At 51.8% G+C, this 50,779-nt stretch overlaps 4 protein-coding genes across 6 annotated transcripts in view; 2 read left to right on the top strand and 2 right to left on the bottom strand.

Moving 5' to 3' along the window:
* The window catches only part of rpl18a (ribosomal protein L18a), a 5,764-nt gene extending 5,081 nt beyond the window's left edge, over window positions 1-683 (bottom strand). Inside the window, exon 1 of the mRNA XM_079262970.1 lies at window positions 615-683. Within this exon, the coding sequence (XP_079119096.1) occupies window positions 615-632 (18 nt within the window). The 5' untranslated portion in view covers window positions 633-683. The remainder of the gene's footprint in view (window positions 1-614) is intronic.
* A 10,301-nt stretch (window positions 684-10,984) lies between these two features.
* xpot (exportin, tRNA (nuclear export receptor for tRNAs)) lies at window positions 10,985-36,781 on the top strand. 2 transcript variants are annotated; one of them, XM_079263347.1, is made up of 25 exons: window positions 10,985-11,106; window positions 15,441-15,594; window positions 17,378-17,460; window positions 17,538-17,594; window positions 17,670-17,739; window positions 19,055-19,273; window positions 19,979-20,163; window positions 20,255-20,423; window positions 25,571-25,807; window positions 25,877-25,915; window positions 25,992-26,054; window positions 26,122-26,246; window positions 26,414-26,558; window positions 27,057-27,176; window positions 27,252-27,346; window positions 27,421-27,490; window positions 27,564-27,802; window positions 32,268-32,553; window positions 32,632-32,821; window positions 32,896-33,012; window positions 33,774-33,889; window positions 33,964-34,011; window positions 34,084-34,155; window positions 35,140-35,196; window positions 35,297-36,780. In XM_079263347.1, exons 2-25 carry the CDS (start codon window positions 15,508-15,510, stop codon window positions 35,321-35,323), a joined length of 2,916 nt encoding a protein of 971 aa, XP_079119473.1. In that variant the 5' UTR covers window positions 10,985-11,106; window positions 15,441-15,507; the 3' UTR covers window positions 35,324-36,780. The 2 variants fall into 2 exon arrangements, with proteins under 2 accessions (XP_079119473.1, XP_079119472.1); XM_079263346.1 differs by having other exon boundaries at window positions 25,571-25,915; window positions 35,297-36,781.
* Window positions 36,782-40,936: 4,155 nt separating this feature from the next.
* Window positions 40,937-47,586, bottom strand: rtcb (RNA 2',3'-cyclic phosphate and 5'-OH ligase). The gene is made up of 12 exons (XM_079263278.1): window positions 47,386-47,586; window positions 44,660-44,738; window positions 44,520-44,587; window positions 44,341-44,440; window positions 44,111-44,267; window positions 43,881-44,037; window positions 43,639-43,798; window positions 43,367-43,542; window positions 42,959-43,147; window positions 41,926-42,036; window positions 41,730-41,849; window positions 40,937-41,655 (listed from the first exon to the last, which is right to left on the bottom strand). Exons 1-12 carry the CDS (start codon window positions 47,476-47,478, stop codon window positions 41,548-41,550), a joined length of 1,518 nt encoding a protein of 505 aa, XP_079119404.1. The 5' UTR covers window positions 47,479-47,586; the 3' UTR covers window positions 40,937-41,547.
* A 270-nt stretch (window positions 47,587-47,856) lies between these two features.
* The window catches only part of fbxo7 (F-box protein 7), a 15,670-nt gene continuing 12,747 nt past the window's right edge, over window positions 47,857-50,779 (top strand). For both annotated transcript variants that reach the window (XM_079263332.1, XM_079263331.1), the window contains exons 1-3: window positions 47,857-47,957; window positions 49,263-49,385; window positions 49,460-49,667. In XM_079263332.1, the coding sequence (XP_079119458.1) occupies window positions 49,264-49,385; window positions 49,460-49,667 (330 nt within the window). In that variant the 5' untranslated portion in view covers window positions 47,857-47,957; window position 49,263. The remainder of the gene's footprint in view (window positions 47,958-49,262; window positions 49,386-49,459; window positions 49,668-50,779) is intronic.

Raw genomic sequence — 50,779 nt, 5'->3', positions numbered from 1 at the left:
GAGCAGAAGACTCGCAGTAAATGAGCCCTTTTCACCAGTACCAATCCTCGATGGGAAAACCTGATATTCTGTAATAAATCACCAGAAAAATTACATTTTCCCCACCGACACCATCGCTGCTGGTTCTTACATGCCTATATACATATCGGCAGTCTGAAAGCAACAACTGAACCCTAACTTAGTGAAATAAACTTGTTAAACTGGGTAAAAATGCCCGTTAGGTACCCGAAGCTGGAAACGCAGCTAGCTTCCAGCTAATCAGATAAATGGTTCAGATCTCTTCACATCATAATGTGTGGGCTTAAATATTACTTCTACATTTCCTGCATATACAGTTAAACTTCTGCTCAGTTTAACCTGAAGATAAATTTAATCTGAAATGAAGTTTCATCTGAAGTTTAACCTGAACTCTGTTTCAGCCCGGATCACCACGTGGTGCCGCCATGTTGGAGCCGCAGAAGCATCGGGGAGGAAAATAAGAAAGATTTCACTTTAACGTTCGTTTTTTAGACGAGCTGGCTCGGAAGTAAAACTTATTAATGGTTATAGGATCATTTCTGCCCTCGGTGGCCGTGTGTGCAGGGTTGTTCTGCATAAATAAAGACTTTCCGTACCGTGCCGGACGCCTTCATGGTGTCTCTCACTCACTGCCGCAGGAAAAGAGGAAGCAGGAGGGCGGAGACTGCGCATGTGCAGTGGAGCACATAGACATTTGGGCTCATAGACATCATATACATATAATACATAGACATAATATATACATAGACTGTATATACATAGACATAAACATCATGTACATATAGAGTGTATATACATAGACATAAACATGATATATACATAGACTGTATATACATAGACATCATATATACATAGACTGTATATATACATAGACAGAATTCTTGTATATATAGACTGTATATACATAGACATAGACATCATATATTCATAGACTGTATATACATAGACATCAAATACACATAGACTATATATACATAGACATCATATATACATAGACTGTATATACATAGACATCATATATACATAGACTGTATATACATAGACATAGTCATCTTGTGTATATATATATATATATATATATATACATATATATATATATATATATATATATATATATATATATATATATATATATATATATATATACTGTATATACAAAGACATAGACATCATATATACATAGACTCTATATACATAGAATCATATATACATAGACTGTATATACATAGACATCATATATACATAGACTGTATATACATATACATTATATATACATAGACAAAGCAACAAACTCCTACAAGTGAAGCCTATGCGGAAGTACTTAAAACTGCAGTTCCCCCTTCATCCACTAGGGGCTGCAAAACAGAGCAGATCCCCAAAGACTCCCATGTTAAAAAGACCAACTTCACAGCAGGAATAAACATGTTTACAGCAGAAATAAACATGTTTACAGCCTGGTTCAAAAACCCATTTGAGGTTTAATAGCTCAGGTTTACCTTCATGACAACTGTGGGGGGGAGTGAATTTTTTTTCTAACTCGCCGTTTAAAAGTCATTCAATCTCGAAGTTCTGCATATTTAGGGGCGCGTCCTTTTGATTGACAGGTACCTGATCTCCCGCTTTATGTCAGAAGAACGTAGAACAACCGCAGTTTTTAGCCGTTTAACAACGTGACTTAGCTTTAACCCACTTACCTCCGTTAGCTGGTTAGCTCCTGTTATCTCCGGGTTAGCTTGCTTAGCTCTTAGCTACAGAAAGCTCGGAGTTCGCTCGATGTCAATCATCCACCATGACGCTCACAGCCCCCCTCTCAGCTCCACCTCTTTGCCCATATTTGTATTTTCTGGGCAAGACGATACGCATGTCCCTGCCAAGATGGCGATGGTAGGAACCGCCCACCGAGCTTCAATTTTTTTTTTTTTCAAACAAAACTTTATTGACAGTTGGACATTACAAGATATGAATGCAGTACTGAACATGAACAGGTATAATGATAGGGGATCAGAGAGTATGGAGTACAAAAGAATACGTGCTTTTCAGTAAATGTTGAATAGAAGACATAAATCAGTGGTTTTAATTGCTTTATTATTTTTTGAATGTTTTATTGTTGTGAGGTATTGTTTGAATTCTTTTGTAAAGATTAAAAAGAGGGTTTTTTGTTTGAGAATTTACATTTATGAATATGGTATTTTGCCAGCAACAAAATTAGATTGATTATAAAATATTGATCTGATTTGGCAGGTTCAAAGGAAAAAAAGCCAAGAAATACATACATAGACATCATATATACATAGACATCTATATACATAGACATTGACATCATATATATACATGGACTGTATAGACATAGACATCATATATACATAAACATATATACATAGACATAGACTGCATATATACATAGACATCATATATACATAAACATCTATATACATAGACTGTATATACATATACATCATATATACATAGACATCACATATACATAGACATAGGCACATATACATAGACTGTATACATACATAGACATCGACATTCTATATTACCTAAATGCAAATGATAAATTTGACTCCTATGAGATGTTTATGGAAAAATATGATATTGATGTTTCACAAAGAGAGCTTTACATGGTAGCATAATTACCTCCACCAAGGAGGTTATGTTTTCACTGCCTTTATCTGTTTGTCTGTTTGTGTTCAAGATAACTTAAAAAGTTTCGGACGGATTTTCATGAAATTTTCAGGACTTGTTGGAAACATGAAAAGGAAGAAGTGATTTAATTTTTGTGGTGATCCAGATCACCGTTCTGATCCAGGCGGAGGTTTACGCTCTCCGAGTGTTTTTCTGGGTAACTATTTTGATACAGTACTTTATTTTCAGACTTTGTACAACTGTATCTCTATATTGATAAATTAATAAATGTAAATAAAAGAAAGAGTCAACCATAGTCAAGGGAAAGCAGCAACTATTTCTGTATTTTGTTCAGCATACGGTTGCAATTACTGGTGAAATACTGACATTTCACAAGGTTGAATAAAAAATTATTTGACCAGATGAATTCAAATGCATCAATCAACCATCAAACATGTTAATATCAAATTCATTTATACATTTCTTTATATTATCACTACCTTTTGTCTTAGTTAACCCCTTAACAGCCACCCCCCAAAATGCCAAATACGCCTGAAAAAGAAATACCCAAATTAAATTAGATGCTGTTCTTGAACCCTTTGGAGTAGATTCAAAAGCATGGTCTCTTTATAAAGAAAACACTCTAAAGTTTTACCCTGAGCTATCAGATGTACTGTAACTGTAACCAGCATAAAGTTATTGAAGTTGGAACACAAGGAAATTTCAGGTTTTTTCCCTTGTCTGAATTTCTCTACTTTGTCAACATGCTGCTCATGGAGAGATGGAGATATGGACTGGAAAATCAGATGGAGCTGTAGCATGAAGCCTTTCCTATGACCAGTTAAAATCTGGTGACAATAACAGCCACAATTATTATTCTATGAGGGCTTTACTGTAAGTATGTTCATGCGCTCCCCAAAGTGTCCATTTGGAGTCTCCAACTTCAATAAACTATAACTCCAGAACACTTCAATAAGCTATAACTCCAGAACACTTCAACATACAGTCATCAATGAGACTCTAATGAAAGGTGGTATCAAGAGGAGTCTTGTTTTGTATTCATATTTACTATCAGTATTATTGAAATTCACCAGGTGATGCATAAACACCCTAAAAGCTTATTTTTTCTAATGTGCATTATAATAAAAGAGTCAGAATAAGTTTTATGGTCATTTTTATATTTGTAAACAATATAATGCCATGTTATGTAATGTAAACAGAATGTAATAATAAAAACACCATAACACAATACAATTTACATATTTACATTAGATTAGAACTATTGTCTGATAAAGAGTGTTTGTAAAAGTAAAGTAAAAAGCAGGAGAGCAGAATATGTAGCTGTTATGATGAGCAGGGGTCCTGGTGGTCTGAAGGGCAGGAATGTAGTCTTCCTCTGGAAGGAGCTGGTCCTTCTTCATCTGAAGAGCTGCTGGGTTTCCATCACAATCACATGACAGACTAATAAAGACAAAAAAGAAGTTTTTATCCCACATTAGTCCTGCGACTGTAATAAGTGTATGTTCTAACAGACACGCATCGCTGCACGCATGCACACACACAGTATGGAAGCGGTCCACACACACGCAGATAAATCAGCAGCAGCTTATTTTCTTTCTATCATTTTCTATTTATGAACAAATGTTTACAACTGGGGGGAAATAGAGGTGTTGAACCGCTGCGTCTCTTTCATCGCTGCTCTTTTTGCTTCACGCACACTCGGACTGAACGACACCCGCATGAACGGTTCTGCCGGTCCGGGGTCTGACGTTTTAGAGCCGAGACCCCAAGTTTTCTAACAAACCAGGTCCCACGTCTTTAGCAGACCCAACAGAACCGCTGGAGATACGGCAACAGTAAGAAACAACAGAGTTACTCATCTAGACATCTTATAAAGACGCCGCAGCTGCAGATAGAGGTTCTTAATTTTCATGTTCTTCTCCTTCAGGAACCACATCTTCTTCTGCAGTCAGAGACGTCTTCCTCTGTAAACATCACTGTTCCTCCGTGTAAACGTCTCCTCCACCTCCTCGCGGGTGTAAACGACTCCTCCACCTCCTCGCGGGTATAAACGACTCCTCCACCTCCTCGCGGGTGTAAACGTCTCCTCCACCTCCTCGCGGGTGTAAACGACTCCTCCACCTCTTCGCGGGTGTAAACGTCTCCTCCACCTCCTCGCGGGTGTAAACGACTCCTCCACCTCCTCGCGGGTGTAAACGACTCCTCCACCTCTTCGTGGGTGTAAACGACTCCTCCACCTCCTCGCGGGTGTAAACGTCTCCTCCACCTCCTCGCGGGTGTAAACGTCTCCTCCACCTCCTCGCGGGTGTAAACGACTCCTCCACCTCCTCGCGGGTGTAAACGTCTCCTCCACCTCCTCGCGGGTGTAAACGACTCCTCCACCTCTTCGCGGGTGTAAACGTCTCCTCCACCTCCTCGCGGGTGTAAACGTCTCCTCCACCTCTTCGCGGGTGTAAACGACTCCTCCACCTCCTCGCGGGTGTAAACGACTCCTCCACCTCCTCGCGGGTGTAAACGTCTCCTCCACCTCCTCGCGGGTGTAAACGACTCCTCCACCTCCTCGCGGGTGTAAACGACTCCCCCACCTCCTCGCGGGTGTAAACGACTCCCCCACCTCTTCGCGGGTGTAAACGTCTCCTCCACCTCCTCGCGGGTGTAAACGACTCCTCCACCTCCTCGCGGGTGTAAACGACTCCTCCACCTCTTCGCGGGTGTAAACGTCTCCTCCACCTCCTCGCGGGTGTAAACGTCTCCTCCACCTCCTCGCGGGTGTAAACGACTCCTCCACCTCCTCGCGGGTGTAAACGTCTCCTCCACCTCCTCGCGGGTGTAAACGACTCCTCCACCTCCTGGCGGGTGTAAACGACTCCCCCACCTCCTCGCCGGTGTAAACGTCTCCTCCACCTCCTCGCGGGTGTAAACGACTCCTCCACCTCCTCGCGGGTGTAAACGACTCCTCCACCTCCTCGCGGGTGTAAACGACTCCTCCACCTCCTCGCGGGTGTAAACGACTCCTCCACCTCCTTGCCGGTGTAAACGACTCCTCCACCTCCTTGCCGGTGTAAACGACTCCTCCACCTCCTGGCGGGTGTAAATGACTCCTCCACCTCCTCGCGGGTGTAAACGTCTCCTCCACCTCCTCGCGGGTGTAAACGACTCCTCCACCTCCTGGCGGGTGTAAACGTCTCCTCCACCTCCTCGCGGGTGTAAACGACTCCTCCACCTCCTCGCCGGTGTAAACGACTCCTCCACCTCCTGGCGGGTGTAAACGACTCCTCCACCTCCTGGCGGGTGTAAACGTCTCCTCCACCTCCTCGCGGGTGTAAACGACTCCTCCACCTCCTTGCCGGTGTAAACGACTCCTCCACCTCCTTGCCGGTGTAAACGACTCCTCCACCTCCTCGCGGGTGTAAACGTCTCCTCCACCTCCTCGCGGGTGTAAACGACTCCTCCACCTCCTCGCGGGTGTAAACGACTCCACCACCTCCTCGCGGGTGTAAACGACTACTCCACCTCCTCGCCGGTGTAAACGACTCCTCCACCTCCTCGCCGGTGTAAACGACTCCTCCACCTCCTGGCGGGTGTAAACGTCTCCTCCACCTCCTCGCGGGTGTAAACGACTCCTCCACCTCCTTGCGGGTGTAAACGACTCCTCCACCTCCTCCCGGGTGTAAACGTCTCCTCCACCTCCTGGCGCTTGTAAACGACTCCTCCACCTCCTCGCCGGTGTAAACGACTCCTCCACCTCCTCGCGGGTGTAAACGTCTCCTCCACCTCCTCGCGGGTGTAAACGACTCCACCACCTCCTCGCCGGTGTAAACGACTCCTCCACCTCCTCGCCGGTGTAAACGACTCCTCCACCTCCTCGCGGGTGTAAACGTCTCCTCCACCTCCTCGCGGGTGTAAACGACTCCTCCACCTCCTCGCGGGTGTAAACGACTCCTCCACCTCCTGGCGGGTGTAAACTACTCCTCCACCTCCTTGCGGGTGTAAACGACTCCTCCACCTCCTCGTGGGTGTAAACGTCTCCTCCACCTCCCGGGTGTAAACGACTCCTCCACCTCCTTGCGGGTGTAAACGACTCCTCCACCTCCTCGCGGGTGTAAACGTCTCCTCCACCTCCTTGCGGGTGTAAACGACTCCTCCACCTCCTCGTGGGTGTAAACGTCTCCTCCACCTCCCGGGTGTAAACGACTCCTCCATCTCCTCCCGGGTGTAAACGTCTCCTCCACCTCCCGGGTGTAAACGACTCCTCCATCTCCTCCACCTCCCGGGTGTAAACGACTCCTCCACCTCCTCGCGGGTGTAAACGACTCCTCCACCTCCTTGCGGGTGTAAACGACTCCTCCACCTCCTCGTGGGTGTAAACGTCTCCTCCACCTCCCGGGTGTAAACGACTCCTCCACCTCCTTGCGGGTGTAAACAACTCCTCCACCTCCTCGTGGGTGTAAACGACTCCTCCACCTCCTCGCGGGTGTAAACGTCTCCTCCACCTCCTTGCGGGTGTAAACGACTCCTCCACCTCCTCGTGGGTGTAAACGTCTCCTCCACCTCCTTGCGGGTGTAAACGACTCCTCCACCTCCTCGTGGGTGTAAACGTCTCCTCCACCTCCCGGGTGTAAACGACTCCTCCATCTCCTCCCGGGTGTAAACGACTCCTCCATCTCCTCCCGGGTGTAAACGACTCCTCCATCTCCTCCCGGGTGTAAACGACTCCTCCACCTTCTTGCGGGTGTAAACGACTCTCCACAACAGACTTCTAGAAGATATGCAACATCTTGGTGCAGACGTTAAACCATCTCAGCTTCCTTAAGAAGTACAGTCTGCTCTGACCTTTCTTGTAGATGTAGTCAGTGTTGCATTTCCAGTCCAGTTTGTTGTCCAGCTGAACTCCAAGATACTTGTATTCCTCCACCGCCTCCACCTCCTCTCCCAGGATGGAAACAGTGCTTTGTTTATTCTTCTTCCTCCTGAAGTCAACAATCATCTCTTTTGTTTTGCTGCTATTTAATATGAGATGATTGTCACCGCACCATTTAACAAACTGACTGACCAGTTCTCTGTACTCTACTTCTTGTCCATCCCTGATACACCCCACAACTGCAGAGTCATCAGAGTATTTCTGCAGATGACAGGACTCAGAGTTGTACTGGAAGTCTGAGGTGTACAGAGTGAAGAGGAATGGCCAGAGTACAGTTCCTTGTGGTGCACCAGTGCTGCTGACCTCCATCTCAGACACACAACCTTTCAGTCTCACAAACTGGGGTCTGTTTGTGAGGTAGTCATAGATCCAGGTGGTTGTGGAGGTATCCACCTGGAATTTATGGAGCTTCTCACATAACAAAGCAGGCTGAATGGTATTAAAAGCACTGAGAAATGAAAGAACATGACCCTCAGAGTGCTGCCTGAATGGTCCAGATGAGAGTGTGTTCTCTGGAGCAGGTATATGATGGCATCTTCAACCCCAAGTCCATTACGATATGCAAACTGGAATGGGTCCTGAAAGGTGTTTACTTGCTTGTTGAGGTGAGCCAGTAAGAGTCTCTCCAGGACTTTCATGATGTGAGATGTCAGGGCAACTGGTCTGTAGTCACTTGGTTCAGCTGGTTGTGTTTTTTTAGGCACTGGAACAAGGCAGGACGTTTTCCACAGCACTGGGACTCTATTTTGTCTCAGACTGGTGTTAAAAAGTATATATATATATATATATATATATATATATATATATATATATATATATATATATATATATATATATATTCATTCATTCTTTGTTAAATGTAATGTCTTCTCCCCACTTGTTGTCTCATGATTGTCCTTTGTGCAGTACATTAAATCCTCCAGCGCTCTGCTTCGTTACTAATATATGAAGCTACGCTTTTTTTTCTTCTACTTTTTAATCCTGTGTTGCCTCTACTGGGTTCTTGGTGTGCAGGAATAATTCTAATAATAATATAATCATAATTCTAATAATTCACTTGCATTCAGGAGATTATTCACTGTGTTAATATTATTTATCAACCAATTATGTAAAAAAAAGTGTTTTTTTAGTGTGTAATATATACGGGTTGTTCCACAAAAGAGTTTTGTGGGGAAACTACGTTGATCTGCAGCAAAACTCGACAGCGGAGACCCATCCAATATGGCGGCGACGCTGGTTCACTCTCCACGCTCAACGAGGCGTCTACGTATGTATGATGTCTATGGTGTAGACAACGTGATGCGGCATCTATGTATATAATGTCTATGTCTGGGCTCAAGTTACCCGGATGTACAAACAGCGACAGATTGACGTGTTCTGAATGCACATGAAAAGAGTTTTGAAGGAAAGTAGATGAGCCACCAGAACTCTTCATTTAACTGAATCCATCTTTAATAAGGGTGTCCGTTTGTAGACATCTGGGATCTTGGAACCTGCAACGATGTATCCCGGCTCCAACACACATGAAACTGGCCTCAAAACAGCTGAACGCAGACGTGACGTTTGAGTCAGGTGTGTTGGAATAGAGATGCATCTTAAAACACGCAAGATAGCAGATCAGAAGGATCGGACTTGGGTATCCCTGGTTTATTAATAAACTAATAAGTTTTGTTGTTTCTTTATCTTAACAAAACAATGAGACTGTTGTTTTAGAGCTCAGGACACCAAAGATACACCTGAGTCCAGCCTTGTTAAACTTTTAAGTTATAATCATGACAGTCCTTATAAAGATCAGCAGATAGAACTCACTGGATTCACTATAACATGTAACCCCCCAGGTTTACCCCCTATTCCTTAAAACGTGTGGGAAAGTTACATTTTTAACTATTTCAATTTAACCTTTTTAATATAGTTAAAATTGTTTTGAAGGCTAGAATTTGATTTATTGTGTAATTATCAAAAAGAATGGAGATTGATATAATACCTTTATTGAGTTATTTTACTTTATCTTTCAAAAGAAATTCCTGTATTTTCCCAACAAATTGGGTTTGAGACTTTACTAATATAATTGGTTTGAGAAAGAAAGAAAGAAAGAAAAAGAACGAAAGAGATCCATCCGCACGTCGGCAAAACGGATCTCTCCTCGGGTCGGAACCTCCTTCCTGAGCCCGTAACCACGTAGACGCCTCGTTGAGCGCTGGAGAGGGAACCAGCGCCATATTGGATGGGTCTCTGCTTTCGAGTCTTGCTGCAGAGTCAACGTAGTTTCCCCACACAACTGGTTTATAAATAATGTAACACAGTGAATAATTTACTAAATGCAAATGATAAATTTGACTCCTATGAGGTGTTTATGGAAAAATATGATGTTGATGTTTCACAAATAGAGTTTTACATGGTAGCATAATTACCTCCACCAAGGACGTTATGTTTTTAACGGCTTTATCTGTTTATCTGTTTGTGTTCAAGATAACTATAAAAAGTAATGGACGGATTTTCATTGTTGGAAACATGAAAAGGAATAACTGATTTAATTTTGGTGGTGATCCAGATCACCGTTCTGATCCAGGAACTTTTTAAAGGCCTTGGCGGAGGTTTACGCTCTCCGAGTGTTTTTCTGGGTAACTTCTGAATTGCACAGTTTTGATACAATACTTTATTTTCAGACTTTGTACAACTGTATCTCTATACGACAAATCAATACATTCATTCATTCATTCATTCATTTTCCGAACCGCTTATTCCAATTCAGGGTCGCGGGGAAGCTGGAGCCTATCCCAGCTGGCTTTGGGCGACAGGCAGGGTACACCCTGGACAGCTCGCCAGTCCATCGCAGGGCCCAAATCAATACATGTAAATAAAAAAAAGCATCAACCATAGTCAAGAGAAAGCAGTAACTATTCCCGTATTTTTTTTAGCATACGGTTGCAATAACCGGCAAAATATTGAAAGCAGATCGTGTGGAATTACATTTCACAAGGTTGGATAATCATTTATTTGACCAGATATAAATAGATAAATTCAAATGCATCAATAAACAATCAAATATGTTAGTATCAACTTCATTTATACGTTTATTTATGTTGTAACTACCTTATTTCTTAGTTAAATAGCAGTACAAAAATATTTTAGCATAAAAGCACATCATTTTTAAATATTTTACAGTGACCTGTATCATAACAATATCTCTGTCCTCAGTAAGAAACCAAACTGTGAGAAAAATCAGGTAAAAATGGGTGAAATTGTGATTGGACCTACACTTTACAGATAAATGCATTGGAGGCGCACGGTGACCCATCCAAGATGGCGGCGCGATGAGACGTTAGCTCTATTGGCAGCGTGATGCGGATCTATGTATGTTATGTCGATGGCCGTAACCCGGATGCCAACCCGACGCGGCCACGCTGCGCCGCCGCGATGCGACTCCATCCGACATGCGACTGATTTCTGGAGGATTCTCTGCGGCTCCACGATGAGCTAAGGACGGAGAACCAGCGGATGAGTTTGGTTTCATTACGGTGAGCTGCTCGGCTCTATGTTTGGAGGGAAATAAAGAGAAAAGGTTTAGTTTGTCGGGAGATCCTCCGCGGCGGTAAAGAGGTTTGACATGAGCCGCGTGCGCGTTTCCCAGCCAAGATAAACCGGGATAAAAAACACATAAAACCCTCCTGAAGTGTTCCTACGACAGAAGCAGATCTTATCAGACATCTCCAGGTGGACTGAGGAGGTTTTATCCCGGTCCGGTAGCTTGCTGGCTAACGCCTGTTAGCCGCACTAGTTTGTCTCAGGATGAAGGGTTAGCACGTGACGTGTCCCGGGTGATGTGGACTGTTCCCGCGCCAGGTACCTCCAAACACCTGGTCGACCACTGCAGCACCAGTAGAGGTTCCAGCCAGGCATGGTGTTGCATCATGCAGCTGTCACTCAGGTGGTCTGCACGTGACGGACCAACACATTGCGCGTGAACATCAGCAGCATGGTGTGTGTGTGTGTGTGTCGCTGTTTATGGCATCAATAACCCAAAGCAGAGGTTACCATCTGCATGTCAGCCCACTTGAATGCTTCACTGTGACTCTCAGCCACGTTTCAGGAGGCCGTGGGTCAGACAGCTACCTGCCTGGTGATGATGGTTCCTGCAGATCCCACCTGACATCACCTTTCTGTTGGGGCAGACATTTACCTGCCTGCCTCCTACCTGGTGATGATGTTCCCACCACAGATCCCACCTGCTCTTAAAGCACTTTTCTGTTTTGGTTTGAAGTTCCAGGTCCTGTTGGCACGTCCCTCTGGGAGGAGACCCCGGGGAAGACCCAGGACACGCTGGAGGGATTGGAGGGATTATATCTCTCGGCTGGCCTGGGAACGCCTCGGGATCCCCCCCGCAGAGTTGGCAAATGTGGCTGGAGAGAGGGGAGTCTGGGCTTCCCTGCTTAGGCTGCTGCCCCCGTGACCCGACCCCGGATAAGTGGCTGAAGATGGATGGGTGGGTTGAAGTTCCAGGCTCCTGAATGTCTTAAATAATTGCTGGTATCAGTAAACATCTGAAACACGTGACGTTTGTGTGAACGGTGAGCAGCTACAGATGTTTGTCTTGACAACTAAAAGTCCGCTGTTACTTCGTTAGAATAAACCAGCAGGAAGAGAAACGACAGAAAAGGAGGGGAATAGTTGTAGAAGCCACATCAGGACCACGGTGAAGGATGGAGGAAATGTTTGGAAAAGGATTTGTTTCCAGCTGACAGGAAGCAGAAAACTGGTTTAGACTGGAACTTTGTCACAAAGTCTTTTTTTTTTTCATTTTATCTGAAAATGTGCAGAAAACAGGCAGAAATCAGGACACTTTGACCCGAACCAGGACCTGAGATGGTTCTGGACCTGCTGCTTGTCCAGAAACGTCTCTGAGGAAACGGGACTGCAGCAGGCCGGAGAAGGCTGAAGGTCACATGACCCAAAACTGGACTGGAGATCCATGGAGTCTGGTCGATGGACGGGTTCTCCCCAGAACCCAGAACATCATGGAAGCGGTTTTAGGAAGTCCTTCAAAGATCTTGGGGAACTGTTCCAGAAGACATGACGGACCTCCAAGTGGGTTCAGACTGGGATGTAGAACGTTAACCTCCTCAGAACTGGACCGGGTCTGGTTCTGACTCAGATCCTGGATTTAGAGTCATGTTCTGACATGTTGGAGTGAAACTCTGCAGATGTTCCTGGAGATATTTCTAGACATGAGTCTGGATCAGGAGTTCTGGATCTCAGAAGCTGGCAGTGAACCGGGTCATGTGGCCCGGGGACCGACGCGACCCGCGGTCATGTGACCCGGGGACCGAGGCGACCCGCGGTCATGTGACCCGGGGACCGACGCGAGCCGCGGTCATGTGACCCGGGGACTGAGGCGACCCGCGGTCATGTGACCCGGGGACCGAGGCGAGCCGCGGTCATGTGACCCGGGGACCGAGGCGAGCCGCGGTCATGTGACCCGGGGACCGACGCGAGCCGCGGTCATGTGACCCGGGGACCGAGGCGAGCCGCGGTCATGTGACCCGGGGACTGAGGCGACCCGCGGTCATGTGACCCGGGGACCGAGGCGAGCCGCGGTCAAGTGACCCGGGGACCGACGCGACCCGCGGTCATGTGACCCGGGGACCGAGGCGAGCCGCGGTCATGTGACCCGGGGACCGAGGCGACCCGCGGTCATGTGGCCCGGGGACCGAGGTGAGCCGCGGTCATGTGGCCCGGGGACCGACGCGACCCGCGGTCATGTGACCCGGGGACCGAGGCGAGCCGCGGTCAAGTGACCCGGGGACCGACGCGACCCGCGGTCATGTGACCCGGGGACCGAGGCGAGCCGCGGTCATGTGGCCCGGGGACCGAGGTGAGCCGCGGTCATGTGGCCCGGGGACCGAGGCGAGCCGCGGTCATGTGGCCCGGGGACCGAGGTGAGCCGCGGTCAAGTGACCCGGGGACCGACGCGACCCGCGGTCATGTGACCCGGGGACCGAGGCGACCCGCGGTCATGTGGCCCGGGGACCGAGGCGACCCGCGGTCATGTGACCCGGGGACCGACGCGACCCGCGGTCATGTGACCCGGGGACCGAGGCGACCCGCGGTCATGTGACCCGGGGACCGACGCGAGCCGCGGTCATGTGACCCGGGGACCGAGGCGAGCCGCGGTCATGTGACCCGGGGACCGAGGCGACCCGCGGTCATGTGACCCGGGGACCGAGGCGAGCCGCGGTCAAGTGACCCGGGGACCGAGGCGAGCCGCGGTCATGTGGCCCGGGGACCGAGGCGACCCGCGGTCATGTGACCCGGGGACCGAGGCGAGCCGCGGTCATGTGACCCGGGGACCGAGGCGAGCCGCGGTCATGTGACCCGGGGACCGAGGCGAGCCGCGGTCATGTGGCCCGGGGACCGAGGCGAGCCGCGGTCATGTGGCCCGGGGACCGAGGCGACCCGCGGTCATGTGACCCGGGGACCGAGGCGAGCCGCGGTCATGTGGCCCGGGGACCGAGGCGAGCCGCGGTCATGTGGCCCGGGGACCGAGGCGAGCCGCGGTCATGTGGCCCGGGGACCGAGGCGAGCCGCGGTCAAGTGACCCGGGGACCGACGCGAGCCGCGGTCATGTGACCCGGGGACCGAGGCGAGCCGCGGTCATGTGACCCGGGGACCGAGGCGAGCCGCGGTCATGTGGCCCGGGGACCGAGGTGAGCCGCGGTCATGTGACCCGGGGACCGAGGCGAGCCGCGGTCATGTGACCCGGGGACCGAGGCGAGCCGCGGTCATGTGGCCCGGGGACCGAGGCGACCCGCGGTCAAGTGACCCGGGGACCGACGCGACCCGCGGTCATGTGACCCGGGGACCGAGGCGACCCGCGGTCATGTGACCCGGGGACCGAGGCGACCCGCGGTCATGTGGCCCGGGGACCGAGGCGACCCGCGGTCATGTGACCCGGGGACCGAGGCGAGCCGCGGTCATGTGGCCCGGGGACCGAGGCGAGCCGCGGTCATGTGGCCCGGGGACCGAGGCGAGCCGCGGTCATGTGGCCCGGGGACCGAGGCGAGCCGCGGTCAAGTGACCCGGGGACCGACGCGAGCCGCGGTCATGTGACCCGGGGACCGAGGCGAGCCGCGGTCATGTGACCCGGGGACCGAGGCGAGCCGCGGTCATGTGGCCCGGGGGCCGAGGCGAGCCGCGGTCATGTGACCCGGGGACCGAGGCGAGCCGCGGTCATGTGGCCCGGGGACCGAGGCGAGCCGCGGTCATGTGGCCCGGGGACCGAGGCGAGCCGCGGTCATGTGGCCCGGGGACCGAGGCGAGCCGCGGTCATGTGGCCCGGGGACCGAGGCGACCCGCGGTCATGTGACCCGGGGACCGAGGCGACCCGCGGTCATGTGACCCGGGGACCGAGGCGACCCGCGGTCATGTGGCCCGGGGACCGAGGCGACCCGCGGTCATGTGACCCGGGGACCGAGGCGACCCGCGGTCATGTGACCCGGGGACCGAGGCGACCCGCGGTCATGTGGCCCGGGGACCGAGGCGACCCGCGGTCATGTGGCCCGGGGACCGAGGCGACCCGCGGTCATGTGGCCCGGGGACCGAGGCGAGCCGCGGTCATGTGACCCGGACCAGGGCAACATCACACCGCTCTGAGTGGTTCCAGACGTAGGAATGTTCTGAGAGGTTCTGAGACGTCTCCTTATGGACGTGTGACGCCCGATGTTTGTTTTCTGAATCTGACATTTTCTTCTACTGACGTCCTGAGACGCCTCCAGCTCGGCGTGTTTCTGAGGTTTCGCGTGTTTCTCCATCCCGATGAGGAAATGATGACGTGAGCTTTGTGTCCTCTGAGCAGATGAGAGAGCTCCACCTGGCAGCAGCCGAGAGGAGTCCACCTGTCCTGGAGGAAAGCTAACCCCCCGATGGCCTGCCAGTCTGTCGCTGCAGTCATGGACGAGCAGGCCCTGCTGGGACTCAACCCCAACGCCGACGCCCGCTACAGGCAGAGGGTGAGACGCCGCCGTGTCGGAGCTTTTTACTCCAAACACCAACAAACCTGCAGCTGGTCGTCTTCCCGTCAGCTGGGCCGCTGCAGGCTGAGAACACCATGTTTAACTCTCAGCTAACCCAAACCCATATTTATTACCAGATCACGTTTAACTAGTTATTCTAGTTATTTTAAACAGGATTATTTTTAAAGGGTTAAACGGGAACAGCTGGGAAAAATGAGGCATTTTAACCAAATGAAGCGTCTTAAAAGCGTTGTATCGTCTCAGTCTGAAGAAACAAAAGGCAGAAAGATGTTAGCAAACATCAGAGGTGCTGTTTGGCAACGTCAGCGGCTAGCGCTGTTAGCAACTAGCGCTGTTAGCGGCCTGTTAGCGTTGGCGTTGCAGGAAGTAGTGAAGTCCCTCAGAAACGCTTCACGTCTTCACATGATGAACCTTGATGCCACAAACAGAACCCACCATAAACAACAGTAGCGTCGTAGGGCTGCTCGATTATGGCAGAAATTATAATCATCATTATTTTGACTGAAATTCAGATCTTGATTATTTAACACGATTATCTGTTTTAATTAACAACATGAATTTATTAAACATTTGGATTTGGACTTTTAAACAACGTCTTTAGGATTCCACATATTTTAGAAAACAAACAACATGAAGCTTTGTCTTGTTAAAGTGTAAATACGGATGTAAACTGGATAAATATAAGTAAGGATTAAACAATGCTGCTTGTCATGCATTATAACCGTCTAATGCACGGTTCAGAGTATAATCCACTCATACCACGGTCCCACACAGGAAACATTTTATAACACATCTGTGTTTCTTTTCTACAACATTTGCTGAATTATACAAATTATTTTACATCGGCCTGGATGTACGTTTTATACCAAACAACGGCTGTCAGGCTGCAGCGTGTTTCTCTCATTCACCTGTTAAAAGACGGCTGATCTGAACCAGCTGGTTAACACGTTGCTATGGTAACGCCCCGTAACGGAGGGATGTTACAGTGTTTAACTGGCCGAACTATGTATAGGAAAATAATGCAGCCAGTTGTCAGTGACAATGGTATAAACTATGTTTAGGTGAACTTCCACAACCTACTGCAGTTATTCTACATTGACCTGCAGCCGGAGCCGACTGAGACTGGCCGCCTGGGAGTGCTTTAGGACGGGAGAGGCTCCCGCTGCTCCTTCCTTACAGTAACTGCAGAACAACATGTGCCTTCAAGTCAGTCGCCAAAACACCAGAAAAGTCTCTAATAACTCCAGTAAAAGCTGCTAGATTTGTCGCTTTTAACAACAAAAGTCTCCAGATTTAGTGAGAAAGTCTCCAAGTTGGCAGCAGTGTCTGAATGAAAGCAAAGCGGCTGTGGGAGGAGTTTACAGCACAGCGCTGCAACGCCAGAGACGCTCAATTAGCAGCTGAAGACAGCAGGAGAGGAAACTGCAGAGAGAGAAATAATCACAGCCTTTTATTTTTATCATCGATGGAAACCCAGATCGTACTGAGATTAAAGTCCGATTCATCGCCCAACCCTGTAGCATCGCTACGGCTAGCGCTACATTAGCACAGTTCCTTTAATCCAATCAGAACACAAGCAGGAAGCAGCGCTCCAGCGAGTCGATTCAGTCACCCAACCTGCCACTGTTTGCTGTCCTCACACCGCAGCCATCTTAAACCCACGCCGGCGCCACATGCGGTCACTATGGTAACGGGAGAAAGCAGGAAGTGAGATGAGTGTTTTAGCAGCAGATGCTAACATGAAAACCTCGGTGTGCAGGCGATGACTTACTTCGAGCAGCTGAAGGAGTCCCTGGATGCCTGGGAAGTGTGTGCCGATGCCCTCGCCAAAGGAATCTACACGTGAGTGTGTTGGTCTGACGGACGGACGGCGTGCTGCAGCCGCAGACCTCCTGACTCTGTTTTCATCTCTGTTGCAGCGACGACCACGTCAAGTTCTTCTGCTTCCAAGTTCTGGAGCATCAGATCAAGTTCAGGTGAGGAAGAGGAGGACGAGGAGGTGTAGTCTGCTGGCTGCCGCAGCTGACGGTGGTTTCTGTGTTTTGTTGCAGACATGGCGGTCTGAGCGCCGCTCAGCAGCAGCTCATCAGGGAGACGCTGATGAAGTGGCTGCAGTGTCAGGTAGGAGCGCCACACGCAAACGCCACCGCTTCACACTGAAATGCAAAGCCAGGGTCACATAGAGCTGGGCGATATGGCCGAAAAACTTGACGTGTGGGGTCGTGACGTAGGGGGGTTGTGACATGTGGGGTCATGACGTGGGGGGTCGTGACCTGGCGGGACGTGACGTGGGGGGCGGGACGTAGGGGGGACGTGACGTGTGGGGTCGTGACGTAGGGGGGTTGTGACATGTGGGGTCATGACGTGGGGGGTCGTGACCTGGCGGGACGTGACGTGGGGGGTCGCGCCGTGGAGGAGGTGACGTGGGGGGTCGTGACGTAGGCGGGTCGTGACCTGGTGGGACGTGACGTGGGGGGTCGCGCCGTGGAGGAGGTGACGTGGGGGGTCGTGACCTGGCGGGACGTGACGTGGGGCGAAGTGACGTGGGGGGCGGGACGTAGGGGGGACGTGACATGTGGGGTCGTGACCTGGGGTGTCATGACGTGGGGGGTCGTGACCTGGCGGGACGTCACGTGGGGGACGTGACGTGTGGGGTTGTGACGTAGGCGGGTCGTGACGTGGGGGGTCGTGACATGGGGGGACGTGACGTGTGGGGGCGTGGCGTGGGGTGGGGGGTCGTGACGTGGGGGGGGGGGGGGGGGCGTGACGTGTGTGGTCGTGATGTGGGGGGCGTGACGTGGGGGGACGTGACGTGGGAAGCCGTGACGTAGGGGGGGCGTGACCAGTGAATTGCTGGTGAAGATGGCGCGGTGTGGAATAAACAGTGAATTTCAGAGTTTTTGTAAAGAAAGTGAGGGAGAAAAGCTTTGAAGTAGTAAACCCCTAAAATAACACTACGTGCCCACTGAACCACAGTGTTTGTAAAATCTCACAAGAGAAACAAGATTTTACGAGACATGACGCTAATGCGCTAAATATTGTTCAATGGAAACACCCACAAATCACAACTGTTGTTGGTGGAAACGTACAAAAATTGTTTTTATTTTACAACAAAATGTAATGGAAACGTAGAGGGGGCACTTATTGTTCTGCGCTAGCTGCCATGTTATGTTTACGCGTTTCTGTGGGAAACCAGCGGGAGTGACGTCACTATAAGGTACAGAAGCCCAAAAGGTGATGGCGGGGCAAAAAAATCTAGATTTTTATTTTTTTTAAAAATCTTCATAAACAGCAAATTCGAATTAATCGATTAAATCAATTAATCGCCCAGGGCTAGGTCGCGTATGAACGCGTCTGGTAGCATGACGATGAAGCCTTCCGCCGACCGCTGAGTCATGTAACCCGGCGGAGCCTTACGCCTGTCTGTCGTCTGCAGCTGATGAACGCTCAGCCTGAGAAGCCCTTCATCAGGAACAAGGCGGCTCAGGTGTTCGCCCTCACCTTCATCATGGAGTACCTGACTCTGTGGCCCAAGTTCTTCTTCGACATCCTGTCGCTGGTGGGTCTCAACCCGCACGGCGTTGACGTCTACCTGAGAACGCTGATGGCCATCGACGCTGAGGTGGTGGACAGGGACATCCTGCACACGCCCGAGGTGAGGGGGAGGAATGTGCACGCCGTGCACGTGGACTCCAGGATTCATAAACATGCAGACAGAACTTTCCAGAAATGACCAACATTTCACTTTGGACCTCCTAAATGTTCCTGATGGTTAAATAAGTGCAGATAAATCACCTGGTCCGCGTCGGGCTTCAGGTGCACGAGACTTTCCAGGAAGCTAGCAGGCTTTCATGCTAACCTGTCTGAACTTGACTTTACCAGTTTGAAGCATTTTTTCTCATGTTTATGCTAAATCTTTGTCAAAATGAAACCAAATCGGAATATTTAAACCAAATCTCAGTAGAAATTCAGAAACTTGAATAAATATTACGGATGTTTGAGTTAAAAATAAGAATTAATGAGATGAAATGTGTTAGCAGCTAGCTTGCCAGCTAATGGGGAGGACATGATCTGTGAACTTGGCTGAATTAGTTTTTTTATCTCAGATATTTTTGTCTAAATGGCACCTAATTAGCATATATTAGCATATCTGGTTTAGCCATGTAAACACGGTGAGGGGGATGTGAGACGTCTCCAGATGTGACCTCTGCAGCCGGTTTAAGCTGCTCTGTGGGGATAAGGTGCAGCGTCAGGCGGAACACACATCTTTATGGACCACCACCATTTACTTCTCTTTTAACGGCATTAAAACATGTTATTTGGAGATGAACTCAGCGGTAAAACTGGACTCTTCCTGCAGGAGACTCGTAGGAACACGCTGATCAAAGACACCATGAGGGAGCAGTGCATCCCCAGCCTGGTGGAGTCCTGGTTCCAGATCCTGCAGACCTACCAGCAGTCCCACCCGGAGCTCACCTGTCAGTGCCTGGAGGTGGTGGGGGCCTACGTGTCCTGGATCGACCTGAACCTCATCGCCAACGACCGGTCGGTGACCCGGGCTGGGCTCCTGCTTCCTGCCGGTAACCACGGCAACGGGCAGCGTTTCCCAGACTTCAACGTGTCGCGTTTGTTTCAGGTTCGTCAACCTGCTGCTGAGTCAGATGTCCATGGAGCAGCTGAGGGAGGAGGCCTGCGACTGCCTGTTTGAAATCGTCAACAAAGGGATGGACCCGGTGGACAAGACCAAGCTGGTGGAGTCTCTGTGCCGTGTCCTGCAGTCGGCCGGCTTCTTCAGCGTGGAGACGGTTTGTAGTCCGACCGAGCACGCCGTTAGACGTCATCATCGACGTGCCAAAACGCTTCATCTTCACGCGTCACCTCGTTGTTTGACGCTCCTGCAGCGCCGTGGTGGTTGTCTGCACGCCGGCCAACGCGGCGGCGTGCAGACAACCGCCAGCGTGTTGACCGTTGTGTTGGCCAGGGTGTTGACCGCCGCGTTGGCCAGCGTGTTGGCCAGCGTGTTGACAAAGGTGTTGGCCAGCGTGTTGGCCTGCGTGTTGACCGTCGTGTTGGCCAGCGTGTTGACCATCGTGTTGGTCAGCGTGTTGACCGTCGTGTTGGCCAGCGTGTTGACCATCGTGTTGGTCAGCGTGTTGACCGTCGTGTTGGCCAGCGTGTTGGCCAGTGTATTGGCCAGCGTGTTGACCGTCGTGTTGGCCAGCGTGTTGACCGTCGTGTTGGCCAGCATGTTGACTGTCACGTTGGCCGTCGTGTTGGCCAGCATGTTGACGTCGTGTTGGCCGTTCTGTTGACCAGCATGTTGACCGTTGTGTTGGCCAGCGTGTTGGCCGTTGTGTTGGCCAGCGTGTTGGCCGTCGTGTTGGCCGTTGTGTTGACCGTCGCGTTGACGTCATGTTGACCGTCGCGTTGACCAGCATGTTGACCGTTGTGTTGGCCAGCGTGTTGACCGTCGCGTTGGCCAGCATGTTGACGTCATGTTGGCCAGCGTGTTGACCGTTGTGTTGGCCAGCGTGTTGGCCGTTGCGTTGACCGTCGTGTTGACCAGCATGTTGACCGTCGCGTTGGCCAGCATGTTGACGTCATGTTGGCCAGCGTGTTGACCGTTGTGTTGGCCAGCGTGTTGACCGTTGTGTTGGCCAGCGTGTTGGCCGTCGTGTTGGCCAGCGTGTTGACTGTCGTGTTAACCGTCATGTTGGCCGTCGTGTTGGCCAGCGTGTTGACCGTCGTGTTGGCCAGCGTCCGGCGTGTGGACTGTCGTGTTGACTGTCGTGTTGGCCAGCGTGTTGGCCGTCGTGTTGGCCAGTCTGTTGGCCGTCATGTTGGCCAGCGTGTTGACCGTCGCGTTGGCCAGCATGTTGACGTCATGTTGGCCAGCGTGTTGACCGTTGTGTTGGCCAGCGTGTTGGCCGTTGCGTTGACCGTCGTGTTGACCAGCATGTTGACCGTCGCGTTGGCCAGCATGTTGACGTCATGTTGGCCAGCGTGTTGACCGTTGTGTTGGCCAGCGTGTTGACCGTTGTGTTGGCCAGCGTGTTGGCCGTCGTGTTGGCCAGCGTGTTGACTGTCGTGTTAACCGTCATGTTGGCCGTCGTGTTGGCCAGCGTGTTGACCGTCGTGTTGGCCAGCGTCCGGCGTGTGGACTGTCGTGTTGACTGTCGTGTTGGCCAGCGTGTTGGCCGTCGTGTTGGCCAGTCTGTTGGCCGTCATGTTGGCCAGCGTGTTGGCCAGCGTGTTGGCCGTCATGTTGGCCAGCGTGTTGGCCGTCGTGTTGGCCAGCGTGTTGGCCGTCGTGTTGGCCAGCTTGTTGGTCAGCGTGTTGGCCGTCGTGTTGGCCAGCTTGTTGGTCAGCGTGTTGGCCGTCATGTTGGCCGTCATGTTGACCATCGTGTTGGTCAGCGTGTTGACCGTCGTGTTGACCAGCATGTTGACCGTTGTGTTGGCCAGCGTGTTGACCGTCGCGTTGGCCAGCATGTTGACGTCATGTTGGCCAGCGTGTTGACCGTTGTGTTGGCCAGCGTGTTGGCCGTTGCGTTGACCGTCGTGTTGACCAGCATGTTGACCGTCGCGTTGGCCAGCATGTTGACGTCATGTTGGCCGTCGTGTTGGCCAGCATGTTGACGTCATGTTGGCCGTCGTGTTGGCCAGCGTGTTGACCGTCGTGTTGGCCAGCGTGTTGACTGTCGTGTTAACCGTCATGTTGGCCGTCGTGTTGGCCAGCGTGTTGACCGTCGTGTTGGCCAGCGTCCGGCGTGTGGACTGTCGTGTTGACTGTCGTGTTGGCCAGCGTGTTGGCCGTCGTGTTGGCCAGTCTGTTGGCCGTCATGTTGGCCAGCGTGTTGGCCAGCGTGTTGGCCGTCATGTTGGCCAGCGTGTTGGCCGTCGTGTTGGCCAGCGTGTTGGCCGTCGTGTTGGCCAGCTTGTTGGTCAGCGTGTTGGCCGTCATGTTGACCATCGTGTTGGTCAGCGTGTTGACCGTCGTGTTGGCCAGCGTGTTGACCATCGTGTTGGCCAGTGTATTGGCCAGCGTGTTGACCGTCGTGTTGGCCAGCGTGTTGACCGTCGTGTTGGCCAGCATGTTGACTGTCACGTTGGCCGTCGTGTTGGCCAGCATGTTGACGTCGTGTTGGCCGTTCTGTTGACCAGCATGTTGACCGTTGTGTTGGCCAGCGTGTTGGCCGTTGTGTTGGCCAGCGTGTTGGCCGTCGTGTTGGCCGTTGTGTTGACCGTCGCCTTGACGTCATGTTGGCCAGCGTGTTGACCAGCATGTTGACCGTTGTGTTGGCCAGCGTGTTGACCGTCGCGTTGGCCAGCATGTTGACGTCATGTTGGCCAGCGTGTTGACCGTTGTGTTGGCCAGCGTGTTGGCCGTTGCGTTGACCGTCGTGTTGACCAGCATGTTGACCGTTGTGTTGGCCAGCGTGTTGACCGTCGCGTTGGCCAGCATGTTGACGTCATGTTGGCCAGCGTGTTGACCGTTGTGTTGGCCAGCGTGTTGGCCGTCGTGTTGGCCGTCGTGTTGACTGTCGTGTTAACCGTCGTGTTGGCCGTCGTGTTGGCCAGCGTGTTGACCGTCGTGTTGGCCAGCGTGTTGGCCGTCGTGTTGGCCAGTGTGTTGGCCGTCGTGTTGACCAGCGTGTTGGCCGTCGTGTTGGCCAGCGTGTTGACCGTCGTGTTGGCCAGCGTCCGGCGTGTGGACTGTCGTGTTGACCATCGTGTTGGCCAGCGTGTTGGCCGTCGTGTTGGCCAGTCTGTTGGCCGTCATGTTGGCCGTCGTGTTGGCCAGCGTGTTGGCCAGCGTGTTGGCCGTCGTGTTGGCCAGCGTGTTGGCCGTCGTGTTGGCCAGCTTGTTGGTCAGCGTGTTGGCCGTCATGTTGGCCAGCGTGTTGGCCGTCATGTTGGCCAGCGTGTTGGCCGTCGTGTTGGCCAGCGTGTTGACCGTCATGTTGGCCAGCGTGTTGGCCAGCGTGTTGGCCGTCTTGTTGGCCAGCGTGTTGACCGTCATGTTGGCCGTCATGTTGGCCAGCGTGTTGACCGTCATGTTGGCCGTCATGTTGGCCGTCATGTTGGCCAGCGTGTTGGCCGTCATGTTGGCCAGCGTGTTGACCGTCATGTTGGCCAGCGTGTTGGCCGTCATGTTGGCCAGCGTGTTGATCGTCATGTTGGCCGTCATGTTGGCCAGCGTGTTGGCCGTCATGTTGGCCAGCGTGTTGGCCGTCATGTTGGCCAGCGTGTTGGCCGTCGTGTTGGCCGTCATGTTGGCCAGCGTGTTGACCGTCATGTTGGCCAGCATGTTGGCCGTCGTGTTGGCCAGCATGTTGGCCGTCATGTTGGCCAGCATGTTGGCCGTCGTGTTGGCCAGCGTGTTGACCGTCATGTTGGCCGTCGTGTTGGCCGTCGTGTTGGCCAGCGTGTTGGCCGTCATGTTGGCCAGCGTGTTGGCCGTCATGTTGGCCAGCGTGTTGGCCGTCATGTTGGCCAGCGTGTTGGCCAGCGTGTTGGCCGTCGTGTTGGCCAGCGTGTTGGCCGTCATGTTGGCCAGCGTGTTGGCCGTCATGTTGGCCAGCGTGTTGGCCGTCATGTTGGCCGTCATGTTGGCCGTCGTGTTGGCCGTCATGTTGGCCAGCATGTTGGCCGTCGTGTTGGCCAGCATGTTGGCCGTCATGTTGGCCAGCATGTTGGCCGTCGTGTTGGCCAGCGTGTTGACCGTCATGTTGGCCGTCGTGTTGGCCAGCGTGTTGGCCAGCGTGTTGGCCAGCGTGTTGGCCGTCATGTTGGCCAGCGTGTTGGCCGTCATGTTGGCCAGCGTGTTGGCCAGCGTGTTGGCCGTCGTGTTGGCCAGCGTGTTGGCCAGCGTGTTGGCCGTCATGTTGGCCGTCATGTTGGCCAACATGACGGCCGTCATGTTGGCCAGCGTGTTGGCCGTCGTGTTGGCCAGCGTGTTGGCCGTCATGTTGGCCGTCGTGTTGGCCGTCGTGTTGGCCAGCGTGTTGGCCGTCATGTTGGCCAGCGTGTTGACCAGCATGTTGGCCGTCGTGTTGGCCAGCGTGTTGACCGTCATGTTGGCCGTCGTGTTGGCCAGCGTGTTGGCCGTCGTGTTGGCCAGCGTGTTGGCCGTCATGTTGGCCAGCGTGTTGGCCGTCATGTTGGCCAGCGTGTTGGCCGTCATGTTGGCCGTCGTGTTGGCCAGCGTGTTGGCCGTCGTGTTGGCCAGCGTGTTGGCCGTCATGTTGGCCAGCGTGTTGGCCGTCATGTTGGCCAGCGTGTTGGCCGTCATGTTGGCCGTCGTGTTGGCCAGCGTGTTGGCCGTCGTGTTGGCCGTCGTGTTGGCCAGCGTGTTGGCCGTCGTGTTGGCCAGCGTGTTGACCAGCGTGTTGGCCGTCGTGTTGGCCGTCGTGTTGGCCAGGGTGTTGGCCAGCGTGTTGGCCGTCGTGTTGGCCAGCGTGTTGGCCGTCGTGTTGGCCAGCGTGTTGACCAGCGTGTTGGCCGTCGTGTTGGCCAGGGTGTTGGCCGTCGTGTTGGCCGTCGTGTTGGCCGTCGTGTTGGCCAGCGTGTTGGCCTTTAACTACATGGATGCATTGAAACATTTAAACTGTCTTGGGATTGCACATATTTTAAAAAACAAACAACATGAAGCTATGTCTGGACAAAGTGTAAATATTGATGTAAACTGGATACATATAAGTAAATACATTACATAATTTGTTTAGAAAATATTTATAAATATATTTATAAAAATAAATACATGAACTAATAAGTTTGAATAAACAAATGTTCAAAAAGTTGTAAAATTTTATAAACTTCTAATTAAAGGAGAAATACGATGAAAACAGGATTTTAATAAACTTCATTGAGACGTAAACCTGTAAAAACTGCATATAAAATGTACTTTCTGCGGTGAAGTCGGATTAATGTAGATAAACCGTGCCGGCAGGAGGAGGACGTGGACTTCCTGGCCAAGTTCTCCCGGCTGGTCAACGGGATGGGTCAGAGTCTGGTCCTGAGCTGGACCAAGCTGGCCAAGGCCGGGAGCGTGAAGGAGGCGGCGGAGTCGCTGCAGGCGCTGGAGGCCAAGGTGCCGCTGCTGCTGCAGCTGCTGGTGCACGAGGACGACGACATCTCCGCCAACATCGTCGGCTTCTGCTACGACTACCTGCACGTGCTCAAACAGGCGAGTCACATGACACTTGTGGCTTCACGGCGCCGAGGCGTGACATTAAACGCTGCCTTTGTCTTCCAGCTTCCTCAGCTGAGCGACCAGCAGAAAGCAAACATCGAGGTGAGTCTGCCAGCGAGGTTGCCGCCGTCTTTCGTCCATGTTAACCAGGTTAAAACATGGCGTCTTCTCCCCGCAGGCCATCATGCTCGCCGTCATGAAGAAACTCACCTACGACGATGAGTACAACTTCGACAATGAGGTGAGTGTTTGCTCGTTGGGTGGCGGCGAGGGAGGCGGCGGTCTGACGCTGTGGGTGTGTTCATCAGGGCGAGGACGAGGCCATGTTTGTAGAGTACAGGAAGCAGCTGAAGATGCTGCTGGATCGACTGGCGCAGGTTTCTCCTGAGCTGCTGCTGGAGGCTGTTCGCCGCGTCTTCACCAACACCATGCAGTAAGTAAACCTACAGCGCTGCCGCCACACAAAGCGCTGGTGGGGCCGCGTTGATGGCGGCGCGCTGGTGGGGCCGCGTTGATGGCGGCGCGCTGGTGGGGCCGCGTTGATGGCGGCGCGCTGGTGGGGCCGCGCTGATGGCGCTGCTGTATGCTGTCTCTCATCAGGACCTGGCAGACGGCGCCCTTCATGGAGGTGGAGGTGGCCATCAGGCTGCTGTACATGCTGGGCGAGGCGCTGCCGGCGTCGCACGGCGCCCACTTCTCTGGAGACACGGCGAAGACCAGCGCTCTGCAGGACATGATGAGGACGGTGAGTCACATGACCCTCAGCTTGCTGCCTCTGAGCGCTGTGACACATTTCCACGTCCTGCTGAGACGCTGTTAGCTTGTTGTTCTCGCCAACCTGCTCCGTCCTGCTGGTTGGAGTTTACATGGTACCCGATTCAACACGCGTGTGCACGTCGTGTGCACGCCAATACTGCTATTCAATCCAGGTCCTGGTCCATGTTGCTGCTGCAGGTCCAGGTCCTGGTCCAGGTCCAGGTTCTGGTCCAGATTCATGTCGCTGCTGCAGGTCCTGGTCCTGCTCCAGATCCATGTCGCTGCTGCAGGTCCAGGTCCAGGTCCTGGTCCAGATCCATGTCACTGCTGCAGGTCCAGGTCCTGGTCCGAAGTCCTCTGCTGCAGACCTCTGACCCCCGTCCAGTCCAGATTCTGTCTTAGGGACTGTTGCTGCAGCCTGTTTGGACCTGTTGCCATGGAAACCCCTCCCTCTCAGATAAATAACGGTCTCACGTCGGTCCCCCAGCTGGTGTCCTGCGGCGTCAGCAGCTACCAGCACTCCTCGGTGGTCCTGGAGTTCTTTGAGACGGTGGTCCGGTACGATAAGTTCTTCATCGTGGAGCCGCAGCACATCCCCAACGTCCTGGTGAGTCCGGAGAACATCTCCAGCTCAGAACCGCATCCCGCCCAGTTTCTGACCGACCCGTGTGTTTGCTGTCAGATGGCGTTCCTGGACCAGCGAGGACTGAGGCACGCCAGCCCGAAGGTGCGCAGCCGGGTGGCGTACCTGTTCTCCAGGTTCATCAAGACGCTGCAGTGAGTCCGCCGGTCCAGATGTTGCCTCCCGTCCAGACGTGCAGCTGCTGACCGCTGCTCTGTTTCCTCCATAGTAAACACATGAACGCCTTCGTCGAGGACATCCTGACCCGGATCCAGGACCTGCTGGAGCTTGCTCCTCCGGTGAGTCTCTCCTCGCCATCCTCTTCTAAGCCCCTCCCCCTCCCATGGCTGAGCTGTGTCTCGGTCGTCGCAGGAGAACGGCTTCCCGGCACTGCTGACCAGCGACGACCAGCTCTTCATGTTCGAGGCGGCGGGCGTGCTGATCGTCAACAGCGACAGTCCGGCAGAGAGGAAGCAGGCGCTGATGAGGAGTCTGCTGACGCCGCTGATGGACGCCTTCCGCCTGCTGCTCGCCAAGCTGCCGCAGGAGATGGAGGAGGAGCACCAGGCCGCCCTTGCAGACTGTCTGAGCCACGCTGTGGGCTTCGCCAGGTAAGATTCGATGGCTGCCTCACCACGCCAGGCGTGGTTCATCAGCCCGACTCCTGGTCTTACCAGGACCGCCCGCCTATCAGGGTCGGAACCGCCCGCCTATCAGGGTCGGAACCGCCCGCCGATCAGGGTCGGAACCGCCCGCCGATTGGGATCGGAACCGCCCACTGATCGGTTTTGTCGGAACCGCCCACTGATCGGTTTTGTCGGAACCGCCCGCCGATTGGGATCGGAACCGCCCGCCGATTGGGATCGGAACCGCCCACTGATCGGTTTTGTCGGAACCGCCCGCCGATTGGGATCGGAACTGCCCGCCGATTGGGATCGGAACCGCCCACTGATCGGTTTTGTCGGAACCGCCCGCCGATTGGGATCGGAACCGCCCACTGATCGGTTTTGTCGGAACCGCCCGCCGATCGGGATCGGAACCGCCCACTGATCGGTTTTGTCGGAACCGCCCACTGATCGGTTTTGTCGGAACCGCCCGCCGATTGGCATCGGAACCGCCCACTGATCGGTTTTGTCGGAACCGCCCGCCGATCGGGATCGGAACTGCCCGGCTTTCTTCTGTATATTGTGATGAGGATGCAGGAAAACGTTCTTCTTCTGACTCAGAAGTGGATCTGCAGACGTTCAGTCCGTCTCCTGCGTCGGTCCATGTTGAGGATCTTGGATGTCCGCCACAGAAAACAGAGCAGTACCACTGGAAACCACAGGGGGCAGGGTTGGAAAACAAATCCCAGAACTACCACCCAACCCCCTAAAACCTAGACCACCAGACTTCCTCTGGTTCCCCAGGCACAGCTGTCTGAACAAAAAGAAGGATTAAAAACTATTATTTACACTCATGTCTCTTTTCCATCAGTACCAGCTCATCTCAACTCAACAGGTCTCAGCTTGGTCCAGTTTCTTTTCCATCACAGTTTACTACCAGGTCTAAAAGGGGCGGGGTTTGTGTGACATCGCTGTGACGTCAGTGTTATAACGACAAGCTCCATAGCAACACAGGACCGAGAGACAATCTGCTTACTTGGTCTTCGGTCGCCGACCATAAATCGTCTCCATCTGCAGGAATCACTTCCAGTCTGTCTGTTTGATCCACTCAGACCATCGTGGTCCTCGACCTGCTGATAGTCACTTCTGAGATTTTCCAGCTTCTCTTGACGCTGCTGGAAACTCCGTTGCTAGTCGTAGATGTTGAGTCGGAAAGCTCTTGATAGATGTTTTCATCTCGTGTCGCTCCATCTAGTTCCCTCTCTATCCTTTCCTCAGCAACCAGAGACACGTCTCCACCTCAGTGCTGGACCACATTACAGGTCGGTCGCTACAACCCAGCAGAAACCCGACCTTCAACAAACCACTTGCAGTTTTATTGAAAGATACCACTTGACTTTCATACAAGTTGATACAATACAATGTGTGTTAGGTACACGACTGTGCATGTATGTGTGTGTGCGACTCAGTCTGTGTGGGTGTGTGTGCTTGGTGGGTTCAGAAGTTCCATGTGTATGTGTATTCCTGTTCCCGTAACCGTTCTAATGGGAACCAGAGGTTTTTTCAATCTCGGCCGGTCCTGTGTCCTTGGCTAGTTGGCCAGACTTCCTGTTATTCAAAACAGTTCTCAAGCCCTCACACACACGAGAAAACTTTTAACTTGTACATGAAGATTCAGGAAGAATATACCAATATAAGATTAATAAGAAATTATCATATTGTAAACTGAAAATAATAAAACAAACTGAAATTCCGGTCACCTGACCAATAGCAGCTTGCAGTCTGGCGACGTCACACACAACCCGACTCAGCTAGCTCAGAACCTGGACTGAAGGGTTCCAGAAACCAGTAAACGGGTAGAAAAGCCGCGTGGAAAACCCTCAAAACGGAGCCGAGGCGAGTAGAGTCGAGCTAATCCTAGTGGAAACGGACCGTAAGGTGGATGTCGGACCAGAACCTCAGGTTGAGTCGAGCTGATCCTGGTGGAAACGGACCGTAAGGTGGATGTCGGACCAGAACCTCAGGTTGAGTCGAGCTGATCCTGGTGGAAACGGACCGTAAGGTGGATGTCGGACCAGAACCTCAGGTTGAGTCGAGCTGATCCTGGTGGAAACGGACCGTAAGGTGGATGTCGGACCAGAACCTCAGGTTGAGTCGAGCTGATCCTGGTGGAAACGGACCGTAAGGTGGATGTCGGACCAGAACCTCAGGTTGAGTCGAGCTAATCCTAGTGGAAACGGACCGTAAGGTGGATGTCGGACCAGAACCTCAGGTTGAGTCGAGCTGATCCTGGTGGAAACGGACCGTAAGGTGGATGTCGGACCAGAACCTCAGGTTGAGTCAAGCTGATCCTGGTGGAAACGGACCGTAAGGTGGATGTCGGACCAGAACCTCAGGTTGAGTCGAGCTGATCCTGGTGGAAACGGACCGTAAGGTGGATGTCGGACCAGAACCTCAGGTTGAGTCGAGCTGATCCTGGTGGAAACGGACCGTAAGGTGGATGTCGGACCAGAACCTCAGGTTGAGTCGAGCTAATCCTAGTGGAAACGGACCGTAAGGTGGATGTCGGACCAGAACCTCAGGTTGAGTCGAGCTAATCCTGGTGGAAACGGACCGTAAGGTGGATGTCGGACCAGAACCTCAGGTTGAGTCGAGCTAATCCTGGTGGAAACGGACCGTAAGGTGGATGTCGGACCAGAACCTCAGGTTGAGTCGAGCTAATCCTAGTGGAAACGGACCGTAAGGTGGATGTCGGACCAGAACCTCAGGTTGAGTCGAGCTAATCCTAGTGGAAACGGACCGTAAGGTGGATGTCGGACCAGAACCTCAGGTTGAGTCGAGCTGATCCTGGTGGAAACGGACCGTAAGGTGGATGTCGGACCAGAACCTCAGGTTGAGTCGAGCTAATCCTGGTGGAAACGGACCGTAAGGTGGATGTCGGACCAGAACCTCAGGTTGAGTCGAGCTGATCCTGGTGGAAACGGACCGTAAGGTGGATGTCGGACCAGAACCTCAGGTTGAGTCGAGCTGATCCTGGTGGAAACGGACCGTAAGGTGGATGTCGGACCAGAACCTCAGGTTGAGTCGAGCTGATCCTGGTGGAAACGGACCGTAAGGTGGATGTCGGACCAGAACCTCAGGTTGAGTCGAGCTGATCCTGGTGGAAACGGACCGTAAGGTGGATGTCGGACCAGAACCTCAGGTTGAGTCGAGCTAATCCTAGTGGAAACGGACCGTAAGGTGGATGTCGGACCAGAACCTCAGGTTGAGTCGAGCTGATCCTGGTGGAAACGGACCGTAAGGTGGATGTCGGACCAGAACCTCAGGTTGAGTCGAGCTGATCCTGGTGGAAACGGACCGTAAGGTGGATGTCGGACCAGAACCTCAGGTTGAGTCGAGCTGATCCTGGTGGAAACGGACCGTAAGGTGGATGTCGGACCAGAACCTCAGGTTGAGTCGAGCTGATCCTGGTGGAAACGGACCGTAAGGTGGATGTCGGACCAGAACCTCAGGTTGAGTCGAGCTTATCCTAGTGGAAACGGACCGTAAGGTGGATGTCGGACCAGAACCTCAGGTTGAGTCGAGCTGATCCAGGTGGAAACGGACCGTAAGGTGGATGTCGGACCAGAACCTCAGGTTGAGTCGAGCTGATCCTGGTGGAAACGGACCGTAAGGTGGATGTCGGACCAGAACCTCAGGTTGAGTCGAGCTGATCCTGGTGGAAATGGACCGTAAGGTGGATGTCGGACCAGAACCTCAGGTTGAGTCGAGCTGATCCTGGTGGAAACGGACCGTAAGGTGGATGTCGGACCAGAACCTCAGGTTGAGTCGAGCTGATCCTGGTGGAAACGGACCGTAAGGTGGATGTCGGACCAGAACCTCAGGTTGAGTCGAGCTGATCCTGGTGGAAACGGACCGTAAGGTGGATGTCGGACCAGAACCTCAGGTTGAGTCGAGCTGATCCTGGTGGAAACGGACCGTAAGGTGGATGTCGGACCAGAACCTCAGGTTGAGTCGAGCTGATCCTGGTGGAAACGGACCGTAAGGTGGATGTCGGACCAGAACCTCAGGTTGAGTCGAGCTAATCCTGGTGGAAACGGACCGTAAGGTGGATGTCGGACCAGAACCTCAGGTTGAGTCGAGCTGATCCTGGTGGAAACGGACCGTTGGTCCCACTAGGAGACACTTCTATCACATAATCCTTGACTTGGTTCCTCATCTGGCCGATAATCAGACTCTCTTTACAAACCGAGGAAGGGATGACCTGAAACACTCGTCCGTCTTCCTGTGTCCTCCTGCTTTGTGGACAGCTGCAGGTTTTCCATGTTTCCTGCTCCAACACGCCTGATTCGTCGTGCAGGACTTGACAAGCTGTTGGAACCAGGGAAAGGTGTAAAACCTGCGTGCCGGGTGTCCCGGAGGAGGACATGAGCGAGCTAAGGACTGTCCTGTCCGTGTGGTTGTCCTGCAGCCGGACCAGCAAGGCGTTCAGCAACAAGCAGACGGTGAAGCAGTGCGGCTGCACCGAGGTCTACCGCGACTGTCTGCACGCCTTCCTGCCGGCGCTGAGCTGCCCCGTCCAGCGGGGGGTGCTGCGCAGTGCTGTGCGCTCCTTCCTGCACAGGATGATCATCTGCCTGGAGGAGGAGGTGCTGCCCTTCATCCCCGCCGCCTCCGAGCACATGCTGAAGGACTGCGAGGCCAAAGACCTGCAGGAGTTCATCCCACTCATCAGCCAGATTACCGCCAAGTTCAAGGTACGCACAAGCCCCCGCCGCCGCCGCCGTGTCCTCACACAGCCCCCGTAACGGTTGCTCCTCCCGTTGCCATGGCAGCGGCAGGTCTCCCCCTTCCTGCAGCAGGTCTTCATGCCCCTGGTTCTCGCCATCTTCGAGGTTCTGGCCCGGCCGGCGGAGGACAACGACCAGACGGCGGCGCTGGAGAAGCAGATGCTGCGGAGGAGCTACTTCAGCTTCATCCAGGCCATCACAGGAAGCGGGATGAACGAGGTCATGGCCAATCAGGGTGAGCGGCACCACCGGGGAGGGAGGGGCCTTCTCAGGGCGTCGGCTGATCAGCTGTTTTGGTTCTGGTTCCAGGAGCGGAGAACATCGAGCGGATCCTGTTCACCATCATCCAGGGCGCCGTGGATTTCCCAGACCCCGTCGCCCAGAAGACCTGCTTCATCATCCTGTCCAAGCTGGTGGAGCTGTGGGGTGAGTCCAGACCGCCGTCTGTCCCCGCCGAGCCCGTCCCCACGCTCCCGTAGGGTTGCACGATTATCACTACAATTATTAATCAGCATTATTATGATTAATATTTTAATCACCATCATTTAGTGTCTGGAAAAATATTTGTCTTTATTGCAACACTTGTAAACAACCTGCCTGGCAACTTTACATATATATGTATGTTTATACACATAAATATAAATATATATATATACATATATATATATATATAGATTATATATATATATATATATATATAATCTATATTAGGGCTGTGACGATATGCTTTTGTCCCGATTCAATTTAAATTGTGATTCTCACAATTCTTTGATATTGCTGATTTTTGTAGATTAAAAACAAGATCAGTATATAAAACTTGTTTTTATTTCCTCATTATTTTTCTTGATTTCAGTTGGGAAAAGCAACACAATAAGCCAGACCATCATTCTGCTGCTATAAAGCCCAAGAGGACACGTAAAAAGATTAATAAAAACAATAAAAATGACAAAAATTTTATCATGGATCATTTTTATTTATTTGAGAAAAATTTAATTTTTTGTTAAAAAAATCGATTTTAGAATTGTGAAGCAAAAAAATCCAGATTTTTAATTTTTCCATTCAATTTTCCCAGCCGTAATATGTATCCGTGTCTGTGTAACCGGTCTAACTCTGTCTTCTCTGAAATCTGAGAAACCACGATGAAAATCAGATTAACCGTGCAGCTCTACGCTCTCGTCCCCCCGCAGGAGGGAAGGACGGCATGGTGGGCTTCCCCGATTTCATCTACAAGCACATGGTGCCGGCGTGCTTCCTGGCGCCCCTCAAGCCCACCTTCGACCTGTCGGACGCCCAGACGGTTCTGGTGAGTCCCGGGCCCGGGTCTGGCTGCTAACGCTGCGTTTGTCTGCCTGTCTGAGCGGATCTTGTGTCTTCCAGACGCTGTCGGAGTGCGCGCTCACGCTGAAGATGATTCACCTGAAACGGGTAAAGCTGGCTCCTGATTGGTCGGGTTGTCTCTGCTGTTTGTTCTGCTGAACGTCTTGTTTTCCTCTTCAGGGTCCTGAGTTCCTCCAGTTCCTCCAGCAGGACTACCTGCCGTCCCTGCAGGTGTCCCCGGAGATCGCCCAGGTAACACTGACGCACCGCAGCTTCACAGCTGGAACCACATCTGCACAGTTATCAGTTATTCCACAAGCTCATCAATAACCATGTCTGCAAACACACATTTTTTCAGGTTTTTGTGATAAATTTCTTTCAATTTTATTTTCAATTTAAACCAGTAAATATATTATTTTTTAAATAGAAAATATTGACATATTGTTTTTATGTTAAATTTAAATCAGTGAATATATTTTTTATTGAATAGAAAATATTGAAATATTGTTTTTATGTTAAATTTAAAGCAGTACATTTAGTTTTTATTGAATAGAAAATATTGACATATTGTTTTTATGTTAAATTTAAAGCAGTAAATATAGTTTTTATTGAATAGAAAATATTGAAATATTGTTTTTATGTTAAATTTAAATCAGTGAATATATTTTTTATTGAATAGAAAATATTGAAATATTGTTTTTATGTTAAATTTAAAGCAGTAAATTTAGTTTTTATTGAATAGAAAATATTGACATATTGTTTTTATGTTAAATTTAAAGCAGTAAATTTAGTTTTTATTGAATAGAAAATATTGACATTGTTTTTATGTTAAATTTAAAGCAGTAAATATAGTTTTTATTGAATAGAAAATATTGAAATATTGTTTTTATGTTAAATTTAAAGCAGTGAATATAGTTTTTATGGAATAGAAAATATTGAAATATTTTTATGTTGAATTTAAAGAAGTAAATTTAGTTTTTATTGAATAGAAAATATTGACATTGTTTTTATGTTAAATTTAAAGCAGTAAACGTGTTTTTCTGGATGTTTTGTGGGTGAAAGTCGAAACTTGTGGAGAATAATTCACGACTTTTTGCTTTTTAACTCGTCTTCTCAGCCTGGATGAGTTTTTCCTGCATTTATCATCGCTGGGAATAAATGACAAAGTTGTGTAACTGTGTTTATTTGTGTGGCGACGCGGTGGACAAACGCTGCTGCTGCTGCTTCTTCTTGCAGGAGTTGTGTCAGGTGCTTCAGCAGCCGGACGTCAAGGTCCTGAAGAGCTACATGAAGGTAGGAGGTTTGTCTGTCCGCCAGCAGGTCCTGCTGCTTCGACTGCCGTGTAACCCTTCCTTCACTTCCTTCCTTCACTTCCTTCCTTCCTTCCCTCCAGGCCTTTTTCCACCGAGCCAAGCTGTAGAAGGACAAATTGGGAGCTGACTCGGACTGCAGGACTTTGTACAGGAAGTGGGGTGAAACAAGAAGTGAGCATCGAGCTGCTTTTGGAAGGCGGGACTGAATCCTCTGGCGCCGCCCCCCCACCGTGGTGAGGAGGGAGAGAGGAAGCTGCCGGCCTGGAGAACGTTTCCCACTGTCCTGCTGGGACTCAGGAGGAAAGCTCTGCTCCAGTCCAACGTTACCATTTCAAATCCAGCTGGACAGAAATGATTTGGCGCCGGAAACCGTGTCGGCTTTGTGCTGTTTGAAGCGTCAGAGCTCCTGGACGCGACGCTCGCTGGGGGGGCCGTTCACATGGAAACGAAACGTGTAAATAAGACAAAAACATGTTGAAATGTAAATAAAGTTCCTGGTTTAGTTTTTTAAAAGAAGCGTGGGAAAGCCGACGTGGGAAGCCCGTTAGCGCCACGCCGACGTGGGAAGCCCGTTAGCGCCACGCCGACGTGGGAAGCCCGTTAGCGCCACGCCGACGTGGGAAGCCCGTTAGCGCCACGCCGACGTGGGAAGCCCGTTAGCGCCACGCCGACGTGGGAAGCCCGTTAGCGCCACGCCGACGTGGACAGTTTTTATTTCAGCCTTAAACGTTGAATGAAGAAAACTTTTTGTTAGAATTGAATTGGATTTAAATTAGACTTAAAGTGGAGGTTTTGCTTTTTATTTCCCCAGTTGGAGCGACAAACGAGACGTTTCTTATGAAATTACTGTGAAACATTTTCCACTGAATATTTCTATTAATTTCTGACTCGGACGGCGTAAACGGCTCAGCTGATCCGTTTCTTTTGCAGTGAGATTTCTTATGATTTGCAGGATTTCCTGCTTGTTGCGGATTCGGGTCGACGTTTTGGGCGATTCTTCGGGACTGGAAAATGGTTGCAGCCATTTTAAATGTCGCCATGTTGGAGGAAAAGTTTGAGTTTCTGAAAGAATTATTTTGCTGAAGTCTATTTTGTTCTGATTCTGGGAGCTTTGAAACTTCATGTAAGAAACCTGGAAAGGAAAGTGGAAAAATGCTGGAAGATGCTGGTTGTTTCAAGAATTCCTCTGTAGAGAAGCTGATGATGGATAAAGTTTTATTTGAAGTCCTGATCAGTGAATTAAGTTTCTCACTAAATCTTGGCATTAATGGGCTTCCGTAGGGAAGGCGGGATCGTTCACATGCAGCTGCTGTGAAAGCAGGAATTTACCAGTTTCTGTATGAAAGTGCTCGATGCGCTCGCCGTGCTGAAGCAGCCGCAGGATAAATCCAGATAAAATCCACTTTGACCGTCAGCTGATCTGTACCTGGCCTGTTTGTACATCCCACACAGAAATACATGTATTTAAGTTGCTGTCTTGTGTATTTCTTCTGATTGAAGTTTCTGCGTTCTCGGCTCTTCCTGAGACGCTGCCTTTGGAAGAGCTCCGGTGGAAGAGCCTGAACGTTTTGGATCTGCAACCAGACAGCTGGAATAAAACCAGTACGAAGCAGTTTGGTCGTCAGACCTTTTCTCTGCTGTCCTGTGAGGTTTTATAAATCTGGGAATGTTGATTAAAATCCTGGAATAAAAATAACCGTAAAAGGAAAGTTCAGCAGAAAATGATTTTCCAAAAGGAATATAAAGGTGAAGATCTGATGGAACCTCCGTCACTCCTCCACGTCTCTGGTCCAGGACCTCCGTCACTCCTCCACGTCCCTGGTCCAGGACCTCCGTCACTCCTCCACGTCCCTGGTCCAGGACCTCCGTCACTCCTCCACGTCTCTGGTCCAGGACCTCCGTCACTCCTCCACGTCTCTGGTCCAGGACCTCCGTCACTCCTCCACGTCTCTGGTCCAGGACCTCCGTCACTCCTCCACGTCTCTGGTCCAGGACCTCCGTCACTCCTCCACGTCTCTGGTCCAGGACCTCCGTCACTCCTCCACGTCCCTGGTCCAGGACCTCCGTCACTCCTCCACGTCCCTGGTCCAGGACCTCCGTCACTCCTCCACGTCCCTGGTCCAGGACCTCCGTCACTCCTCCACGTCTCTGGTCCAGGACCTCCGTCACTCCTCCACGTCTCTGGTCCAGGACCTCCGTCACTCCTCCACGTCTCTGGTCCAGGACCTCCGTCACTCCTCCACGTCCCTGGTCCAGGACCTCCGTCACTCCTCCACGTCCCTGGTCCAGGACCTCCGTCACTCCTCCACGTCTCTGGTCCAGGACCTCCGTCACTCCTCCACGTCCCTGGTCCAGGACCTCCGTCACTCCTCCACGTCTCTGTTCCAGGACCTCCGTCACTCCTCCACGTCCCTGGTCCAGGACCTCCGTCACTCCTCCACGTCTCTGGTCCAGGACCTCCGTCACTCCTCCACGTCCCTGGTCCAGGACCTCCGTCACTCCTCCACGTCCCTGGTCCAGGACCTCCGTCACTCCTCCACGTCCCTGGTCCAGGACCTCCGTCACTCCTCCACGTCCCTGGTCCAGGACCTCCGTCACTCCTCCACGTCCCTGGTCCAGGACCTCCGTCACTCCTCCACGTCTCTGGTCCAGGACCTCCGTCACTCCTCCACGTCTCTGGTCCAGGACCTCCGTCACTCCTCCACGTCCCTGGTCCAGGACCTCCGTCACTCCTCCACGTCCCTGGTCCAGGACCTCCGTCACTCCTCCACGTCTCTGGTCCAGGACCTCCGTCACTCCTCCACGTCCCTGGTCCAGGACCTCCGTCACTCCTCCACGTCCCTGGTCCAGGACCTCCGTCACTCCTCCACGTCTCTGGTCCAGGACCTCCGTCACTCCTCCACGTCCCTGGTCCAGGACCTCCGTCACTCCTCCACGTCTCTGGTCCAGGACCTCCGTCACTCCTCCACGTCCCTGGTCCAGGACCTCCGTCACTCCTCCACGTCCCTGGTCCAGGACCTCCGTCACTCCTCCACGTCCCTGGTCCAGGACCTCCGTCACTCCTCCACGTCCCTGGTCCAGGACCTCCGTCACTCCTCCACGTCCCTGGTCCAGGACCTCCGTCACTCCTCCACGTCCCTGGTCCAGGACCTCCGTCACTCCTCCACGTCTCTGGTCCAGGACCTCCGTCACTCCTCCACGTCTCTGGTCCAGGACCTCCGTCACTCCTCCACGTCCCTGGTCCAGGACCTCCGTCACTCCTCCACGTCCCTGGTCCAGGACCTCCGTCACTCCTCCACGTCCCTGGTCCAGGACCTCCGTCACTCCTCCACGTCTCTGGTCCAGGACCTCCGTCACTCCTCCACGTCTCTGGTCCAGGACCTCCGTCACTCCTCCACGTCCCTGGTCCAGGACCTCCGTCACTCCTCCACGTCCCTGGTCCAGGACCTCCGTCACTCCTCCACGTCTCTGGTCCAGGACCTCCGTCACTCCTCCACGTCCCTGGTCCAGGACCTCCGTCACTCCTCCACGTCCCTGGTCCAGGACCTCCGTCACTCCTCCACGTCTCTGGTCCAGGACCTCCGTCACTCCTCCACGTCTCTGGTCCAGGACCTCCGTCACTCCTCCACGTCCCTGGTCCAGGACCTCCGTCACTCCTCCACGTCTCTGGTCCAGGACCTCCGTCACTCCTCCACGTCTCTGGTCCAGGACCTCCGTCACTCCTCCACGTCTCTGGTCCAGGACCTCCGTCACTCCTCCACGTCTCTGGTCCAGGACCTCCGTCACTCCTCCACGTCTCTGGTCCAGGACCTCCGTCACTCCTCCACGTCTCTGGTCCAGGACCTCCGTCACTCCTCCACGTCCCTGGTCCAGGACCTCCGTCACTCCTCCACGTCCCTGGTCCAGGACCTCCGTCACTCCTCCACGTCTCTGGTCCAGGACCTCCGTCACTCCTCCACGTCCCTGGTCCAGGACCTCCGTCACTCCTCCACGTCCCTGGTCCAGGACCTCCGTCACTCCTCCACGTCCCTGGTCCAGGACCTCCGTCACTCCTCCACGTCCCTGGTCCAGGACCTCCGTCACTCCTCCACGTCCCTGGTCCAGGACCTCCGTCACTCCTCCACGTCTCTGGTCCAGGACCTCCGTCACTCCTCCACGTCTCTGGTCCAGGACCTCCAGCGGGTTAAAATCCTTTCAGCGATAATCGTGGTAATTGATCGTTTTCCAGAGAGAGCTGCCTGTGTGTACGACTATCTGGGGGTGTGTTGTAGTTGTACATGTCAGACCAGAACTTGTTTAACTGGCTTTTGGTCATTTTTCTGACCATTTTGGAAGTTTGACCCTGTCAGCATAAATCTGTTTAATCCATGACTCAGCACTTTTCTTTGTCATCAGTTTTTATATTACAGCAAAAACTTTGGAGAAATTTGTTTTTTGAACATGATCATGGTAAAAACTACTAGTTTCATCTATATCCAGGACGTTTTCATATATTTATAGAGAATATACATATATTTCCACAAAACTTGATTGATAGCTGTTCATGGTACGACGCTGCAGAATGACACTGGTACAGTAGTCTGTGTACAGCTACTAAAACAGTCTGAATCCACCGTCCGTCCATTATAACAACACAGTTATTAATGTCAGAACTGCAGGCACCATGAGGGATGCACCCTTCTCTAAACATGTCCTAACTGGGCCTGATCAGCCATTTTCCTGCCCTGGAGTCATGTGTTAGTGGGACAGCTCTTCAGGTGACTTAAATCTGTTGCTGCTGTACAAGAATACTTCAGACTCATGCTGGTCACTGGGAGTTCAGCATGGCGCCTCATGGAGAGGAACTTTGAGGCTCTGAAAGAGGATGGTTGCTCAACATAAAGATGGCCTCGGCTGTGAGAAGATCAGCTGCAGCCTGGTGGCCGAGACCCTGCAGCGGTTTAACAGGACAGCTTCCACCCAGAACGGGCCTCATCCGTCACAGCAGATTTATTTCTGAAGCACTTTAAAAACAAACAGCGGACCAGAGTGCTGGACAGAAACAGCAAGTTATTAAAAACAGCTTAATAAAATGAAAAATAAAATTGTAAAATAAAAGAGATACGTGAAAAATACAAGAACACAGATGACAACTCAGTCTTGCTAAAATGCAGAAGAATAAAACTGTTTTTCAAAGCGGAGTTTTCCTGTCTGACCTGCAGAGGGAAACTTCCACATGTTTGCAGCTGGAGCTGAAAAGTCTGGATTTACAGACAGAAGCGTCTGGTCGGCTGGTCTCAGAGCTGCTGTGGCACATCGGGATGCAGTAGAAGCCTCTGATCGGCTGATCTCTTCAGATTGTTGAGGGAACCATGAATGCCAACATGTACTGTGACATATTGACCCCCCGCTTCAGAAACTGGGGCCCAGCAGCGTTCCAACGTGGAAACAACCAGAAACATGTCCTAAAGACAGCTGCTGCATCCTGAAGAAGCTGATGGACTGGCCAGGTCCACCAGCTCCATGATGTCGTCAGAGGATTCCAGTGGAGGGCTCCAGTAAACTCCATGTCCATGTATAATGTATATATACACACTGTATATTTTATATATACAGTGTGTATATATGTATGTATATATATATATATATATTGTGTGTGTGTGTGTGTGTATGGAAGCCTATTGCTGCCAGTAAATAAAGTCATAGAAAAAAAAACTGAATCTTGACTTTAATGTAAATTTTTCTCATGAAATTTAATATTTTTCACACATTTCTTTGAGTACTTTGGTGAAATTGTCAGTCTCATTTCAACACATTATTCATGTGAACGCCACGCTGACATACAGGACAGTTTTAACATATGACAAAATATTTCAGACAAAACGGCAACATCAGCACTTTATCCATAAAGTCCAATTTAAATCAATCTCCAAGTTTTTTCTTTAAAACTTATTTAAATGAGGAAATTTGGCCAAAAAATTTCCATAAATCTGCTTTTTTTCCTCCACTTTTCCTTTCAGCAGGAAAAACTCTGCTTGCAGTTTTTATTTCAGGCATCTGAGAGTAAAACTGAAGCTTAAACGGAATAAATTCAACTTTTTAATGAATTAAATTCCCGAGCAGGAAACAGGAAGTAATGTCAGCTCTCCGTCCGTAACCATAAAAAAAAAAACTTATTATTTACTGCAACACAAATCAAGCAGCTTCAGGCCAGAAAGCCTCTGAACAGAAATTCATTCTCCAAACGAAAGGAAGCCGACAGCGGAGCACCGCCCTCGGCTCGCCGTCCTGTCCCGCGCCTTTCTGTCCACGTCTCCGTGGAAACCATCTCTGGACGTGGACTGGTGCTTCTTCAGCCTTTGATCACGGCGATCGGCCGTAGTTTGATGGCTTTCTTGCTGATTCCCGCATCGTGACACGTGTTGACGACGTCCGTCACGTTTTTGTACGATTCTGGAGCCTGAAAGGAAACATAAGGAGACACCGGTTCGATTCCTCGTCTTCTACCAAACAGGAAGTGTGTGTCATCCTCACCTCTTCCATCACCAGTTTGGGTGAAGCCACCCGGATGGCGATGCCCATGTCGGCCAGTTTGTCCAGGACGTCCTGGAAGTCCAGATTCCGGCGGGACTTAGCACGGGACAGAGCGCGACCCTGGAGGAGCGGACAGTCAGTGCCCTGGAATCAAACTAACGGTGTGCGTAACGTTTTAGCATTATGCGGCTCTTACCGCTCCATGGCAGGTGGTGCCGAACGTCTCCGTCATTCCCTGCTCCGTCCCCGTGAGGACATAACTGCAGGTCCCCATCGTCCCTCCGATCAGCACCGGTTGACCCGTAAGCTGCAACAAAAACAGAAACCTTTAAAAGAAGACGACACGTCCTGCTGTTGCTCCGCCAGCCGCCGCCATTCTCACTACGGTGTCTCTGATAGGACAAACCAGATTTAAAACCGCAGTAATGGAACTAGAGCCCTATCTGGGGTAAGTGATGCTTTAAAAGCACCACAGAAGAAGACAACGTTGAGCTGCTATTCCCAGTTTCACCACTTGATGCCAGTAATCTTTCAAACTGGACCTGTTAAAAGGGAGTTTTTTCCTTCCCACTGTCGCCAGTGTGCTTGGATGGGAGGATGGGAGATGGAGTTGGTTTCCTTATAATTGGCTTTCATTATGTTTTCTTCTCTGTCTGTGAAGCGTCTTGAGATGGCATTGCCGTGATTTGACGCTATATCAATAAAGTTGAATTGAACTGAACCTGTTCAGGTCGAACTAAAATTTTAAACAACCGATCAGTTCTTTCGCCATTTTCCATCTTAGGAAAGGAAAAAGTTTTTCGCCGTGACGTTTGAACAGCTCGGACCTCCGGCAGGATTCAGACCAGTTTCGGCTGGTTTCTGATGATGTCACACGGCGCCGTCCTCACACTAACGCGCATCTTGCACGTCATGTTTAGTCAGTGTGTCCACAAGGGGGCAATGCTGAGTTCACTTCCACATTCTGACGCCAGCTGATGGCAACCGTCTGGAAACACCCGAAGAAGAAGAAATCCTCTCAGATTTTTTTTTTTTTTTTACTGTTTACAACTTCTTCTTCTGGTGCTTTCATTAGGAGATTCTTCTTCTCTGGTTGTGTGTCAGCAGTACAACTCAACACCGCCCCTCGTGGTTTCTGGTGGTATCACTTCATTTCCTGCATCCGATGATGATAGCTAAGGCAAACTGCGTAACGTTACCGACACAGGATAGGGTGAAAAGTGGCGGACCTGGTAGTCGACCGGGATCAGGGGGTGGTGCGGGGGAAAGGCCCGGGTGGATCCTTTACGGTGAACCAGCAGCGTCCTCTGCTTCCCATCTACCATGTGCTCTTCAACCTTGGCGATGTTGTGAGAAACGTCGTAGATGACGTGCATGTCGAGGTCGTCCGGCGTCGTGCCGAAAACCTTGGAGAAGGCCTGAAAGACGACATGAAGATTTTAAATCTGGGTTTTTTCTTTACAGACTTTATGACACGTCGACCAGCGTCAGCAGCTCAGGTAAGTCCAGTCACTGATGAGGTCATGGCGGGCGCTTCAGAAGCACTGTTGACAGAAGCCGGGCGTGCACTTGGAGCGATCCGGGCGTGCACCTGGAGCGGTCCGGGCGTGCACCTGGAGCGGTCCGGGCGAGCGTACCTGTCTGGTGAGGAAGGTCATGGACGAGCGGTTGACCCAGGCGTAGTTTCCTGCAGCCGCCATGCCCTTCAGGTAGTCCTGACCCTCCTGCGAGGTGATGCGAGCGCAGGCCAGCTGCCTGTCGTTCACTGTGATCTTATCGCGCTTCATCGCCTTCTCCATGGCAACCAGAGCATCTGTAATTAAAGGATCCGGTTTCTGTCATTCTATCTATAACAAGACATTTCCGGACTCTCCGTGCAACCCGCCGGAGCTGGTGGGGCGGGGCCTACCTGTCGCCACCTGATGCCCAAGGCCCCTGCTGCCGCTGTGGATCATCACGCACACCTGGCCCTTGTGGTCGATGCCCATCTTCTTGGCGGCGTAGTCGTTGTAGATCTCGTCCACTACCTGAATTTCGGCGTAGTGGTTTCCCGCTCCCAGAGTTCCCAGCTTCAACACAAAGAAACAGGAGTCGTTTCTGGGGTCCATTGCTGTCCATCTTCACCTGTAAGGGGCGGAGCCTCCAGGTTACCTGTGGCAGGCCTCTCTTCTTGGCCTTGGATGACACCTTGTTGGGGTCGGCCTGCAGCATCCGGCCGTACTCCTCGCAGTGCTCCTTGTCCTCCGCCCAGGCGTAGCCCTCCCTCAGAGACCAGTCCACCCCCATCTCCAGAGCCTCCTCCAGGTCCCTGAGGACAGGTGAGACAGGTGAGACCGACAGGTGGAGGGGGTCAGCGTTGTGTCCTGGAGCAACCAGCTTACTTGGCTCCCATCGGGATGACACCTTTGGAGCCGACGCCGACTGGGATGTGGTCGAACAGCGACTGGGCCAGCTGCTCCTTCACCGGCTGGACGTCCCGCTCGTCCAGGTTCGTCCTCAGCAGGCGGACGCCGCAGTTTATATCGAAACCAACGCCGCCTTCAACACGAAACAATGATTCTTCCTGGTTTTTACTAATCAGAAGGTAAATTTGTGATGAAACGTTTCTTACCTGGAGACACGACAGCATCTGGGTCGTTCATGTCGAATGCCGCCATGTTGCCGATGGCGAACCCGTACCCCGAGTGGACGTCCGGGAGACCGATGGACCTCTGTGGACACCAGAAACATCGTAAAGACGAATGACTGTCCTCACGCTGCTGAAAGTCCGTCTGAAACGCTCAAACTCACGTGCACGATTCCAGGCAGCGCCGCCACGTTACCGATCTGCTTCATGGCCGGCAGGAAGCCGCCCACACCTGAGGAAGACACACAGCACAGGTGAGACGGGGGGGGGACACGGCGGAGACTGTGCTAGAGCGACGGCTGACCTCCTCCTCGACAGGCGTTACGGAGCTCCTCAAACATCAGCTTCTCCAGCGACTCGTTCACGTAGAAGTTCCCTTCAACCTGCCGGAAAAGTTCAGCGTGAGACTTCACGGAGCAGAACAGGGCCACGAAGAACCGGGTCAGACGTCCAGAACAGGGCCACGAAGAACCGGGTCAGACGTCCAGAACAGGGCCACGAAGAACCGGGTCAGACGTTCAGAACAGGGCCACGAAGAACCGGGTCAGACGTCCAGGACAGAGCCGCGAACAGGGCCACGAAGAACCGGGTCAGACGTCCAGAACAGAGCCGCGAAGAACCGGGTCAGACGTCCAGAACAGGGCCGCGACGAACCGGGTCAGACGTCCAGAACAGAGCCGCGAAGAACCGGGTCAGACGTCCAGAACAGAGCCGCGAAGAACCGGGTCAGACGTCCAGAACAGGGCCGCGAAGAACCGGGTCAGACATCCAGAACAGGGCCGCGAAGAACCGGGTCAGACGTCCAGGACAGGGCCGCGACAAACCGGGTCAGACGTCCAGAACAGAGCCGCGAAGAACCGGGTCAGACGTCCAGAACAGAGCCGCGAACAGGGCCGCGAAGAACCGGGTCAGACGTCCAGAACAGAGCCGCGAACAGGGCCGCGAAGAACCGGGTCAGACGTCCAGAACAGAGCCGCGAACAGGGCCGCGAAGAACCGGGTCAGACGTCCAGAACAGGGCCACGAAGAACCGGGTCAGACGTCCAGGACAGAGCCGCGAACAGGGCCGCGAAGAACCGGGTCAGACGTCCAGAACAGAGCCGCGAACAGGGCCGCGAAGAACCGGGTCAGACGTCCAGAACAGAGCCGCGAACAGGGCCGCGAAGAACCGGGTCAGACGTCCAGAACAGGGCCACGAACAGGGCCACGAAGAACCGGGTCAGACGTCCAGAACAGAGCCGCGAACAGGGCCGCGAAGAACCGGGTCAGACGTCCAGAACAGGGCCGCGAAGAACCGGGTCAGACGTCCAGGACAGGGCCGCGAAGAACCGGGTCAGACGTCCAGGACAGGGCCGCGAAGAACCGGGTCAGACGTCCAGAACAGGGTCGCGACGAACCGGGTCAGACGTCCAGAACAGAGCCGCGAACAGGGCCGCGACGAACCGGGTCAGACGTCCAGAACAGAGCCGCGAAGAACCGGGTCAGACGTCCAGAACAGAGCCGCGAAGAACCGGGTCAGACGTCCAGAACAGAGCCGCGAACAGGGCCGCGACGAACCGGGTCAGACGTCCAGAACAGAGCCGCGAAGAACCGGGTCAGACGTCCAGAACAGAGCCGCGAAGAACCGGGTCAGACGTCCAGAACAGGGCCGCGAAGAACCGGGTCAGACGTCCAGAACAGGGCCACGAAGAACCGGGTCAGACGTCCAGAACAGGGCCGCGAAGAACCGGGTCAGACGTCCAGAACAGGGCCGCGAAGAACCGGGTCAGACGTCCAGAACAGAGCCAGCGTTCTGGCTGAGGTTCTGTGACGGTACTGGTTCAGGATCATCGTTCAGTGACGCTCCGGGTTCCGGACCTGGGTTCTGGGACGCTACCGGTTCTGTATCAGGGTTCTGGGACGCTACGGGTTCTGGATCAGGGTTCTGGGACGCTACGGGTTCTGGAACAGGGTACTGAGACGCTACGGGTTCTGGATCAGGGTTCTGGGACGCTACGGGTTCTGGATCAGGGTTCTGGGACGCTACGGGTTCTGGGACGCTACGGGTTCTGGAACAGGGTACTGAGACGCTACGGGTTCTGGATCAGGGTTCTGGGACGCTACGGGTTCTGGATCAGGGTTCTGGGACGCTACGGGTTCTGGATCAGGGTTCTGGGACGCTACGGGTTCTGGATCAGGGTTCTGGGACGCTACGGGTTCTGGATCAGGGTTCTGGGACGCTACGGGTTCTGGATCAGGGTTCTGGGACGCTACGGGTTCTGGATCAGGGTTCTGGGACGCTACGGGTTCTGGATCAGGGTTCTGGGACGCTACGGGTTCTGGATCAGGGTACTGAGACGCTACGGGTTCTGGATCAGGGTTCTGGGACGCTACGGGTTCTGGATCAGGGTTCTGGGACGCTACGGGTTCTGGATCAGGGTACTGAGACGCTACGGGTTCTGGATCAGGGTTCTGGGACGCTACGGGTTCTGGATCAGGGTTCTGGGACGCTACGGGTTCTGGATCAGGGTTCTGGGACGCTACGGGTTCTGGATCAGGGTTCTGGGACGCTACGGGTTCTGGATCAGGGTACTGAGACGCTACGGGTTCTGGATCAGGGTTCTGGGACGCTACGGGTTCTGGATCAGGGTTCTGGGACGCTACGGGTTCTGGACCAGGGTACTGAGACGCTACGGGTTCTGGGACGCTACGGGTTCTGGATCAGGGTTCTGGGACGCTACGGGTTCTGGATCAGGGTACTGAGACGCTACGGGTTCTGGATCAGGGTACTGAGACGCTACGGGTTCTGGATCAGGGTACTGAGACGCTACGGGTTCTGGGACGCTACGGGTTCTGGATCAGGGTACTGAGACGCTACGGGTTCTGGATCAGGGTACTGGGAAACATTCCTCTCATCGCTCCACACCTCCAGACATATAAAGCTAGAAGAGCCTGCTGTCAGTTCTAAGCATAGACTGAATGGGTTCTAAGACAACATAACTATGTCTGTCAGGGCTAGAGGCTAACAGGCTAGCCGGTTAGCACCGCCTACCTGCATGTTGGGAACGAAGCCTTTTTTAATCCTCCAGCAGTTACTGGTGACTTTATCCAGGTACTGCAGCTCATCGTTGTAGCTTCGGCTCATGTTTGCGCTCCACACCTGGCCGCAGGCGACCGAATTTGCTCTTAAATGCTGCGATTCTGCAGCCGTTGGACGCCACGCAGCAGAACTTACGGCGCTACGGAAGCCCGTGAGACGTGAACGCGAGTTTCAGCTCGGAATGCCGCGGAGAGATAATTACATTTAAATATTTTTCTCAAATAAAAATTATCTCATTTCATCTTTTATTTAACGTATTTTTATGCCTCTTGCTTGTGTGTATCAATAACACGTAAACTTGGTGTACTTGTAGTTTTGGTTCACCAAATACCGGAAATTACGTGATACCCTTTAAAATAAAAGCCTAACTGCTCCCCCACTTTGATTCTAAAATTATCATTTTATTTGTTTTGAAAATCCAGAGCGGAAGTTCCGTGCTGTGCGCTAAAGTTCGCAACAGCCGGTTTGTGTTTGCAGACAAAAAGACATGAAATACGCAATAAATCTTCGTATAAATCCGTCATGTAAGTGTTTTTGTCTTTAGCTTTATACCGCATTAGCTTTTACGTTAGCTTATGAAGCTAATCAGTTAGCATGACTGTGACGCAGCAGTTTTAGTATCTAACGTCCTGAAAAGAAAGCGAAATTTTCTGCACTTTGAGTCTTTTTCTGCAGCCTGTCAGGTATTTAACGCCATGTAGATCATGCATTGCGTGGGTTTACTTCTGTATAAATGTTGTTTAAAAGTGTTATGGGCGTGAATGTCAAAATTAAACTGTTTTAATAAGAGTTATTAATCATTTATTCTATAATCAGTGATATTTTTCTCTGTTAGAGAGTTAAATTAGTGTTAATAACTCAGCAGAACGTTATTGGTTGATAAGAATAAATATATGGACTGATTTCGTGTTAAAATAAGTTGTAAAAATGACTAAATGTATTACAGCTACAGTAAGAGGGTTAAAATTTCCACCAATTTCCTCTAGTTGTTCATAAACTTTAATGTTTAAGTAAAGCCTTAAAAAGTAGTCACGATGTGATGTTTATACAGATACTAGACAGAAGCCAGGGGGGTTCTGGGTAAGTTAGGGTGCAGAAAAGAACTGCTGAATCATCCTGGTGAGAGCAGCGTCTCTCAACCTCATAGCAACACAGTAACTCTTGTAAAGTCTTTTTACAGTACCCCCTAACCACTGCAAAGTCCTTTTGGTTAAGAAAGAAACATGAAAAACAGCTCTTTAACCTTTGTGTTTAGTTTATTACACTTTAATCGTGGAAAACAATGCCAAAGGTTTTGCACATCTCTACTACGCTTCAACCAGGACTCTATCTTTTGCGTTGTCAAGGCGACAGTGACTGACGGATATTATTCGGCTCGTAACAGGTGGAGTTCTATTCATGTCTGAATGTGGGATTTTGGGAGGAATAAAATGGTGTCAGTCTAACTATAAGTCCAGTTTATGAATGTACACCAAGGCCGGATCGTTATGGGCGCAGACCAGGGCCCATGTGGGGCCCACATAGGGCAAACAGCAGCAGTTGGGACATAAAAAATGTACATTAAAGCCACAGTTGCACCACAGTGTCTAGTGTATTGTTATTGGTGCCACTGGCTGAGAGATGTTAGAAATGTAGTTTCACAGTCTATCATTCACAATTTTCACAATGTTGCAGTGGGGTAGGGGGCCCCTGGAACACTGGGCCCAGGGGCCTGTGTACTTTTCATCCGGCCCTCAGACGGAGACTGGAAGCAGTTTGGTGGGAAAAACGTCCCTCTTCCTGCTTATGAGGTCATGTGATCACGGAGGCTGATGTGCTCTGGTCGTCAGAATGAAGCTGCGAGTTCGGATCAACCGGCAGACCAGTAAGGTGGACTTGGCGTCAGAGGAACCCAGTCTTTCTGAACTGAGAGATGTCGTCAAGCAGACGCTGCTGCCTTCTCAAGGACTCAGGTCAGTTTTCATCACGATTCGAGGGCCGGCTTCCTGCTGACCTGGATCTTCATCCTTGCCTCCTTCCTTTTTAGCGCCAACACAGAGTTCAGTTTGTCTCTGAACGGGTCGGAGCTCCTGTCGGACTCGGATCAGACTCTGGCATCCTGTGGCATCGTCTCTGGTGATCTGATCTGTGTCGTGCTGCCGCAGCCTCTGGCCGTCGCACCCTCAGACCCGACCAGCAGCTCCGCTGACATGGCCAGAGACGATCAGCAGACCAGCAGCCGGGCCGCTGGTCAGGTGAGCTCCGAGGACAGGTGCAGACTGTCACCATGGTAACATGGTAAAAACATGACAGGATGTGTGAGTTACACGGTGCATCAAACCCGTCTTTATTCCCACACAATAAACATTCTATAACGCTTTTTATTTCCACACACCCTGCTGAACATGCTGAACACTGATTGGTTGAACTTGTCTGATCAGTGTGTTTAATGTGCGGCGGTGCTTCTAACACACCGTCTGTCCGTTCAGTCCAACAGCTCCGTGATGCAACTGATTCCTCCTGCGTCAGGTGGAGGTGGCCTGACAGGAGCCTGCAGGGGAGGTCTGCAGCCAGACCCCCCCCCCCCACCCCCCTCTCGTTATCGGGGACATTTTCCAAATAGAAACTTGCAGTTTCATCCATTTTCCCCAGAAAATGGATGAAACTCAGAATACAGTGAAAAAATGGAGACCTGGAGCGGTCACATGACTGAAGGTGAAAGATGCGCGACTGATTAATCAGCTCTTCCTGAATAAGTGCAGTTGTACATGTTGATCTGTCTTTCCTGTCCTCTCCACCCCAACCAGTCGAGGCAGATGGCTGCCCTCCCTGAGCCGGGTTCTGCCGGAGGTTTTCTTCTTGTTAAAGGGGAGTTTTTTCCTTCCCACTGTCACCGTGTGCAGCTCAGGATGGGGGATTGGATCCAAGTTATGACTCGATGCAATCAGTTGGTTTCTATTATAGGATATGTATGAATTGGATATAAATGATGTGTATGTAAAGTGTCCTGAGACAACATTGTTGTGAAGTGGTGCTGTACAAATAAAGTTGGATTGAATTGATTGGATGCGGACGTCCACCAGGTGGCGCTGTGTCACATCTCTGCTGGGTCAGATGATTGATTAGCGATCAGTTGGTGATCAATCAGAGGTCAAACAGTGAAGCTGATTCACAGAATTTATTGTCAATCAGATTTCATTAATCCATGATGGATAAATGAAGTGTCACCGAATAAGTTTCCTTTTCCTGCCGCTTGTTGATGATTTTCATTTGTTTCTGATCTGCAAAGCTGCAGAAAAGACAGAAAAACCTAAATCTGGATGTTTTTTTTATTACTTTGGGAACTAATAAAAGATTTTAAATTTAA

The sequence above is a fragment of the Telmatherina bonti genome (assembly GCF_933228915.1).
Source record: "Telmatherina bonti genome assembly, chromosome: 23".
Taxonomy (NCBI): Eukaryota; Metazoa; Chordata; class Actinopteri; order Atheriniformes; family Telmatherinidae; genus Telmatherina; species Telmatherina bonti.
This window is presented reverse-complemented; position numbering and strand designations above follow the sequence as displayed.

Excerpts from the sequence above, each read along its gene's own strand:
- xpot (XM_079263346.1), top strand. The coding sequence starts at position 15,508 with ATGGCCTGCCAGTCTGTCGCTGCAGTCATGGACGAGCAGGCCCTGCTG. Across the intron at positions 27,491-27,563 it reads TGCTGGAGCTTGCTCCTCCG|GAGAACGGCTTCCCGGCACT; the intron begins GTGAGTCTCTCC and ends CGGTCGTCGCAG. Across the intron at positions 32,554-32,631 it reads AGATTACCGCCAAGTTCAAG|CGGCAGGTCTCCCCCTTCCT; the intron begins GTACGCACAAGC and ends TTGCCATGGCAG.
- rtcb (XM_079263278.1), bottom strand. The coding sequence starts at position 47,478 with ATGAGCCGAAGCTACAACGATGAGCTGCAGTACCTGGATAAAGTCACC. Across the intron at positions 43,543-43,638 it reads TGGGCATCAGGTGGCGACAG|ATGCTCTGGTTGCCATGGAG; the intron begins GTAGGCCCCGCC and ends CTTTAATTACAG. Across the intron at positions 41,850-41,925 it reads GCACCACCTGCCATGGAGCG|GGTCGCGCTCTGTCCCGTGC; the intron begins GTAAGAGCCGCA and ends CCGCTCCTCCAG.